Source organism: Triticum aestivum, chromosome 1A (genome assembly GCF_018294505.1).
Source record: "Triticum aestivum cultivar Chinese Spring chromosome 1A, IWGSC CS RefSeq v2.1, whole genome shotgun sequence".
Taxonomy (NCBI): domain Eukaryota; kingdom Viridiplantae; phylum Streptophyta; class Magnoliopsida; order Poales; family Poaceae; genus Triticum; species Triticum aestivum.
Window position 1 is genome coordinate 51,758,260 of NC_057794.1, and position 60,576 is coordinate 51,818,835.

The 60,576-nt window shown below is 44.5% G+C and overlaps 1 protein-coding gene and 2 pseudogenes across 3 annotated transcripts; 1 reads left to right on the forward strand and 2 right to left on the reverse strand.

Annotated features, from left to right (window-relative positions):
* Window positions 1-26,500: 26,500 nt before the first annotated feature.
* LOC123090128 (uncharacterized) lies at window positions 26,501-31,351 on the reverse strand. 3 transcript variants are annotated; one of them, XM_044511587.1, is made up of 2 exons: window positions 30,968-31,351; window positions 26,501-26,858 (listed from the first exon to the last, which is right to left on the reverse strand). In XM_044511587.1, the coding sequence occupies exons 1-2, from the start codon at window positions 31,271-31,273 to the stop codon at window positions 26,733-26,735; spliced, it is 432 nt and encodes a 143-aa protein (XP_044367522.1). In that variant the 5' UTR covers window positions 31,274-31,351; the 3' UTR covers window positions 26,501-26,732. The 3 variants fall into 3 exon arrangements, with proteins under 3 accessions (XP_044367522.1, XP_044367567.1, XP_044367597.1); XM_044511632.1 differs by lacking the exon at window positions 26,501-26,858 and adding an exon at window positions 28,005-28,135 and having other exon boundaries at window positions 30,968-31,348; XM_044511662.1 differs by lacking the exon at window positions 26,501-26,858 and adding an exon at window positions 29,469-29,832 and having other exon boundaries at window positions 30,968-31,342.
* Window positions 31,352-36,191: 4,840 nt separating this feature from the next.
* On the forward strand, window positions 36,192-41,951 carry LOC123189298 (protein Rf1, mitochondrial-like; annotated as a pseudogene).
* Window positions 41,952-42,645: 694 nt separating this feature from the next.
* Window positions 42,646-44,731, reverse strand: LOC123189322 (transcription termination factor MTEF18, mitochondrial-like; annotated as a pseudogene).
* Between the last annotated feature and the right edge of the window lie 15,845 nt (window positions 44,732-60,576).

Genomic DNA, 60,576 nt, shown 5'->3' on the forward strand with positions numbered 1-60,576 from the left:
ATCCGTTGGGCTATTCCTATAGGTGTCACAAACAGCCCTAGAGTTCGTACTAGAATAACACCTTAAGACACAAATCAACCAAAACCCTAATGTCACCTAGATACTCCAACGTCACCTCAAGTATTCGTGGGTATGATTATATGATATGCATCACACAACCTCAGATTCATCTATTCAACCAACACATAGAACCTCAAAGAGTGCCCCAAAGTTTCTATCGGAGAATCACGACGAAAACGTGTGCCAACCCCTATGCGTAGGTTCATGGGCGGAACCCGCAAGTTGATCACCAAAACATACATCAAGTGAATCACATGATATCCCATTGTCATCATAGATACGCACGGCAAGACATACATCAAGTGTTCTCAAATCATTAAAGACTCAATCCGATAAGATAACTTCAAAGGGGAAACTCAGTCCATTAAGAGAGAGTAGAGGGGGGAAGAAACATCATAGGATCCAAATATAATAGCAAAGCTCGCGATACATCAAGATCGTATCACCTCAAGAACACGAGAGAGAGAGAGAGAGAGAGATCAAACACATAGCTACTGGTACATACCCTCAGCCCCGAGGGAGAACTACTCCCTCCTCATCATGGAGAGCACCGGGATGATGAAGATGGCCACCAGAGAAGGATTTCCCCCTCCGACAGGGTGCCAGAATGGGTCTAGATTGGCTTTCGGTGGCTAGGGAGGCTTCTGGCGGCGTAACTCCCGATCTATTGTGCCCGCAGATGGTTTTAGGGTATATGGATGTTGGGGAACGCAATAATTTCAAAAAAAATTCCTACGCACACGCAAGATCATGGTCATGCATAGCAACGATAGGAGAGTGTGATCTACGTACCCTTTGTAGATCGACAACGGAAGCGTTTGGTTGACGTAGTCGTACATCTTCACGGCCCGACCGATCAAGCACCGAAACTACGGCACCTCCAAGTTTTAGCACACGTTCAGCTCGATGACGATCCCCGGACTCCGATCCAGCAAAGTGTCGGGGAAGAGTTCCGTCAGCACGACGGCGTAGTGACGATCTTGATGTACTACTGCAGCAGGGCTCCGCCTAAACTCCGCTACAAAATTATCGAGGACTATGGTGGCAGGGGGCGCCGCACACGGCTAAGAATAAGATCACTTGGATCAACTTGTGTGTCTCTGGGGTGCCCCTGCCTTCGTATATAAAGGACCAAGAGGGGGAGGCCGGCCGGCCACATATGGCGCGCCAGGAGGAATCCTACTCCCTCCGGGAGTAGGACTTCTCCCCCAATCCTTGTTGGAATAGGATTCATGAGGTGGAAAAGAGAGAGGGAGAAGGAGGAGGGCGCCGGCCCCCTCTCTCCTTGTCCTATTCGGACTAGGAGGGAGGGGTGCACGGCCCAAGCCCTGGCTGTCTCTCCTCTTCTTCCACTATAGCCCATTAAGGCCCATATAGCTCCCGGGGGGTTCCGGTAACCTCCCGGTACTCCGGTAAAATCCCGATTTCACCCAGAACACTTCCGATATCCAAACATAGGCTTCCAATATATCAATCTTTATGTCTCGACCATTTTGAGACTCCTCGTCATGTCCGTGATCACATCCGGGACTCCGAACAAACTTCGGTACATCAAAATGCATAAACTAATAATATAACTGTCATCGTAACCTTAAGCGTGCGGACCCTACGGGTTCGAGAACAATGTAGACATGACCGAGACATGTCTCCGGTCAATAACCAATAGCGGAACCTGGATGCTCATATTCGCTCCTACATATTCTACGAAGATCTTTATCGGTCAGACCGCATAACAACATACGTTGTTCCCTTTGTCATCGGTATGTTACTTGCCCGAGATTCGATCGTCGGTATTCCAAATATCTAGTTCAATCTCGTTACTGGCAAGTCTCTTTACTCGTTCTGTGATACATCATCCCGCAACTAACTCATTAGTTGCAATGCTTGCAAGGCTTAAGTGATGTGCCTTACTGAGAGGGCCCAGAGATACCTCTCCGACAATCGGAGTGAAAAATCCTAATCTCGAAATACGCCAACCCAACATGTACCTTCGGAGACACCTGTAGAGCTCCTTTATAATCACCCAGTTACGTTGTGACGTTTGGTAGCACACAAAGTGTTCCTCTGACAAACGGGAGTTGCATAATCTCATAGTCATAGGAACATGTATAAGTCATGAAGAAAGCAATAGCAACATACTAAACGATCGGGTGCTAAGCTAGGGGAATGGGTCATGTCAATCAGATCATTCACTTAATGATGTGATCCCGTTAATCAAATAACAACTAATTGTTTATGGTTAGGAAACATAACCAACTTTGATTAACGAGCTAGTCAAGTAGAGGCACACTAGTGACACTTTGTTTGTCTATGTATTCACACATGTATTATGTTTCCGGTTAATACAATTCTAGCATGAATAATAAACATTTATCATGATATAAGGAAATAAATAATAACTTTATTATTGCCTCTAGGGCATATTTCCTTCAGTCTCCCACTTGCACTAGAGTCAATAATCTAGATTACATAGTAATGATTCTAACACCCATGGAGCTTTGGTGCTGATCATGTTTTGCTCGTGGAAGAGGCTTAGTCAACGGGTCTGCAATATTCAGATCCGTATGTATCTTGCAAATCTCTATGTCTCCCACCTGGACTAGATCCCGGATGGAATTGAAGCGTCTCTTGATGTGCTTGGTTCTCTTGTGAAATCTGGATTCCTTTGCCAAGGCAATTGCACCAGTATTGTCACAAAAGATTTTCATTGGACCCGATGCACTAGGTATGACACCTAGATCGGATATGAACTCCTTCATCTAGACTCCTTCATTTGCTGCTTTCGAAGCAGCTATGTACTCCGCTTCACATGTAGATCCCGCTACAACGCTTTGTTTAGAACTGCACCAACTGACAGCTCCACCGTTTAATGTAAACACATATCTGGTTTGTGATTTAGAATCGTCCGGATTAGTGTCAAAGCTTGCATCAACATAACCTTTTACGATGAGCTCTTTGTCACCTCCATATATGAGAAACATATCCTTAGTCCTTTTCAGGTATTTCAGGATGTTCTTGACCGCTGTCTAGTGATCCACTCCTGGATTACTTTGGTACCTCCCTGCTAGACTTATAGCAAGGCACACATCAGGTCTGGTACACAGCATTGCATACATGATAGATCCTATGGCTGATGCATAGGGAACATCTTTCATATTCTCTCTATCTTTTGCAGTGGTCGGGCATTGAGTCCTACTCAATTTCACACCTTGTAACACAGGCAAGAACCCTTTCTTTGCTTGATACATTTTGAACTTTTTCAAAACTTTGTCAAGGTATGTGGTTTGTGAAAGTCCAATTAAGCGTCTTGATCTATCTCTATAGATCTTAATGCCTAATATGTAAGCAGCTTCACCGAGGTCTTTCATTGAAAAACTCTTACTCAAGTATCCCTTTATGCTATCCAGAAATTCTACATCATTTCCAATCAGTAATATGTCATCCACATATAATATCAGAAATGCTATAGAGCTCCCACTCACTTTCTTGTAAATACAAGCTTCTCCAAAAGTCTGTATAAAACCAAATGCTTTGATCACACTATCAAAACGTTTATTCCAACTCCGAGAGGCTTGCACCAGTCCATAAATGGATCGCTGGAGCTTGCACACTTTGTTAGCTCCCTTTGGATCGACAAAACCTTCTGGTTTCATCATATACAACTCTTCTTCCAGAAATCCATTCAGGAATGCAGTTTTGACATCCATCTGCCAAATTTCATAATCATAAAATGCGGCAATTGCTAACATGATTCGGACAGACTTAAGCATCGCTACGGGTGAGAAGGTCTCATCATAGTCAATCCCTTGAACTTGCCGAAAACCTTTTGCGACAAGTCGAGCTTTGTAGACAGTAATATTACCGTCAGCGTCAGTCTTCTTCTTGAAGATCCATTTATTCTCAATTGCTTGCCGATCATCGGGCAAGTCAACCAAAGTCCGTACTTTGTTCTCATACATGGATCCCATCTCTGATTTCATGGCTTCAAGCCACTTTGCAGAATCTGGGCTCACCATCGCTTCTTCATAGTTTGTAGGTTCATCATGATCTAGTAGCATGACTTCCAGAATAGGATTACCGTACCACTGTGGCGCGGATCTTACTCTGGTTGATCTACGAGGTTCAGTAGTATCTTGTTCTGAAGTTTCACGATCATCATCATTAGCTTCCTCACTAACTGGTGTAGGTGTCGTAGAAACAGTTTTCTGTGATGTACTACTTTCCAATAAGGGAGCAGGTACAGTTACCTCGTCAAGTTCTACTTTCCTCCCACTCACTTCTTTCGAGAGAAACTCCTTCTCCAGAAAGTTTTCGAATTTAGCAACAAAAGTCTTGCCTTCGGATCTGTGATAGAAGGTGTATCCAATAGTCTCCTTTGGATATCCTATGAAGACACATTTCTCTGATTTGGGTTCGAGCTTATCAGGTTGAAGCTTTTTCACATAAGCATCGCAGCCCCAAACTTTCAGAAAGGACAACTTTGGTTTCTTGCCAAACCACAGTTCATAAGGCGTCGTCTCAACGGATTTTGATGGTGCCCTATTTAACGTGAATGCGGCCGTCTCTAGAGTGTATCCCCAAAACGATAGCGGTAAATCAGTAAGAGACATCATAGATCGCACCACATCTAGTAAAGTACGATTACGACGTTCGGACACACCATTACGTTGTGGTGTTCCGGGTGGCGTGAGTTGCGAAACTATTCCACAATTTTTCAAATGTACACCAAACTCGTAACTAAAATATTCTCCTCCACGATCAGATCGTAGAAACTTTATTTTCTTGTTACGATGATTTTCAACTTCACTCTGAAATTCTTTGAACTTTTCAAATGTTTCAGACTTATCTTTCATTAAGTAGATATACCCATATCTGCTTAAGTCATCTGTGAAGGTGAGAAAATAACGATATCCACCACGAGCCTCAATATTCATCGGACCACATACATCTGTATGTATGATTTCCAACAAATCTGTTGCTCTCTCCATAGTACCGGAGAACGGTGTTTTGGTCATCTTGCCCATGAGGCACGGTTCGCAAGTACCAAGTGATTCATAATCAAGTGGTTCGAAAAGTCCATCAGTATGGAGTTTCTTCATGCGCTTTACACCGATATGACCTAAACGGCAGTGCCACAAATATGTTGCACTATCATTATCAACTCTGCATCTTTTGGCTTCAACATTATGAATATGTGTGTTACTACTATCGAGATTCAACAAGAATAGACCACTCTTCAAGGGTGCATGACCATAAAAGATATTACTCATATAAATAGAACAACCATTATTCTCTGATTTAAATGAATAACCGTCTCGCATCAAACAAGATCCAGATATAATGTTCATGCTTAACGCTGGCACCAAATAACAATTATTTAGGTCTAATATTAATCCCGAAGGTAGATGTAGAGGTAGCGTGCCGACTGCGATCACATCGACTTTGGAACCGTTTCCCACGCGCATCGTCACCTCGTCCTTAGCCAATCTTCGCTTAATCCGTAGTCCCTGTTTCGAGTTGCAAATATTAGCAACAGAACCAGTATCAAATACCCAGGTGCTACTGCGAGCATTAGTAAGGTACACATCAATAACATGTATATCACATATACCTTTGTTCACCTTGCCATCCTTCTTATCCGCCAAATACTTGGGGCAGTTCCGCTTCCAGTGACCAGTATGCTTGCAGTAGAAGCACTCAGTTTCAGGCTTAGGTCCAGGTTGGGTTTCTTCTCTTGAGTAGCAACTTGCTTGCCGTTCTTTTTGAAGTTCCCCTTCTTCTTCCCTTTGCCCTTTTTCTTGAAACTAGTGGTCTTGTTGACCATCAACACTTGATGCTCCTTCTTGATTTCTACCTCCGCAGCTTTCAGCATTGCGAAGAGCTCGGGAATAGTCTTATTCATCCCTTGCATATTATAGTTCATCACGAAGCTCTTGTAGCTTGGTGGCAATGATTGGACAATTCTATCGATGACGCAATCATCTGGAAGATTAACTCCCAATTGAATCAAGTGATTATTATACCCAGACATTTTGAGTATATGCTCACTGACAGAACTGTTCTCCTCCATCTTGCAGCTATAGAACTTATTGGAGACTTCATATCTCTCAATCCGGGCATTTGCTTGAAATATTAACTTCAACTCCTGGAACATCTCATATGCTCCATGACGTTCAAAACGTCGTTGAAGTCCCGATTCTAAGCCGTAAAGCATGGCACACTGAACTATCGAGTAGTCATCAGCTTTGCTCTGCCAGACGTTCATAACATCCGGCGTTGCTCTTGCAGTAGGCCTGGCACCCAGTGGTGCTTCCAGGACGTAATTCTTCTGTGCAGCAATGAGGATAATCCTCAAGTTATGGACCCAGTCCGTGTAATTGCTACCATCATCTTTCAACTTTGCTTTCTCAAGGAACGCATTAAAATTCAATGGGACAACAGCACGAGCCATCTATCTACAAACAAGCATAAACAAGCAAGATACTTATCAGGTACTAGTTTCATGATAAATTTAAGTTCAGTTAATTTACTTAAAGAACTCCCACTTAGATAGACATCCCTCTAATTCTCTAAGTGATTACGTGATCCAAATCAACTAAACCATGTCCGATCATCACGTGAGATGGAGTAGTTTCATTAGTGAACATCATTATGTTGATCATATCTACTATATGATTCACGCTCGACCTTTCGGTCTCCGTGTTCCGAGGCCATATCTGTATATGCTTGGCTCGTCAAATATAACCTGAGTATTCCGCGTGTGCAACTGTTTTGCACCCGTTGTATTTGAACGTAGAGCCTATCACACCCGATCATCACGTGGTGTCTCAGCACGAAGAACTTTTGCAACGGTGCATACTCAGGGAGAATACTTCTTGATAATTTAGTGAGAGATCATCTTATAATGCTACCGTCAATCAAAGCTGTTGGGTTTCATAGTAATTTCAAAAAAATTCCTACGCACACGCAAGATCATGGTGATGCATAGCAATGAGAGGAGAGTGTGATCTACGTACCCTTTGTAGATCGACAACGGAAGCGTTTGGTTGATGTAGTCGCACGTCTTTACGGCCCGACCGATCAAGCACCGAAACTACGCCACCTCCGAGTTCTAGCACACGTTCAGCTCGATGACGATCCCCGGACTCCGATCCAACAAAGTGTCGGGGAAGAGTTCCGTCAGCACGACGGCGTGGTGACGGTCTTGATGTACTACTGCAGCAGGGCTTCGCCTAAACTCCGCTACAATATTATCGAGGACTATGGTGGAAGGGGGCACCGCACACGGCTAAGAATATGATCACGTGGATCAACTTGTGTGTTTCTGGGGTGCCCCTCCCTCCGTATATAAAGGACTAAGGGAGGGGGTGCGGCCGGCCATGTAGAGGCGCGCCAGGAGAGTCCTACTCCCTCTGGGAGTAGGGTTCCCCCCCCGCCCAATCCTAGTTGGAATAGGATTCGCGGAGGGGGGAATAGAGAGAGAGGGGCCGGCCCCCTCTCCTTGTCCTATTCGGACCAAGGGAGGGGAGGGGCGTGCGGCCCATGTAGGGCTGCCTCTTCTCTTTTCCACTAAGGCCCATCATGGCCCATATAGCCCCCGGGGGGGTTCCGGTAACCTCCCGGTACTCCGGTAAAATCCCGATTTCACCCGGAACACTTCCGATATCCAAACATAGGCTTCCAATATATCAATCTTTATGTCTCGGCCATTTCGAGACTCCTCGTCATGTCCATGATCACATCCGAGACTCCGAACAAACTTCGGTACATCAAAATGCATAAACTCATAATATAACTATCATCGTAACCTTAAGCGTGCGGACCCTACGGGTTCGAGAACAATGTAGACATGACCGAGACATGTATCCGGTCAATAACCAATAGCGGAACCTGGATGCTCATATTGGCTCCTACATATTCTACTAAGATCTTTATCAGTCAGACCGCATAACAACATACGTTGTTCCCTTTGTCATCGGTATGTTACTTGCCCGAGATTCGATCGTCGGTATTCCAAATATCTAGTTCAATCTCGTTACTGGCAAGTCTCTTTACTCGTTCTATAATACATCATCCCGCAACTAACTCATTAGTTGCAATGCTTGCAAGGATTAAGTGATGTGCATTACGGAGAGGGCCCAGAGATACCTATCCGACAATCGGAGTGAAAAATCCTAATCTCGAAATACGCCAACCCAACATGTACCTTCGGAGACACCTGTAGAGCTCCTTTATAATCACCCAGTTACGTTGTGACGTTTGGTAGCACACAAAGTGTTCCTCCGACAAATGGGAGTTGCATAATCTCATAGTCATAGGAACATGTATAAGTCAGTAAGAAAGCAATAGCAACATACTAAACGATCGGGTGCTAAGCTAGGGGAATGGGTCATGTCAATCAGATCATTCACTTAATGATGTGATCCCATTAATCAAATAACAACTAATTGTTTATGGTTAGGAAACATAACCATCTTTGATTAACGAGCTAGTCAAGTAGAGGCACACTAGTGACACTTTGTTTGTCTATGTATTCACACATGTATTATGTTTCCGGTTAATACAATTCTAGCATGAATAATAAACATTTATCATGATATAAGGAAATAAATAATAACTTTATTATTGACTCTAGGGCATATTTCCTTCAGTCTCCCACTTGCACTAGAGTCAATAATCTAGATTACACAGTAATGATTCTAACACCCATGGAGCTTTGGTGCTGATCATGTTTTGCTCGTGGAAGAGGCTTAGTCAACGGGTCTGCAATATTCAGATCCGTATGTATCTTGCAAATCTCTATGTCTCCCACCTGGACTAGATCCCGGATGGAATTGAAGCGTCTCTTGATGTGCTTGGTTCTCTTGTGAAATCTGGATTCCTTTGCCAAGGCAATTGCACCAGTATTGTCACAAAAGATTTTCATTGGACCCGATGCACTAGGTATGACACCTAGATCGGATATGAACTCCTTCATCCAGACTCCTTCATTTGCTGCTTCCGAAGCAGCTATGTACTCCGCTTCACATGTAGATCCCGCTACAACGCTTTGTTTAGAACTGCACCAACTGACAGCTCCACCGTTTAATGTAAACACGTATCTGGTTTGCGATTTAGAATCGTCCGGATCAGTGTCAAAGCTTGCATCAACATAACCTTTTACGATGAGCTCTTTGTCACCTCCATATATGAGAAACATATCCTTAGTCCTTTTCAGGTATTTCAGGATGTTCTTGACCGCTGTCCAGTGATCCACTCCTGGATTACTTTGGTACCTCCCTGCTAGACTTATAGCAAGGCACACATCAGGTCTGGTACACAGCATTGCATACATGATAGATCCTATGGCTGATGCATAGGGAACATCTTTCATATTCTCTCTATCTTTTGCAGTGGTCGGGCATTGAGTCCTACTCAATTTCACACCTTGTAACACAGGCAAGAACCCTTTCTTTGCTTGATCCATTTTGAACTTTTTCAAAACTTTGTCAAGGTATGTGGTTTGTGAAAGTCCAATTAAGCGTCTTGATCTATCTCTATAGATCTTAATGCCTAATATGTAAGCAGCTTCACCGAGGTCTTTCATTGAAAAACTCTTACTCAAGTATCCCTTTATGCTATCTAGAAATTCTACATCATTTCCAATCAGTAATATGTCATCCACATATAATATCAGAAATGCTATAGAGCTCCCACTCACTTTCTTGTAAATACAAGCTTCTCCAAAAGTCTGTATAAAACCAAATGCTTTGATCACACTATCAAAACGTTTATTCCAACTCCGAGAGGCTTGCACCAGTCCATAAATGGATCGCTGGAGCTTGCACACTTTGTTAGCTCCCTTTGGATCGACAAAACCTTTTGGTTTCATCATATACAACTCTTCTTCCAGAAATCCATTCAGGAATGCAGTTTTGACATCCATCTGCCAAATTTCATAATCATAAAATGCGGCAATTGCTAACATGATTCGGACAGACTTAAGCATCGCTACGGGTGAGAAGGTCTCATCGTAGTCAATCCCTTGAACTTGCCGAAAACCTTTTGCGACAAGTCGAGCTTTGTAGACAGTAATATTACCGTCAGCATCAGTCTTCTTCTTGAAGATCCATTTATTCTCAATTGCTTGGCGATCATCGGGCAAGTCAACCAAAGTCCATACTTTGTTCTCATACATGGATCCCATCTCAGATTTCATGGCTTCAAGCCACTTTGCGGAATCTGGGCTCACCATCGCTTCTTCATAGTTGTAGGTTCATCATGATCTAGTAGCATGACTTCCAGAATAGGATTACCATACCACTCTGGCGCGGATCTTACTCTGGTTGATCTACGAGGTTCAGTAGTATCTTGTTCTGAAGTTTCACGATCATCATCATTAGCTTCCTCACTAACTGGTGTAGGTGTCGTAGAAACAGTTTTCTGTGATGTACTACTTTCCAATAAGGGAGCAGGTACAGTTACCTCGTCAAGTTCTACTTTCCTCCCACTCACTTCTTTCAGAGAAACTCCTTCTCCAGAAAGTTTTCGAATTTAGCAACAAAAGTCTTGCCTTCGGATCTGTGATAGAAGGTGTATCCAATAGTCTCCTTTGGATATCCTATGAAGACACATTTCTCTGATTTGGGTTCGAGCTTATCAGGTTGAAGCTTTTTCACATAAGCATCGCAGCCCCAAACTTTCAGAAACAACAACTTTGGTTTCTTGCCAAACCACAGTTCATAAGGCGTCGTCTCAACGGATTTTGATGGTGCCCTATTTAACGTGAATGCGGCCGTCTCTAGAGCGTATCCCCAAAACGATAGCGGTAAATCAGTAAGAGACATCATAGATCGCACCATATCTAGTAAAGTACGATTACGACGTTCGGACACACCATTACGCTATGGTGTTCCAGGTGGCGTGAGTTGCGAAACTATTCCACAATTTTTCAAATGTACACCAAACTCGTAACTCAAATATTCTCCTCCACGATCAGATCATAGAAACTTTATTTTCTTGTTACGATGATTTTCAACTTCACTCTGAAATTGTTTGAACTTTTCAAACGTTTCAGACTTATGTTTCATTAAGTAGATATACCCATATCTGCTTAAGTCATCTATGAAGGTGAGAAAATAACGATATCCGCCACGAGCCTCAATATTCATCGGACAACATACATCTGTATGTATGATTTCCAACAAATCTGCTGCTCTCTCCATAGTACCGGAGAACGGTGTTTTGGTCATCTTGCCCATGAGGCACGGTTCGCAAGTACCAAGTGATTCATGATCAAGTGGTTCCAAAAGTCCATCAGTATGGAGTTTCTTCATGCGCTTTACACCGATATGACCTAAACGGCAGTGCCACAAATATGTTGCACTATCATTATCAACTCTGCATCTTTTGGCTTCAACACTATGAATATGTGTGTTACTAATATCGAGATTTAATAAAAATAGACCACTCTTTAAGGGTGCATGACCATAAAAGATATTACTCATATAAGTAGAACAACCATTATTCTCATATTTAAATGAATAACCGTCTCGCATTAAACAAGATCCAGATATAATGTTCATGCTTAACGCTGGCACCAAATAACAATTATTTAGGTCTAATATTAATCCCGAAGGTAGATGTAGAGGTAGCGTGCCGACTGCGATCACATCGACTTTGGAACCGTTTCCCACACGCATCGTCACCTCGTCCTTAGCCAATCTTCGCTTAATCTGTAGTCCCTGTTTCGAGTTGCAAATATTAGCAACAGAACCAGTATCAAATACCCAGGTGCTACTGCGAGCATTAGTAAGGTACACATCAATAACATGTATATCACATATACCTTTGTTCACCTTGCCATCCTTCTTATCCGCCAAATACTTGGGGCAGTTCCGCTTCCAGTGACCAGTCTGCTTGCAGTAGAAGCACTCAGTTTCAGGCTTAGGTCCAGGTTTGGGTTTCTTCTCTTGAGTAGCAACTTGCTTGCCGTTCTTTTTGAAGTTCCCCTTCTTCTTCCCTTTGCCCTTTTTCTTGAAACTAGTGGTCTTGTTGACCATCAACACTTGATGCTCCTTCTTGATTTCTACCTCCGCAGCTTTTAGCATTGTGAAGAGCTCGGGAATAGTCTTGTTCATCCCTTGCATATTATAGTTCATCACGAAGCTCTTGTAGCTTGGTGGCAGTGATTGGAGAATTCTGTCGATGACGCAATCATCTAGAAGATTAACTCCCAATTGAATCAAGTGATTATTATACCCAGACATTTTGAGTATATGCTCACTGACAGAACTGTTCTCCTCCATCTTGCAGCGATAGAACTTATTGGAGACTTCATATCTCTCAATTCGGGCATTTGCTTGAAATATTAACTTCAACTCCTGGAACATCTCATATGCTCCATGACGTTCAAAACGTCGTTGAAGTCTCGATTCTAAGCCGTAAAGCATGGCACACCGAACTATCGAGTAGTCATCAGCTTTGCTCTGCCAGACGTTCATAACATCCGGAGTTGCTCCTGCAGCAGGCCTGGCAGCCAGCGATGCTTCCAGGATGTAATTCTTTTGTGCAGCAATGAGGATAATCCTCAAGTTACGGACCCAGTCCGTGTAATTTCTACCATCATCTTTCAACTTTGCTTTCTCAAGGAACGCATTAAAATTCAACGGGACAACAGCACGAGCCATCTATCTACAAACAAGCATAAACAAGCAAGATACTTATCAGGTACTAAGTTCCATGATAAATTTAAGTTCAGTTAATTTACTTAAAGAACTCCCACTTAGATAGACATCCCTCTAATCCTCTAAGTGATTACGTGATCCAAATCAACTAAACCATGTCCGATCATCACGTGAGATGGAGTAGTTTCATTGGTGAACATCATTATGTTGATCATATCTACTATATGATTCACGCTCGACCTTTCGGCCTCCGTGTTCCGAGGCCATATCTGTATATGCTTGGCTCGTCAAGTATAACCTGAGTATTCCGCGTGTGCAACTGTTTTGCACCCGTTGTGTTTGAACGTAGAGCCTATCACACCCGATCATCACGTGGTGTCTCAGCACGAAGAACTTTCGCAACGGTGCATACTCAGGGAGAACACTTCTTGATAATTTAGTGAGAGATCATCTTATAATGCTACCGTCAATCAAAGCAAGATAAGATGCATAAAAGATAAACATCACATGCAATCAGTATAAGTGATATGATATGCCCATCATCATCTTGTGCTTGTGATCTCCATCTCCGAAGCACCGTCGTGATCACCATCGTCACCGGCGTGACACCTTGATCTCCATCGTAGCATCGTTGTCGTCTCGCCAAGCTTGTGCTTCCACGACTATCGCTAACGTTTAGTGATAAAGTAAAGCATTACATCGCGATTGCATTGCATACAATAAAGCGACAACCATATGGCTCCTGCCAATTGCCGATAACTTGGTTACAAAACATGATCATCTCATACAATAAAATTCAGCATCATGTCTTGACCATATCACATCACAACATGCCCTGCAAAAACGAGTTAGACGTCCTCTACTTTGTTGTTGCAAGTTTTACGTGGCTGCTACGGGCTTAAGCAAGAACTAATCTTACCTACGCATCAAAACCACAACGATAGTTTTGTCAAGTTGGTGTTGTTTTAACCTTCGCAAGGACCGGGCGTAGCCACACTTGGTTCAACTAAAGTTGGAGAAACTGTCACCCGCAAGCCACCTCTGTGCAAAGCACGTCGGGAGAACCGGTCTCGCGTAAGTGTACGCGTAATGTCGGTCTGGGCCGCTTCATCCAACAATACCGCCGAACCAAAGTATGACATGCTGGTAAGCAGTATGACTTATATCACCCACAACTCACTTGTGTTCTACTCATGCATATAACATCAACATATAAAACCTAGGCTCGGATGCCACTGTTGGGTTTCGTAGTAATTTCAAAAAAATTCCTACGCACACGCAAGATCATGGTGATGCATAGCAACGAGAGGAGAGTGTGATCTACGTACCCTTTGTAGATCGACAACGGAAGCGTTTGGTTGATGTAGTCGTACGTCTTCACGGCCCGACCGATCAAGCACCGAAACTACGGCACCTCCGAGTTCTAGCACACGTTCAGCTCGATGACGATCCCCGGACTCCGATCCAGCAAAGTGTCGGGGAAGAGTTCCGTCAGCACGACGGCGTGGTGACGATCTTGATGTACTACTGCAGCAGGGCTTCGCCTAAACTCCGCTACAATATTATCGAGGACTATGGTGGAAGGGGGCACCGCACACGGCTAAGAATATGATCACGGGGATCAACTTGTGTGTTTCTGGGGTGCCCCTGCCTCCGTATATAAAGGACTAAGGGAGGGGGTGCGGCCGGCCATGTAGAGGCGCGCCAGGAGAGTCCTACTCCCTCTGGGAGTAGGATTCCCCCCCCCCCAATCCTAGTTGGAATAGGATTCGCGGAGGGGGGAATAGAGAGAGAGGGGTCGGCCCCCTCTCCTTGTCCTATTCGGACCAAGGGAGGGGAGGGGCGCGCGGCCCATGTAGGGCTGCCTCTTCTCTTTTCCACTAAGGCCCATCATGGCCCATATAGCCCCCGGGGGGGTCCGGTAACCTCCCGGTACTCCGGTAAAATACCGATTTCACCCGGAACACTTCTGATATCCAAACATAGGCTTCCAATATATCAATCTTTATGTCTCGACCATTTCGAGACTCCTCGTCATGTCCGTGATCACATCCGGGACTCCGAACAAACTTCGGTACATCAAAATGCATAAACTCATAATATAACTGTCATCGTAACCTTCAGCGTGCGGACCCTACGGGTTCGAGAACAATGTAGACATGACCGAGACATGTCTCCGGTCAATAACCAATAGCGGAACCTGGATGCTCATATTGGCTCCTACATATTCTACGAAGATCTTTATCGGTCAGACCGCATAACAACATACGTTGTTCCCTTTGTCATCGGTATGTTACTTGCCCGAGATTCGATCGTCGGTATTCCAAATACCTAGTTCAATCTCGTTACCGGCAAGTCTCTTTACTCGTTCTGTAATACATCATCACGCAACTAACTCATTAGTTGCAATACTTGCAAGGCTTAAGTGATGTGCATTACCGAGAGGGCCCAGAGATACCTCTCCGACAATCGGAGTGACAAATCCTAATATCGAAATACGCCAACCCAACATTTACCTTTGGAGACACCTGTAGAGCTCCTTTATAATCACCCAGTTACGTTGTGACGTTTGGTAGCACACAAAGTGTTCCTCCAGCAAACGGGAGTTGCATAATCTCAGAGTCATAGGAACATGTATAAGTCATGAAGAAAGCAATAGCAACATACTAAACGATCGGGTGCTAAGCTAATGGAATGGGTCATGTCAATCAGATCATTCACTTAATGATGTGATCCCGTTAATCAAATAACAACTCATTGTTCATGGTCAGGAAACATAACCATCTTTGATTAACGAGCTAGTCAAGTAGAGGCACACTAGTGACACTTTGTTTGTCTATGTATTCACACATGTATTATGTTTCCAGTTAATACAATTCTAGCATGAATAATAAACATTTATCATGATATAAGGAAATAAATAATAACTTTATTATTGCCTCTAGGGCATATTTCCTTCAAAAGCAAGATAAGATGCATAAAAGATAAATATCACATGCAATCAATATAATTGATATGATATGGCCATCATCATCTTGTGCTTGTGATCTCCATCTCCGAAGCACCGTTGTGATCACCATCGTCACCGGCGCGACACCTTGATCTCCATCGTAGCATCGTTGTCGTCTCGCCAAGCTTGTGCTTCCACGACTATGTTGGAAATATGCCCTAGAGGCAATAATAAAAGCATTATTATTATATTTCCTTGTTCACGATAATTGTCTTTTATTCATGCTATAATTGTGTTATCCGGAAATCGTAATACATGTGTGAATAATAGACACCAACATGTCCCTAGTAAGCCTCTAGTTGACTAGCTCGTTGATTAACAGATAGTCATGGTTTCCTGACTATGGACATTGGATGTCATTGATAACGGGATCACATCATTAGGAGAATGATGTGATGGACAAGACCCAATCCTAAACATAGCACAAGATCGTATAGTTCGTTTGCTAGAGTTTTTCCAATGTCAAAGTATCCTTTCCTTAGACCATGAGATCGTGTAACTCCCGGATACCGTAGGAGTGCTTTGGGTGTACCAAACGTCACAACGTAACTGGGTGACTATAAAGGTATACTACGGGTATCTCCAAAAATGTCTATTGGGTTGACACGGATCAAGACTGGGATTTGTCACTCCGTATGACGGAGAGGTATCACTGGGCCCACTCGGTAATGCATCATCATAATGAGCTCAAAGTGACCAAGTGTCTGGTCACGGGATCATGCATTATGGTACGAGTAAAGTGACTTGCCGTTAACGAGATTGAACGAGGTATTGGGATACCCACGATCAAATCTCGAGCAAGTAACATACCGATTAACAAAGGGAATTGTATACGGGGTTGCTTGAATCCTCGACATCGTGGTTCATCCGATGAGATCATCGAGGAGCATGTGGGAGCCAACATGGGTATCCAGATCCTGCTGTTGGTTATTGACCGGAGAGTCATCTCGGTCATGTCTACATGTCTCCCGAACCCGTAGGGTCTACACACTTAAGGTTCGGTGACACTAGGGTTGTAGGGATATGTATATGCAGTAACCTGAATGTTGTTCAGAGTCCCGGATGAGATCCCGGGCGTCACGAGGAGTTCCGGAATGGTCCGGAGGTAAAGAATTATATATAGGAAGTGCTATTTCGGGCATCGGGACAAGTTTCAGGGTCACCGGTATTGTACCGGGGCCACCGGAAGGGTCCCGGGGGTCCACCGGGTGGGGCCACCTGCCCCGGGGGGGCACATGGGCTGTAGGGGGTGCGCCTTGGCCTGCATGGGCCAAGGGCACCAGCCCCAAGAGGCCCATGCGCCTAGGGTTCAAGAAGGGAAGAGTCCCAAAGGGGGAAGGCACCTCCTAGGTGCCTTGGGGAGGAGGGATTCCTCCCTTGGCCGCACCCCCCCTAGGAGATTGGATCTCCTAGGGCCGGCGCCCCCCCCCCTTGGACTCCCTATATATAGTGGGGAAGGAGGGCCTCTCATGACACATCTTTGGTGCCTCCCTCTCCCTCTCCAACACATCCTCTTCCTCCATAGTGCTTGGCGAAGCCCTGCCGGAGTACTGCAGCTCCATCAACACCACGCCGTCGTGCTACTGCTGGAGCCATCTTCCTCAACCTCTCCTTCCCCTTGCTGGATCAAGAAGAAGGAGACGTTACGCTGACCGTACGTGTGTTGAACGCGGAGGTGCCGTCCGTTCGGCGCTAGGATCTCCGGTGATTTGGATCACGTCGAGTACGCCTTCCTCATCCCCGTTCTTTGAACGCTTCCGCGCGTGATCTACAAAGGTATGTAGATGCAATCCAATCACTCGTTGCTAGATGAACTCCTAGATGGATCTTGGTGAAACCGTAAGAAAATTTTTGTTTTCTGCAACGTTCCCCAACAGTGGCATCATGAGCCAGGTTTATGCGTAGTTCTCTTGCACGAGTAGAACACAATTTGTTGTGGGCGTTGATGTTGTCAACTTTCTTGCCGCTACTAGTCTTATCTTGCTTCAACGGTATTGTGGGATGAAGCGGCCCGGACCAACCTTACACGTACGCTTACATGAGACCGGTTCCACCGACTAACATGCACAAGTTGCATAAGGTGGCTAGCGGGTGTCTATCTCTCCCACTTTAGTTGGAGCGGATTCGATGAAAAGGGTTCTTATGAAGGGTAAATAGAAGTTGACAAATCACGTTGTGGCTTTCACGTAGGTAAGAAAACGTTCTTGCTAGAACCCTATTTCAGCCACGTAAAACTTGCAACAAAAATTAGAGGACGTCTAACTTGTTTTTGCAGCAAGTGCTTTGTGATATGATATGGCCAAAGTTGTGATGAATGATGAATGATCTATATGTGATGTATGAGATGTTCATGCTATTGTAATAGGAATCACGACTTGCATGTCGATGAGGATGACAACCGGCAGGAGCCATAGGAGTTGTCTTTATTTTTGTATGACCTGCGTGTCATTGAGAAACACCATGTAAATTACTTTACTTTATTGCTAAATGCGTTAGCCGTAGTAGTAGAAGTAATAGTTGGCGAGCAACTTCATGGAGACACGATGATGGAGATCATGATGGAGATCATGGTGTCATGCCGGTGACAAGATGATCATGGAGCCCCAAGATGGAGATCAAAGGAGCTATGTGATATTGGCCATATCATGTCACTATTATTGTTTGATTGCATGTGATGTTTATCATGTTTCTGCATCTTGTTTACTTAGAACGACGGTAGTAAATAAGATGATCCCTCATAATAATTTCAAGAAAGTGTTCCCCCTAACTGTGCACCATTGCGACAGTTCGTTGTTTCGAAGCACCACGTGATGATCGGGTGTTAGATTCTAACGTTCACATACAACGGGTGTAAGACAGATTTACACATGCAAACACTTAGGTTGACTTGACGAGCCTAGCATGTACAGACATGGCCTCGGAACACAGAAGACCGAAAGGTCGAGCATGAGTCATATAGAAGATACGATCAACATGAAGATGTTCACCGATGTTGACTAGTCCGTCTCACGTGATGATCGGACACGGCCTAGTTAACTCGGATCATGTTATACTTAGATTACAGGAGGGATGTCTATCTAAGTGGGAGTTCATTGAATAATTTGATTAGATGAACTTAATTATCATGAACTTAGTCTAAAATTTTACAATATGTCTTGTAGATCAAATGGCCAACGTAGTCCTCAACTTCAACGCGTTCCTAGAGAAAACCAAGCTGAAAGACGATGGCAGCAACTACACGGACTGGGTCCGGAACCTGAGGATCATCCTCATAGCTGCCAAGAAAGATTATGTCCTACAAGCACCGCTAGGTGACGCACCTGTTCTCCCTGCAGAACAAGACGTTATGAACGCTTGGCAGGCACGTACCGATGACTACTCCCTCGTTCAGTGCGGCATGCTTTACAGCTTAGAGCCGGGGCTCCAAAAACGTTTGAGAGACACGGAGCATATGAGATGTTCGAAGAGCTGAAAATGGTTTTCCAAGCTCATGCCCGGGTCGAGAGATATCAAGTCTCCGACAAGTTCTTCAGCTGTAAGATGGAGGAAAACAGTTCTGTCAGTGAGCACATACTCACTATGTCTGGGTTGCATAACCGCTTGACTCAGCTGGGAGTTAATCTCCCGGATGACGCGGTCATTGACAGAATCCTTCAGTCGCTTCCACCGAGCTACAAGAGCTTTGTGATGAACTTCAATATGCAGGGGATGGAAAAGACCATTCCTGAAGTATTTGCAATGCTGAAATCAGCAGAAGTAGAAGTCAAAAAGGAACATCAAGTGTTGATGGTGAATAAAACCACTAAGTTCAAGAAAGGCAAGGGTAAGAAAACCTTCAAGAAGGACGGCAAGGGAGTTGCCGCGCCCGGCAAGCAAGCTGCCGGGAAGAAGCCAAAGAATGGACCCAAGCCCGAGACTGAGTGCTTTTATTGCAAGGAAAGTGGTCACTGGAAGCGGAACTGCCCCAAATACTTAGCGGACAAGAAGGCCGGCAAAACGAAAGGTATATGTGATATACATGTAATTGATGTGTACCTTACCAGTACTCGTAGTAGCTCCTGGGTATTTGATACTGGTGCAGTTGCTCACATTTGTAACTCAAAACAGGAGCTGCGGAATAAGCGGAGACTGGCGAAGGACGAGGTGACGATGCGCGTCGGGAATGGTTCCAAGGTCAATGTGATCGCCGTCGGCACGCTACCTCTACATTTACCTTCGGGATTAGTTTTAAACCTTAATAATTGTTATTTAGTGCCAGCTTTGAGCATGAACATTGTATCAGGATCTCGTTTAATTCGAGATGGCTACTCATTTAAATCCGAGAATAATGGTTGTTGTATTTATATGAGAGATATGTTTTATGGTCATGCTCCGATGGTAAATGGTTTATTCTTAATGAATCTCGAGCATAATGCTACACATGTTCATAGTGTGAGTACCAAAAGATGTAAGATTGATAATGATAGTCCCACATACTTGTGGCACTGCCGCCTTAGTCACATAGGTGTCAAACACATGAAGAAGCTCCATGCTGATGGACTTTTAGAGTCTCTTGATTACGAATCATTTGACATGTGCGAACCATGCCTCATGGGTAAAATGACCAAGACTCTGTTCTCAGGAACAATGGAGCGAGCAACCAACTTATTGGAAATCATACATACTGATGTGTGCGGTCCAATGAGTGTTGAGGCTCGCGGTGGCTATCGTTATGTTCTCACCCTCACTGATGACTTGAGTAGATATGGGTATGTCTACTTAATGAAACACAAGTCTGAAACCTTTGAAAAGTTCAAGGAATTTTAGAGTGAGGTTGAGAATCAACGTGACAGGAAAATCAAGTTCCTGCGATCAGATCGTGGAGGAGAATACTTGAGTCATGAGTTTGGTACACACTTAAGAAAATGTGGAATAGTTTCACAGCTCACGCTGCCTGGAACACCTCAGCGTAATGGTGTGTCCGAACATCGTAATCGCACTCTATTAGATATGGTGCGATCTATGATGTCTCTTGTCGATTTACCGCTATCTTTTTGGGGGTATGCTTTAGAGACTGCCGCATTCACTTTAAATAGGGCTCCGTCGAAATCCATTGAGACGACACCGTATGAATTATGGTTTGGGAAGAAACCTAAGCTGTCGTTTCTAAAAGTTTGGGGATGCGATGCTTATGTCAAGAAACTTCAACCTGAAAAGCTCGAACCCAAGTCGAAAATTTGCGTCTTCATAGGATACCCTAAAGAAACTATTGGGTATACCTTCTACCTCAGATCCGAAGGCAAGATCTTTGTTGCCAAGAATGGATCCTTTCTAGAGAAGGAGTTTCTCTCGAAAGAAGTAAGTGGGAGGAAAGTAGAACTTGATGAAGTATTACCTCTTGAACCGGAAAATGGCGCAACTCAAGAAAATGTTCCTGAGGTGCCTGCACCGACTAGAGAGGAAGTTAATGATGATGATCAAGATACTTCTGATCAAGCTCCTACTGAAATTCGAAGGTCCACAAGGACACGTTCCGCACCAGAGTGGTACGGCAACCCTGTCTTGGAAATCATGTTGTTAGACAACGGTGAACCTTCGAACTATGAAGAAGCGATGGTGGGCCCGGATTCTGACAAATGGCTGGAAGCCATGAAATCCGAGATAGGATCCATGTATGAAAACGAAGTATGGACTTTGACTGACTTGCCCGTGGAGCGGCGAGCCATAGAAAATAAATGGATCTTTAAGAAGAAGACAGACGCGGATGGTAATGTGACCATCTATAAAGCTCGGCTTGTCGCTAAGGGTTGTCGACAAGTTCAAGGGGTTGACTACGAAGAGACTTTCTCACCGGTAGCGAAGCTGAAGTCCGTCCGAATCATGTTAGATATTGCCGCATTCTATGATTATGAAATATGGCAAATGGACGTCAAAACGGCATTCCTTAATGGTTTCCTTAAGGAAGAATTGTATATGATGCAGCCGGAAGGTTTTGTCGATCCTAAGAATGCTGACAAGGTGTGCAAGCTCCAACGCTCGATTTATGGGCTGGTGCAAGCATCTCGGAGTTGGAACATTCACTTTGATGAGATGATCAAATTGTTTGGGTTTACGCAGACTTATGCAGAAGCCTGTGTTTACAAGAAAGTGAGTGGGAGCTCTGTAGCATTTCTCATATTATATGTGGATGACATACTTTTGATGGGAAATGATATAGAACTCTTGGACAGCATTAAGGCCTACTTGAATAAGAGTTTTTCAATGAAGGACCTTGGAGAAGCTACATATATATTAGGCATCAAGATCTATAGAGATAGATCAAGACGCCTCATAGGTCTTTCACAAAGCACATACCTTGACAAGATATTAAAGAAGTTCAATATGGACCAGTCTAAGAAGGGGTTCTTGCCTGTGTTACAAGGTGTAAAATTGAGCTCAGCTCAATGTCCGACCACGGCAGAAGATATAGAAGAGATGAATGTCATCCCCTATGCCTCAGCCATAGGTTCTATTATGTATGCCATGCTGTGTACCAGACCTGATGTAAACCTTGCCGTAAGTTTGGTAGGAAGGTACCAAAGTAATCCCGGCAAGGAACACTGGACAGCAGTCAAGAATATCCTGAAGTACCTGAAAAGGACTAAGGAAATGTTTCTCGTTTATGGAGGTGATGAAGAGCTCGTCGTAAAGGGTTACGTCGACGCTAGCTTCGACACAGATCTGGATGACTCAAAGTACATACGGACCTGAATGTAGCAGATCCGTTGACTAAACCTCTCCCTAGAGCAAAACATGATCAACACCAGAATTCCATGGGTGTTCGATTCATCACAATGTAACTAGATTATTGACTCTAGTGCAAGTGGGAGACTGTTGGAAATATGCCCTAGAGGCAATAATAAAAGCATTATTATTATATTTCCTTGTTCATGATAATTGTCTTTTATTCATGCTATAATTGTGTTATCCGGAAATCGTAATACATGTGTGAATAATAGACACCAACATGTCCCTAGTAAGCCTCTAGTTGACTAGCTCGTTGATCAACAGATAGTCATGGTTTCCTGACTATGGACATTGGATGTCATTGATAATGGGATCACATCATTAGGAGAATGATGTGATGGACAAGACCCAATCCTAAACATAGCACAAGATCGTATAATTTGTTTGCTAGAGTTTTTCCAATGTCAAAGTATCATTTCCTTAGACCATGAGATCGTGTAACTCCCGGATACCGTAGGAGTGCTTTGGGTGTACCAAACGTTACAACGTAACTGGGTGACTATAAAGGTATACTACGGGTATCTCCGAAAATGTCTGTTGGATTGACACGGATCAAGACTGGGATTTGTCACTCCGTATGACGGAGAGGTATCACTGGGCCCACTCGGTAATGCATCATCATAATGAGCTCAAAGTGACCAAGTGTCTGGTCACGGGATCATGCATTACGGTACGAGTAAAGTGACTTGTCGTTAACGAGATTGAACGAGGTATTGGGATACCGACGATCGAATCTCGGGCAAGTAACATACCGATTGACAAAGGGAATTGTATACGGGGTTGCTTGAATCCTCGACATCGTGGTTCATCCGATGAGATCATCTAGGAGCATGTGGGAGCCAACATGGGTATCCAGATCCTGCTGTTGGTTATTGACCGGAGAGTCGTCTCGGTCATGTCTACATGTCTCCCGAACCCGTAGGGTCTACACACTTAAGGTTCGGTGACGCTAGGGTTGTAGGGATATGTATATGCAGTAACCCGAATGTTGTTCGGAGTCCCGGATGAGATCCCGGACGTCACGAGGAGTTCCGGAATGGTCCGGAGGTAAAGAATTATATATAGGAAGTGCTATTTCAGGCATCGGGACAAGTTTCGGGGTCACCGGTATTGTACCGGGGCCACCGGAAGGGTCCCGGGGGTCCACCGGGTGGGGCCACCTGCCCCGGGGGGCCACCTGGGCTGTAGGGGGTGCGCCTTGGCCTGCATGGGCCAAGGGCACCAGCCCCAAGAGGCCCATGCGCCTAGGGTTCAAGAAGGAAAGAGTCCCAAAGGGGGAAGGCACCTCCTAGGTGCCTTGGGGAGGAGGGATTCCTCCCTTGGCCGCACCCCCCCTAGGAGATTGGATCTCCTAGGGCCGCTCCCCCCCCCCCTTGGACTCCCTATATATAGTGGGGAAGGAGGGCCTCTCATGACACATCTTTGGTGCCTTCCTCTCCCTCTCCAACACATCCTCCTCCTCCATAGTGCTTGGCGAAGCCCTACCGGAGTACTGCAGCTCCATCTACACCATGCCGTCGTGCTGCTGCTGGAGCCATCTTCCTCAACCTCTCCTTCCCCTTGCTGGATCAAGAAGAAGGAGACGTTACACTGACCGTACGTGTGTTGAACGCGGAGGTGCCGTCCATTCGGCGCTAGGATCTCCGGTGATTTGGATCACGTCGAGTACGCCTTCCTCATCCCCGTTCTTTGAACGCTTCCGCGCGTGATCTACAAAGGTATGTAGATGCAATCCAATCACTCATTGCTAGATGAACTCCTAGATGGATCTTGGTGAAACCGTAGGAAAATTTTTGTTTTCTGCAACGTTCCCCAACAGACTATCGCTACCTTTAGTGATAAAGTAAAGCATTACAGCGCGATTGCATTGCATACAATAAAGCGACAACCATATGGCTCCTGCCAGTTGCCGATAACTCGGTTACAAAACATGATCATCTCATACAATAAAATTTAGCATCATGTCTTGACCATATCACATCACAACATGCCCTGCAAAAACAAGTTAGACGTCCTCTACTTTGTTGTTGCAAGTTTTACGTGGCTGCTACGGGCTTAAGCAAGAACCAATCTTACGTACGCATCAAAACCACAACGATAGTTTGTCAAGTTGGTGCTGTTTTAACCTTCGCAAGGACCGGGCGTAGCCACACTCGATTCAACTAAAGTTGGAGAAACTGTCACCCGCAAGTCACCTATGTGCAAAGCACGTCGGGAGAACCGGTCTCGCGTAAGCGTACGCGTAATGTCGGTCCGGGCCGCTTCGTCCAACAATACCGCCGAACCAAAGTATGACATGCTGGTAAGCAGTATGACTTATATCACCCACAACTCACTTGTGTTCTACTCGTGCATATAACATCAACATATAAAACCTAGGCTCGGATGCCACTGTTGGGTTTCGTAGTAATTTCAAAAAAATTCCTACGCACACGCAAGATCATGGTGATGCATAGCAACGAGAGGAGAGTGTGATCTACGTACCCTTTGTAGATCGACAACGGAAGCGTTTGGTTGATGTAGTCGTACGTCTTCACGGCCCGACCGATCAAGCACCGAAACTACGGCACCTCCGAGTTTTAGCACACGTTCAGCTCGATGACGATCCCCGGACTCCGATCCAGCAAAGTGTCGGGGAAGAGTTCCGTCAGCACGACGGCGTAGTGACGATCTTGATGTACTACTGCAGCAGGGCTTCGCCTAAACTCCGCTACAATATTATCGAGGACTATGGTGGCAGGGGGCGCCGCACACGGCTAAGAATAAGATCACGTGGATCAACTTGTGTGTCTCTGGGGTGCCCCTGCCTCCGTATATAAAGGACCAAGAGGGGGAGGCCGGCCGGCCACATATGGCGCGCCAGGAGGAGTCCTACTCCCTCCGGGAGTAGGACTTCTCCCCCAATCCTTGTTGGAATAGGATTCATGAGGTGGAAAAGAGAGAGAGAGAGAAGGAGGAGGGCGCCGGCCCCCTCTCTCCTTGTCCTATTCGGACTAGGGGGGAGGGGCGCGCGGCCCAAGCCCTGGCTGCCTCTCCTCTTCTTCTACTATGGCCCATTAAGGCCCATATAGCTCCCGGGGGATTCCAGTAACCTCCCGGTACTCCGGTAAAATCCCGATTTCACCCGGAACACTTCCGATATCCAAACATAGGCTTCCAATATATCAATCTTTATGTCTCGACCATTTCGAGACTCCTCGTCATGTCCGTGATCACATCCGGGACTCCGAACAAACTTCGGTACATCAAAATGCATAAACTCATAATATAACTGTCATCGTAACCTTAAGCGTGCGGACCCTACGGGTTCGAGAACAATGTAGACATGACCGAGACATGTCTCCGGTCAATAACCAATAGCGGAACCTGGATGCTCATATTGGCTCCTACATATTCTACGAAGATCTTTATCGGTCAGACCGCATAACAACATACGTTGTTCCCTTTGTCATCGGTATGTTACTTGCCCGAGATTCGATCGTCGGTATTCCAAATATCTAGTTCAATCTCGTTACTGGCAAGTCTCTTTACTCGTTCTGTAATACATCATCCCGCAACTAACTCATTAGTTGCAATGCTTGCAAGGCTTAAGTGATGTGCATTACCGAGAGGGCCTAGAGATACCTCTCCAACAATCGGAGTGACAAATCCTAATCTCAAAATACGCCAACCCAACATGTACCTTCGGAGACACCTGTAGAGCTCCTTTATAATCACCCAGTTACGTTATGACGTTTGGTAGCACACAAAGTGTTCCTCCGGCAAATGGGAGTTGCATAATCTCATAGTCATAGGAACATGTATAAGTCATGAAGAAAGCAATAGCAACATACTAAACGATCGGGTGCTAAGCTAGGGGAATGGGTCATGTCAATCAGATCATTCACTTAATGATGTGATCCCGTTAATCAAATGACAACTACTTGTTTATGGTTAGGAAACATAACCATCTTTGATTAACGAGCTAGTCAAGTAGAGGCACACTAGTGACACTTTGTTTGTCTATGTATTCACACATGTATTATGTTTCTGGTTAATACAATTCTAGCATGAATAATAAACATTTATCATGATATAAGGAAATAAATAATAACTTTATTATTGCCTCTAGGGCATATTTCCTTCAATGGAAATATATAAGCGGAAGGGGTACGTCAGAGGGGCCACGAGGGTGGAGGGCGCACCTAGGGAGTGGGCGCGCCCCCTACCTCGTGGCCTCCTCGAAGCTTCCCTTACGTGCACTTCAAGTCTTCTGGGCTTCTTTCCTTCCAAAAATGGGTTCCGTGAAGTTCCGGGTCAATTGAACTCCATTTGGTTTTCCTTTTCTTCGAAACCCTAAAACAAGGTAAAAACAGAAACTGGCACCGGGCTCTAGGTCAATAGGTTAATCCCAAAAATGATACTCTATAAAAGTGTATAATAAAGCCCATAAACATCCAAGATAGTAGATAATATAGCATGGAGCAATCAAAAATTATAGATACGTTGGAGACGTATCATTGTCGCTCTCTAGTTGGTCGATTCCCAGTCTTTTGCTAGCCTTCACTTGTACTAAGCGGGAATACTGCTTGTGCATCCAATCCCATAAACCCCAAAGTTGTTCCATATGAGTCCACCATACCTACCAATATACGATATCTATTTGTCGTTCCAAGTAAATTTGTATGTGCCAAACTCTAAACCTTCAAATAAATATCCTATTTTGTATGCTCGAATAGCTCATGTATCAACTAGGGCTGTCCGTATCTTCCATGTTAGGCAAGTTATTCTCAAGAGGAGTGGACTCCGCTCCTCACTCACGAGAAAATGGCTGGTCACCGGGATGCCCAGTCCCATGCTTTATGCAAACTAAATCAAAATAATTGCAAACAAAACTCCCCTTGAGACTCTTGTTAGTTGGAGGCACTCGTTGTTTCGACCAAGCCATGGATTGATGCTTGTTGGTGGAGGGGGGGTATAAACTTTACCATTCTGTTTGGGAACCGCCTATAATGTGTGTAGCATGGAAGAAATCGCCATCTCTTAGTTGTTATGTTGACAATAAAAGTATATCGCTCAAAATATTATTCACCTCTATTTCAAAACCGAGCTCTAGCACCTCTACAAATCCCTGCTTCCCTCTGCGGAGGGCCTATCTATTTACTTTTATGTTGAGTCATCATCCTCTTATTAAAAAACACCAGTTGGAGAGCACCACTGTCATTTGCATTCATTACTGTTAGTTTACATTGAGTGTGACTTGACTGGATCTCTTTTGTGACACCCTCGATTCAATCATACACGCAAATGTGTACGATCAAGATCAAGGACTCACGGGAAGATATCGCAACACAACTCTAGACACAAATTAAAATAATACAAGCTTTATATTACAAGCCAGGGGCCTCGAAGGCTCGAATACATAAGCTCGAATACACAAGAGTCAGCGGAAGTAACAATATCTGAGTACAGACATAAGTTAGACAAGTTTGCCTTAAAAAGGCTAGCACAAAAGCAACAACGGTCGAAAAGGCAAGGCCTCTTGCCTGGGAGCCTCCTAACTACTCCTGGTCGTCGGCGGCCTCCACGTAGTAGTAGGCATCCTCAGGGTAGTAGTAGTCATCAGTGGCGTCGTCTGGCTCCTGGGATCCGTCATCTGGTCGCAACAATCGGGTATGGGGAAAAAAGAAGTAGCAAAGCAATCGTGAGTACTCATCCAAAGTACTCGCAAGACTTACATCAGATCTAAATTAAGTACGCATCTGTATCAAAGGAATGGATTGTATCTGTGGACTAAACTATTGAATGCCAGAAGGGAAGGGGAGAGCCTAGCCTATCGAAGACTAGCATCTTCTGGAAACCACCATCTTGCAGCAACAGGAGGGAGTAGGGTAGCATAAAGTAAAGTAGTAGAAGTGTTACCAACCTCGGCCAGAGACCCTTTCTCGACTGCCTGCGAGAAAGCAATCCCAGAGCCATACTATCCAGTTATCATCTCATAACCAAGTCTCATCTCCATGTCTCATCTCAAGTATCCTGTTCTAGTTGTATCGATCGGGATACAACTCCAAGTGTCCGTTACCGTAGGACAGGCTATCGATAGATGTTTTCTTCCCTACAGGAGTGCACCAACTTACCCACCACGCTCGATTAACTCCGGCAGGACACACTTTCCTGGGTCATGCCCGGCCTCGGCCAAACAATACGCCGCAACCCGACCTAGGCTTAATAGAGAGGCCAGCACGCCGGACTAAACCTATGCCCCCAGGGGTCATGGGCCATCTCCCCAGAAACTCCTGCACGTTGCGAGGGCGGCCGGTGAGCAGACCTAGCTACCTCCTTCAACAAGGCAGGCGCTTACGCAGTCCAACCCGGCGCGCGCCGCTCAGTCGCTGACGTCTATTAAGCTTCGGCTGATGTATACGACGCAGAACGCCCATACTATGCCCACGTGATGGTTAGTGCTATCAGGCCAGAGGCCCCTCGAATCAAATATCCAAATCATAGTGGATTAGGAACGCGCGGTAACGAGCAGGGACTCACGATCGATGTGACCCCGTCGCCCCATCTCGAGTACTTGCGGCAAGGGCTAAGAATGCCCGGCCACGCCTCGTAAGTATCTCGCGGGCACCTTCCAGGTCAACCCGACTCCACATCACTCGTTATTAAGTTCGCGCGGGTACCCCTCAGGGTCGACCCGTCTTTAGTAACATGGTTCAGTATAAAGTCATAGTAACCATAGTAACTGTGTGTCTAACACTAAAGGGAAAACCTGAGGAATCACCCCCGGTGAATTCCATTCGATGTTGTCATCAAGGTGAACGTAAGAGGATCCACCCTCGAGGTTCACGTTTGATGGGTTGCACGACAGAGCCGTAACGGAAGTGGTTAAGGAGGAAATCACCCTCGATGACCTCGACCGTATAGCTACACTACGGAGATCTCATCGGGAGTGATGTAAGAGGTTCCACCCTCGGCACTCGATGGTAACTCTGCAGAGTCGTACAACTAGGGGGTGATGTGCGGTGTCGGGGCCTGGACGTCGATCACGTTGATCGAGTCATCGAACATAAAGCGAGGCAACTGGAACAAGATGGGGGTCACTGATGGATCACTAACCAACCTATACTAAGCAGTTTAGGATAAGCAGGTAAAGTATGAAAGCGGGTAACAAAACAGGCTATGCATTAGAGTAGGATCATACAGAAAGCAGTAGCAGTTCTAATGCAAGCATGAGAGGGAAAGAAATGGGCGATATCGAAATGCTCAAGGGGGTTTGCTTGCCTGGTTACTCAGACAAGGAGGGGTCGTCGGTGACGTAGTCGATCACAGCGGCATCATCGGTCTCGGGGTCTACCGGAGAGAAGAGGGGGAAGAAACAGTAAATATAAAGCAAACATAGCACCACAAAGCAAAACATGGCAATATGATGTGCCGGGTGTGACCTAACGCGATAGGAGGTGATACCGGCGAAGGGGGGAAACATCCGGGAAAAAATCCCAGGTGTTTTGCATTTTTCGGACAGATGAAACGGAGGAAGAAAGTTGCGTGTTCGCTATGCTAGGGATGCGTGGCGAACGAACGGGCTACATATCCAGATTCGTCTCGTCGTTCTGAGCAACTTTCATGCACAAAGTTTTTCCATCTGAGATACGGTTTATTTTCTATGAATTTTCAAAGTTTTAAAACATTTTCTGAATTTCTAAAATATATCTAAATTCGAATTTAAACAGTGTACTACTTTTTATACACACAGCTAGCCTATTAGAATGACATGTGGGGTCCAGTGGCTGAGTCAGCATACACAGTCAACAAGTCCATAGTCAATGTTTGACTTGGTTAAAGTGTGAATAGTGGCCATGGGGCCTACTTGTCATTGACTACTATTTTAACTAAAAGGGGGGTATTTAGTGTGAGGGACCACCTGTCACAAACACATTAGGCTATTTAACATAAAAAGTAGCAGCCCTAAACTAATCTAATTAGTACTAACTAATCTGGATAGGGCCGGCCTCATACCCAGAATACACGCACGCACACCACACAACACACTCGGCCATGGCTATGGCCATGGCCTGTAGCAGCAGCAACCGGCTGTAGAAGTACCTAGCAGCAGCAGTGCAATGCAGCAGTAGTTAGTGGGAGCAGGGCAGCACGACAGCAAGTAGTAGCGGCAGTAGTCGAGCAGCAACGGCAGCGCAGCAGCAGCAAGAAGTAGCAGGGCGAGCGCGGGTGCCGCGAGCGGCGCGGGCGCTCGGCCAGGGTGCGGCGGGTGCTCGCACGCACGTGCGAACGGACACAGCCAGGGGCGAACGAGGGCGCGGGCTGCAGCAGGCATGCGACAGCGGGCACGGGCGTACACAGGCGGCAGGGGCATGCGGGTGCGTGCGCGGACGCGATGCTTCGGCCATGGCGGCCTCAACGAGCACAGGCAACATACGGCAACGGATCGACGGGGCAAAACAGGGGAATCAAGGGAGGAGCTCACAGTGAGCACGAAGGCGAGGTCGGGGAGGCCGGAGGTGGACCGGAGCGGCGGCAATCGACGCCGGACGCCGGCGATGTACGCGTTGAAGACGAGGTCGATGGCGAGTGTACGGGCCTTCCTTGCTCGATTCAGTGCTCGGGGTAGACGAAGTAGACAACGACGGTTCTCCTGGACCTCTTGGCGCGACGAGGGGAGGCCGGTGGCCGCGGGATCGACGAGAGGCGGCGACGGCGTCTCGGGCGCGTGTTGTGGAGAGGAGAGCGAGCGAGGGGAAGTGGAAAAGCAGCTAGGGTTTGTCCACGACATTGGGGACGGCCTCCTTATCCTCTCCAAGGCGCTCTGTAGCGCCAGGCGTCGGCAATCCGGCCGTGGTGGCCGTGGATGGCCGCCACGCCATGGCCTCTGCCTATCTCCTGCGAGAGGAGGAAAGGCCGTTTAGCTGGGCTGGGCCTGGAACAGTGATCGCTAGGCCTAGTGCAGAGGAGATTTACTCTAATTCTTATTTTTCTTATACTGTTCCTTTATTCCCTCTCAGTTTGGCAATTTAATTAAATAACAAATGATTTTAGTTGAACTTGATATTTATCATATAAATACTACACAATGTTTTCAGCTAGCACAACAAGACTTAATTTATTTTGAATATTTTAAATATTTATTTAATTTAAAAGGCTTAATTTAATGCTAGTGGTCCACTAAAATAATTCTCAGGGGCAATCTGGGCATCCAATGGAGTTGATTTTATTTTTACCAATGCTTGGAGATTTTAGATCATATCATACACATTTTTGTTTTACTGTTTGAAGAAGTAATAAATTGACTTTCAAATTTAAATTTGAATTTGACTTTGATTTTTATCGAAAGGCGGTTTGGCTTAGGAAAATATGGTGACAAGGCATCATTAGCAGAGTTTACTATAGCTTTAATTATCCGGGCGTTACATCTTTTATCATGAATTACAATGTCTAGTCAGTCTTTGATCTTTAAAGGTGCTCTGCATTTATGTTTTGCGGTCTCAGAAAGGGCTAGCGAGATACCATCTTGTTATATCATATTATAATTTTTTTGAGAAAGTGTTGTCATCCGAGATTTATTATTATTGCTCGCTACTTGATTATGCCATTGATATGAGTAAACATGAGACCTAAGAGTTATTGTGAATATGGTTAGTTCATAATCTTTCGTGAAAACTTGAATGCTGGTTTTACATATTTACAACAACAAGAGCACACAAAGTTTGTAAAAGTTTTTCTTTATCACTTTCAGTTTGTCAACTGAATTGCTTGAGGACAAGCAAAGGTTTAAGCTTGGGGAGTTGATACGTCTCCGTCGTATCTACTTTTCCAAACACTTTTGCCCTTGTTTTGGACTCTAACTTGCATGATTTGAATGAAACTAATCCGGACTGACGCTGTTTTTAGCAGAATTGTCATGGTGTTATTTATGTACAGAAACAAAAATTCTTGGAATGACCTGAAACTCCACGGAGTGTATTTTTGGAAATAATAAAAAATACTGGCAAAAGATCAAGGCCAGGGGGCCCACACCCTAGCCACGAGGGTGGGGGGCGCGCCCCCTACCTCGTGGGCCCCCTGGAGCTCCTCCGACCTCAACTCCAACTCTATATATTTGCTTTCAGTGAGAAAAAATAAAAGAGAAGGATTCATCGCGTTTTATGATACGGAGCCGCCGCCAAGCCCTAAAACCTCTCGGGAGGGCTGATCTGGAGTCCGTTCGGGGCTCCGGAGAGGGGAATCTGTCGCCGTCGTCATCATCAACCATCCTCCATCACCAATTTCATGATGCTCACCGCCGTGCGTGAGTAATTCCATCGTAGGTTTGCTGGATGGTGATGGGTTGGATGAGATTTATCATGTAATCGAGTTAGTTTTGTTAGGGTTTGATCCCTAGTATCCTCTATGTTCTGAGATTGATGTTGCTATGACTTTGCTATGCTTAATGCTTGTCACTAGGGCCCGAGTGCCATGATTTCAGATCTGAACCTATTATATTTTCATCAATATATGAGAGTTCTTGATCCTATCTTGCAAGTCTACAGTCACCTAATATGTGTTATGATCCGGCAACTCCGAAGTGACAATAATCGGGACCACTCACGGTGATGACCGTAGTTTGAGGAGTTCATGTATTCATCATGTGCTAATGCTTTGGTCCGGTACTCTATTAAAAGGAGGCCTTAATATCCCTTAGTTTCCGTTAGGACCCCGCTGCCACGGGAGGGTAGGACAAAAGATGTCATGCAAGTTCTTTTCCATAAGCACATATGACTATATTTGGAATACGTACATGCCTACATTACATTGATGAATTGGAGCTAGTTCTGTGTCACCCGATGTTATGACTGTTACATGATGAACCGCATCAGGCATAATTCTATATCACCGATCCATTGCCTACGAGCTTTCCATATATTGTTCTTCGCTTATTTACTTTTCCGTTGCTATTGCTATCATCACTACAAAATACCAAAAACATTACTTTTGCTATCATTACCTTTTGCTACCGTTACCAGTACTATCATATTACTTTGCTACTAAACACTTTGCTGCAGATATTAAGTTTCCAGGTGTGATTGAATTGACAACTCAACTGCTAATACTTGAGAATATTCTTTGGCTCCCCTTGTGTCGAATCAATAAATTTGGGTTGAATACTCTACCCTCGAAAACTGTTGTGATCCCCTATACTTGTGGGTTATCACCTTATTGTTCTTTTCCTTCAGAACTGGCTTCAAACAATTTGTATGCCTCTTTATCAACTTCAACATGAACTTCCGGTGGAGTGTCGTAGGGCTGCACCCGAGTTTCCAAGCAAGTGACCTGATAGTAGACCTCTTGTTAAGTGGGATGCTAGGTATTTGATCTAGATTAATGTCCTTTGGCTTTCTTCCATAGTTCTTTTTTCTCTGACTTGAAACATCCACCTCCAGACCTTTCATTGCTTTCTTCCAAACTCTTTGTACATTACATACACCCACTCCAAAAAAACTTGCAATCTTTTTCTTGCCATCTCTTTCAAATTTGCCCCCTCTACTCATGCACAGTGTGTGCATTGCAACATAAGCAGCATGCTTTTGCTTGTCGTCGAGGCTATCCCTTTTTTTAACTGATTTCTCAACACCTGCACGAAGAAATACAACAACGGAAAAATGATCAAATGATCAAAGGAAAAATAGTCAAATGAACATAAGCATTCAAATGATGATATGATCATATCATCAAATGATCAAATGATGATATGATCATATCATCAAACTGTATTCTGTAATTTAACTGATTTTTTTCTTCCACCATTAACTGAAAAATTCTGAAATGCCATTGTAGCTGTACCTGCATGTTGTACTCCTGCATCTTCATCCATTTGTACCCCTACATCTTCATCCATTTGTACTCCTGCATCATCATCACCCATTTCATCTTCTGCATCTTCTGCAGGTGGAGTGCAGTTGAGGTCTGGGACAACCATCTTCTGCTGCTTTCAGGTACTGCTGTTGTAATCTGAATTGTACTCCAACAGTAATTTGATAGTATTCCTACATCAGTAGATTCAGATTTTGTCAAATGGTTAGATCAAATTATTGGCTAGTTGAACCAAATGCTCATCAAATTGTTTATGTTTGCAGTTCATTCCTCTCTTTGCTACGTGGTCATTGTTTCAGGACAGATCAAGGTACAGCTTGCATTGCATTCAAGCAAGTTTGCTGTAGATTATCAGTTCAAGATGTTTTGTCAAGTCTTATTACAATAATAAAATCTCTTAGCAATGATATAAAAACACTCAAATCTCTCCCAGCCAACAGAAGTTTTGTCAGGTCTTATTACAGTACTACTCCAGTCATGAACCTGTTTTTGTTGTGTGTGTGTTCTCAGATTTTTTTACTCCAGTCTATTTTCAATAGTTTTCTCTCATGATCCTCTAATGAGAAAAAGAACATGTGTAATCCAGATGACAACATTTTCAGTCTATGATTTTTATTTAAAGTAAATCAACAGAATGGCAGAGGTTCTTCCAGAATTTTCAAAATCAATGATGCACGGTCAACAGTTAATACAGTTTGGTCTGCTACTCATGTTGTCTGAAATGCTACAGTTTAATTATTTGCTACTCCTATTGTCTGAAATGCTACAGTTTAATGATTTGCTACTCCTATTGTCTGAATGCCAGTCTCAGCTCGAGGTGAGCATGCTGGCCCTTACCCTAACTCTGCTAGTCTTCTCGGTTTATCAATCCAAAACTTATTCATTATCATCTGTCCCTGAACAATTCTCAGCTTTTGTTTTGCTATGGGGATGTGGTGGTCTTGTGTCTGATCTCTTTGCCTAGTCACAAGTCGCCACACATTGAGGTTAATACTGTACAGAGGGTAATCTGGAATCGAACAATCAAATGTTTTGCAACTCAGTACATAAACTAGTGTTACTTATGTGCCTCCTGAATTCATTTTCATGTTGTTGAACACATCACTTAAGCCATAGGGTTGGATGCGGATGACAATACGCCATAGGTGATTCTGACGTAGCGTGTTCTAATTGAAGTTTAACATATTGATGTACTCCTGAAATGCTACAGTCAACAGTTAATTCAGTTAACTTGTTCAAATTATTTGTTGAATTATTGGCAGCAAACATTTCTTGAATCAAATGTTGGCACTTCTAAATTACTCTTGACTACTCTTGAATCAGTACATCTCTTAAATCACTTGAGTATTGTTTATGCTTGCAGTTCGTTTCCAGCGACAGCAGAGAGATGTACTCCAGCAGAGGATCAAATGATCAGAGAGAGATGAACCTGGGCACCAGCCGAACCCAGCAGCAGCTCCTGGACGTGGGAGAGGAGGAGCACCTGCGCCTGGATGCAGTGGCCGGAGGTGGGTACGGAGGTGGAGATGGAGGAACAGCCTGTGCTCGCCTCCACCTGGGCGCAGGTCACGAGGAGCCCCTGTGTGGGCGGCAGCAGAGCACCAGCTCTACTCCAGCGGCGGCAGCGCCTGGGAAGGGGGCGGAGGTGGAGATGGAGGGCGGAGGTGGACATGGAGGTGGAGGGTGGAGGTGGAGGGCGAAAGCGGAGGTGGAGGCGGAGGTGGAAGTCGATCGATCGGGATTCAAATTTTGAAGGGATCACCAACACCGCCACACTAGACATCGATGTCATGTGTATACCTGAAAAACTTTCCTGCTGCACACGTTCAACACCGCCACCAAAACGGCAGGACAACTGACCCGCGATCAATTTGCCACTTCCCAGACCAGGCGCGTCCTCCCCACCCCCGACGGCTCACGCGCCGCCGCCGCCGCCGCCGCCGCCGCTCCTCCTCCTCCACATCCACCTACCCGCAACCGCCAGGTGTCCAGCTTCCGCCTCCACCTCCGCAACTCCTTCTCTCCCACCCCGCCCATGTGACCATGTTCCGCATGCGCCTCCGCAACTCCTCCACCATGCCCATGTCCCGCATCGGCCTCCTCCTCCGCCGCCTCTCCTCCTCCTCCTCCTCCTCCTACTTCTCCACCTCCACCTCGCCACCCTCACGGTCACGGTCATGGTCTCCCCGCGACGCCTTTGCCGCGGCCACGGAGCGCGTCCGTGCCGGGACGCTCAGCCCGGAGGACGCACACCACCTGTTTGACCAATTGCTACGGCAGGACACTCCGGTCCACGAGCGCTCCCTGGGCGGCTTCCTTGCCGCCCTCGCCCGTGCGCCAGACTCGGCTGCCTGCAGAGATGGCCCCGCCCTCGCCATCGCCCTCTTCAACCGCGTATGCCGAGAAGAAGCAGGCAGGCCGGTGGTGCCGCCCACAGTCTACACCTACGCCATCCTGATGAACTGCTGCTGCCGCGTGCGTCGTCCGGACCTAGGGCTTGCCTTATTTGGCCGCCTCCTAAGGACAGGCCTCAAACAAATGAGATCGTCGCCAGCACCGTCCTCAAGTGCCTCTGCTGCGCAAAACGGACAGATGAAGCAGTAAACGTGCTGATTCATAGGATGTCCGACCTCGGCTGTGTGCCAAATGAGTTCTCATACAAAACAGTTCTGAAGAGCCTGTGTGAAGATAGCAGGAGCCAGCGAGCGCTCGATCTGCTCCGGGTGATGGCAAAAGGAGATGGCTGCTCCCCCTGCGTGGTGTCATACAGCACTGTCATCTATGGCTTCTTTAAGGAAGGAAAAGTAGGCAAGGCATGCAATCTATTTCATGAAATGACGCAGCAAGGCGTTGTGTCTGATGTGGTGACATATAACTCAATTATCGATGCACTGTGCAAGGCCAGAGCTATGGACAAGGCTGAGCTATTCCTTCGGCAGATGGTTGATGATGATATTCGACCGAATGGAGTGACATATAATGCAATGATCCATGGATATTCCACTTTGGGCCAGTGGAAAAAGGCGACTCAAATGTTTAGAGAAATGACAAGCCGCGGTCTTGTACCAGATACTGTCACTTGGAACTCATGCATGGCCTCCCTCTGCAAGCATGGAAGAAGCAGAGAAGCTGCAGAACTTCTTTATTCCATGGCTGCGAAGGGCCACAAGCCTAATGTCGTATCCTACTCTACTTTGCTTCATGGGTATGCAAACGAAGGGTGCTTTGCTGATATGGTTAATCTCTTTAATTCAATGGTAGGCAAAGGTATTGTACCGGACCACCATGTTTTCAACATATTCATTAATGCATATGCTAAGTGTGGGATGATGGATGAAGTTATGCATATGTTGACTGAAATGCGGGAACAAGGAATGAGTCCGGATGTGTGCACCTATGCAACCATAATAGCTGCACTTTGCAGAATGGGTAGGCTGGCTGATGCTGTGGACAATTTTAATCAGATGATTGGGAAGGGAGTACAGCCAAGCAAAGTTGTTTATCGCTCCTTAATTCAGGGATTCTGTACACACGGTGATTTGGTGAAAGCGAAGGAGTTCATTTTTGAAATGACGGACAAATGTATTTGTCGTCCTACCATTGTCTTCTTCAATTCAATAATGCATAGTCTGTGCAACGAAGGAAGGGTCATAGATGCGCACCATATCTTTGACTTGGTTATAGACATTGGTGAGAGACCTGATCTCATTGCATTTAATACTCTGATTGATGGATATTGCTTAGTCGGCAACATGGAGAAAGCACTCGGTGTACTTGATTCCATGGTATCAGCTGGCATTGAGCCTACTGTTGTTACATATAGCTCACTTATTAGTGGGTATTGTAAGAGTGGAAGGCTCGATGATGGTGTTATTCTATTCAGAGAAATGGAGCATAAGAGAGTTAAACCTGACACTGTTGCATATAACATCATACTGGATGGGTTATTTCATGCTGGGGCAACAATTGCTGCAAAGAAGTTGTTCAATGAGATGATTGAAAGTGGAACAGCAGTGAGCATTTCCACATACAGGATAGTTCTTGGAGGATTTTGTAGGAATAATTGCACCGATGAAGCGATCGTCTTGTTCCAGAAATTAGGTGCAATGAATGTGAAGTTCGATATTGCAATACTCAATACCATGATTAATGCAATGTACAAGGTTCAGAGAAGAGAAGAAGCTAACGATTTGTTTGCTTCATTACCAGCCTGTGGGCTCGTACCTAATGCCTCTACTTACGGAGTAGTAATACAGAATCTTCTGAAAGAAGGATCGTTGGAAGAAGCTGACAATATGTTTTCATCAATGGAGAAGAGTGGTTGTGCTCCCAGCTCTCGTCTTATAAATTATATCATCAGAACGTTGTTGGAAAAGGGGGAGATAGTCAATGCAGCAAATTATATGTCTAAAGTTGATGGGAAGATCATCTCTTTTGAAGCTTCGACCACTTCGTTGTTGTTGTCTCTCTTTTCGGAGAAAGGCAAATATCAGGAACAATTACAATTGCTCCCTGCGAAATACCAATTCTTTGGTGGAGTCATTTGATGCGCTGGACTTGGTAGATAAGTTTTGGCATGGTTCGGAGCTCCCTTTTAACCATGTCAACATGTGTTCTCTTCCATCCACTCGCCAAGACCGGTCTGGGTGATAATGCCGTGTGCCATGGTGTTCTGCTCTGATGTGTGGCTACTGGGCGTGTATGCTATGGTCATTTTGTTCCGTCTTCATGCTGTCTCCTTGTGCAAGGGTTGTCTGGTGTGTGGTGCTTTTGCTAATGGTAAAAATATTGTGGGTGTTCGGGGTCATATGATGGTGGATCTTGTCCCAGAGTTTATCGAGTTCTTCCTCATGGTGTACTCTGGTCTCACTGCACCCTGATGTGCTTGATGGTATTGTTTGGAACCCAGCTGCGGCCTGCGGATGGTTTCCATTCGGCTAAATTGGTGTATGATGTGCAGTTCCAAGGTGTTATGCCATCGCATAATATACCTTTGTTTCTCAATCATTTGTCTTGGGATTTGAATGTGGCTGTGTCAGATTCATGACTTGTTAGAGTGAAGCAATTGGGCTCAGCTCACAGGAGCATGGGGGAGGTCTGTACTATTCCTGAAATGCTGTGAGATCTGGAGTGAGTGTAACATGAGGATGTTGGAATTGAAAAGCATCCTGATCTACAGGTAGATGATGATAATTTTGGGAGGAGGCAAGTCTTTGGCGCCTAGCTGGAGCGAAGTTCTACCGAGGGTAGTCAGGGCTCCAGCACCACCTCTTGTGACGGAGGAAAGTGAATCAAACCATTTCCTTGTAGAGAACTTGCAGATGATACCTCCTGATTTATATGGAACTTCTTGACCTAAAGAACCTCTACTTTAGACGGCAATATAAGCTCTGCAATGTTGAAAGTAAAATATGCATAGGGAGAGAAGTGGAGGTTGGAGGCAGGTCTCTTGTATGTGCAACCAGGTAAATTTCTTGTCCGGTGCTTGTACCGCTTTTAAAATGTGAAGTAAAATCATCGCTGGACGATATCTTGGGGTGTTGATATATCAGTGGTTTAATGAATAATTAATCAAACACATCAAGCAGGATAACAATAACAACAACAACAACAACAACAACAAAGCCTTTAGTCCCAAACAAGTTGGGGTAGGCTAGAGGTGAAACCCATAAGATCTCGCAACCAACTCATGGCTCTGGCACATGGATAGCAAGCTTCACGCATCCCTGTCCATAGCTAGCTCTTTGGTGATACTCCAATCCTTCAGGTCTCTCTTAACGGACTCTTCCCATGTCAAATTCGGTCTACCCCGCCCTCTCTTGACATTCTCCGCACGCTTTAGCCGTCCACTATGCACCGGAGCTTCTGGAGGCCTGCGCTGAATATGCCCAAACCATCTCAGACGATGTTGGACAAGCTTCTCTTCAATTGGTGCTACCCCAACTCTATCTCGTATATCATCATTCCGGACTCGATCCTTCCTCGTGTGGCCACACATCCATCTCAACATACGCATCTCTGCCACACCTAACTGTTGAACATGTCGCCTTTTAGTTGGCCAACACTCAGCGCCATACAACATTGCGGGTCGGACCGCCGTCCTGTAGAACTTGCCTTTTAGCTTTTGTGGCACTCTCTTGTCACAGAGAATGCCAGAAGCTTGGCGCCACTTCATCCATCCGGTTTTGATTCAATGGTTCACATCTTCATCAATACCCCCATCCTCCTGCAGCATTGACCCCAAATACCGAAAGGTGTCCTTCTGAGGTACCACCTGGCCATCAAGGCTAACCTCCTCCTCACACCTAGTAGTACTGAAACCGCACATCATGTACTCGGTTTTAGTTCTACTAAGCCTAAACCCTTTCGATTCCAAGGTTTGTCATCAAGCAGGATGAACTAAGGAATTTACTATGCAGCTAGTTTTTGTGTATTATACTCAGCTTATATTGTAGAAACAAGTCATGATATCAAGTATTACTCTCATTTTAGTTATGATAAATGCCCAACTTGTTGTGAAATCAATTGTCGTCCTTCCTTCTATATGCACAATGCTGGTTTTGTTTTGTACTCCCTCTGTAAACTAATATAAGAGTGTTTAGATAACTAAAGTAGTGATCTAAACGCTCTTATATTAGTTTACAGAGGGAGTATCTTTTTTCGTTGTTGGAGTTTACTGGTGCTATAATGATACTCACTTCTTTGGTATATTCAGCCTGTTTCAGAACGATGCATGGCATGATCTTCCAGCAAACTTGCCAGATCCCAATCCCATAGATACTGCCAAGCCAGCCTGAGGGTGTACAGACTGGCTCGTTCTTCTCATCGCGGCCAGTTTTACTGAAGACCGTACTTTTTGGTGATCTCATGGATACCGCCGACCCAGCCTGGGGGTCTACAGCCTCTGACTTGCTCACTCGTCTCATTGTGGTCAGTGTTACTGAAGATCCTACCTAGTGGTGTTCATTGACTACATTATAACCACTGTTAGTTATACACCACACACTGTTCGCATTGGAGTTCCCTGACATCCCCTGATGCACCCATGAGATATCCCTTCTTTATTTCGAAAATTTGAGGTCTTCTTCCTTGCGCTCACCGAGTAATGGCTTTGGTTCTGCGTGACATGCAGGGCCACCTCGCCCACCACGTCCATCAGGGAATGGGGAGGGAATGCGAGGACTACCGCGCGCACATCAACAGAGGGCACGGCAGGGAAGAAGGACTTGTTGGTGCAGGTGCAGCGGGGCGACGGGAAGTGGCTATCCATCAGGGAGCCACCGCTGAGAAGGATGCAGCCAGCCTATGATGTATTGACGCGGCTGAAGTGCAGCACCAAGTCTTTTGCCGGTGCTGTTGTCATCTCTCTGTCTGTATTTTGTACAGTATTATGCAAAAAAGGAAGAACAGAAAGGATAGAGTGGTATACATGTTTGGAATTTGTTTCAAGCTTTTTTGGATGGTTGTAGATCAGATGTGCTAGCTAGGCACGTCATTTAGCTTGGTTTGAAACTCTAGACAGATTAATTCGTGCTAATAAGATTGAGGTTTGGTTCATGAGCGTATGATAAAAGGTTTTTAATGGGAAATTATAATCAAATTTATGACCAAAGGAGTTGGTGACTTTGTGCTTTCTCTGTGTACGGATTACCCTACATGAGCCCTCTGTTTCTCTGTCCCTGTAATAACTGTCAGTTTGCGAAACTATACAAAACCTAAGGTAGGTATAGTTAACCAAGTGGCATTGCAAAACTTCCAGATACTCCTGTTGTGCAGATTTTGTTTGGCTAGTGTGGCGCAATTGATACTCCTGTTGTGCAGATTTTGTTTGGCTAGTGTGGCGCAATTGCCAGTTCAAACCTTCTCATCATGCTCAAATATTGTAAGCATGATTCCTACTTTTTCCTGGGACACACATGACTCTGAATAAACAGTGAAGTAAAACAAACACTCCACACTATATACATACATCCTCCATCCCAAAGCTTCAATCTGTATGTTTTTCTCCAGTTTGTTTCTTTTTTTCCTCATCTTCCATTCTCTGATTATACATTTTCCAACACTGGACCACAAGAGTCTAGGCAGGACATTAGGAGAAGGTATTTCAGTCATTTATATGGTCAGAAACTCGGAGGGGCCAAAATGAGCCAACAGAAATTGTTTGAGGATATATTTTGAATACTGCTAAGACCAACTCTGAGCTCTCGGAAATACGTAATAAAAAAAGTACAATGTGAATAAGATGTGAAATAGTACTACCATGACGTCAAAAGAACAATGTGATTTCTCACAAAAAAAAGAACAATGCAATGATAAATGCCAGTACCACAATGCTAGAAGCCCAAATTACAAATATCACTGACAGGATTATCACATGTTTCTTCGGAAAGAGAACAGGAATATGTGAGGAGGCAGGGATTATAGAAGGTTGTACTATATCTGAATAATGTAGTATTGAGCTAGAAATGCAGAAAGAAAGAAAAGAAAAGCAATCAACTCATGCATTCGATTCGACTATCGTCCAAGTTGCACCTGTGTCGCAGCCATCTGATCTCCTCTTGGCCGAAGCTACCTCCCTCCCGCTTGAGCTTCGACCAAACCTCACGACCCATGGGAACCTTATATACATGGTGAGCCTTGATGAATTCTGTTTCCGAGGAAGCTAGGACCGTGCTTAGAGTAAGTTGGGGTGCAGCCAGCCCCCTTTCTAGCAGCCAACTGTACATCAGCATCTTAAGTTTGCTTTTGTGCACAGTGAACTCTGGGTACCGTGGGAACGCAGGGAGAGCACTCAGGGGATAACCCGCCACATGCACAAGGAAGGATATCTTATAAGCAAGGGCGTCCGTCTTCTGATTCAGAATCCGAGGAGCAACCTTCACCATGTGGGCTACATGTTTTGGGTCTAACCCTTTCTCCACTAGTTTGTTGTACCGATCTTGCAGTTTTGTGCCTTTTCCACGGATAGCTTTGAGTGCCTTCTCCATATCTTCCGAGCCTTCGACAAATCCTATGCGTCTTAAGAATTCTCTCTTCTCCTTGACACAGGGTTCAGGTTTACATCTCGGCAGTCTGCTGACCTTCGAGCCAATCGTATAATTCATCGACTGACATGGTTCCTCCATTATGATCTTTCGCAGCCGCGCCTTGCCCACATTGAGTTGCGCAAGAATGGTGCTCGTGGCTTTCATGGGGGCAGCACCGAACATCCATCCGTGAGAATCCAAAATCTTCTTCACATCACAATAGCTTATGCCAATGTCATGTAAGAAACATGATCCCTTCGATATGTTCCAACCGACATCCACGCTGTCAACATTGGGGTGGTTCAGAAAAAGATCAAGTAGCTCCCTTTTTCCAGATCCGACCATTTGCATGGTGTCAACTGTGGAGTGTAGCTCCCCACCAGACTGTTCCAACAACAAATGTGGATTTTTCCTCACCACTTTACCAATGTCATCCTTGGTGAACTCCAGATCGCTCAAGGACTGAAGGGCTTGTACCATTTTTGGCCAATTATAGGACACCCTTTCAGATAAGAACTGGCCGATCCAGTCTCGCTGAATCCCAATGTCGTCCAGCCACAGCAAGAACGTCTTCAGTTCCACGGCCGGGTCATGAACCAACACGGTCGGAGTAGAGATCACTAGTTTGATCACACTGGCCTTACTGAAGCCTAGACCCTCAAGGGCCTCGAGCTTAGATGCAAGAACGCCCTGGCCAAGACTAAACACCTCGGTAGCATTCCAGTATATCCTTCCAATCTTGCGGTGTGCGATGCCGTAACTGCATAGTGCATGGTAGCTCTCGAGCAGCATCTCGGCATCCGCGAGGAATGTGAGGTCCTGCGGCAAGAGGTAATCGCACTCGCTTGGCCTGAGGCCAATGCTCTCAAAGAAGGGCCTGAACTCGTTGACAGGGCGGCGGTGGAACAATCGCACCAGCGCCCTGCTGACCCTCTTCTTCACTTTTGACCTCAGCCTCGCCTCGTCTTCACCCTGATCGGCAGCCTTCGTCACCGCCTTGTTCACCTTCACCTCATCCAGCAGCTCGCCGAGGAAGACAGGCGAGCGCTCGCTGATATGCTTGGCGTCAGTGAAGCACAAGCCGCGCGTGGCATGGAGGTAGTCCCTGAAAGTTGTCTGTGCGGCGCGGAACATCCATCTGTTCAGCATCTCTTGCCTGACCTCGTCTGGATCCCCATCCTCCTCCCCGCCGTGGCTGGGACTGGGAGCGGTCGAATCTCCGAATGATGAGGCGGATCGAGCCGACCCAGCTGGACGAGCACGATGGATTTTGGGCACACCACCTTGGAACTCCGGACCGGAGGGCTGCCCATGCCCACCCCATCAGTGCTGGAGCTTGAAAGAAATCTTTGGAGGGGCGAAGCTGTAAAAAAAACGAAATCATACAAATACAACAAGTTAGATATTGCAAATATCAAGAAACTTAGATAATTATATCGATCTTCTTCACATTAGCTTACAAAATCTATTACTAATCAGTACAGAATTCGGTTCACTACAACTGAGCTCTTCATTTTTTTGCACCCCTAAAGTCCTATTTAACCACGGGCAGAATTCGGTTCGCTGTAAAGGGCATTTTCTATTTCAGTACAAAATCCATGACCAGATGACCTAATTAGAATTCTCCTCAACTAAGGTGATTTTTTTTCTTTCGTGGAATCAAAATATTTGAACTTTCCACAATTTCCATAGGGGAGAGATTGAGATAGATCCAGCGAGGGCAGTCTGCTCACCGGCTCACTGAGGCACCGCGCGGCGTCGACGTTGTCTGGTGTTGTTCGCGGCGGAGGCAGGAGCCGAAGAGCGGATGTTCCGGCGAGTCCAATCCGGCCGGCCACCAGCCGGCGGTCGCCCCCCACGGCGGCAAGCCACAGCGGCCAACAGGCCGGACGCCGGCGCCCCACCCCCACGCTCAGGGGTCTGCCGTCGCAACTCGCAGGTCAAAGAAGATTGAGTTGGTTGCTGGCTCACTGGGCTGGATTCGTTCCTCCCCAAAGAGGAGGACTAGGACTAGTAGTTGATAAATGGGCCTTCTAGGTTGTGGGCTGTGTGTACATAGGTTGTGGGTTGTGGGCTGTATGTACATAGGGGCCTTTCTCATTTAGGCTGGGGAGGCGACGGCCCAGGTCCCCCCCCCCCCCCCCAAGCTCCTCTTTGGGGCTAACTTGGGATGGCAGCGGCCACCAGTGGCTGCAGAAGGAGCTGACTCCTAGCGGCGGGTAACGGAGTAGGGTCATGAGGTGGTAGAAGGTGGCTGATCGACCACGGAGTGCGGATCACGCGATGCCGGCACGCGGGCGCGCTGTAGGAGGAGAGGCCTGCATGACGACAGAGACTAGAGAAAATTTCTTTTTTGTTATTATTACAGGGACCGGAGAAAATCTCGAACTGAGGTGTGATGTGAGGAGATGGACAACCCTATTCGGGCGGGTAGGTCCCTACTTTTTTTTAGGGAAAATAGCTAGACTTTACTACTCAATAGTCAAGGTTACAGGAATAATGTTCGGATCATGGGGATGACCCAACCAAGTATGCCGATCTTGATCTAAAGAAAGCGAATGCCTAGTTAAGTTATGTAGAATTGTTATTTCTACTTTCAAAACAAAAGGTACATCCAATAAAAGATTTCATCCAATCTCTAATCTCACTAATAACCATTCTGTGAATTGCGAGTGATCCCTTCTAGATGTCCTTTTGGTTTTTTTCGCCTAGTTGTCTCTATTTCGATTGCATTCTATGTCAATAGGTTGACCGCCGGCTTGCAATCATACGCGACGCACAAGTGTTGAATACCAAGGTCAGTGGCCAGTGCTAGCGCCTCGCGGCAAGCTGTTGCTTCAAGTGACGCCGGATCAGTTAATCCCCTAATGACCAGAGAGGATAATCCCATATAAATTCCTTTCTCATCTCGACATACCACAGTTGCAGTTCCCAAGTTTCCATTAATTGATACTCCTGCATCCACATTGAATTTGAAATGTCCGGGTGGTGGAGGGATCCATCTCTTGTTGCCAACTGTTACCCTGGCTGACACCCTTACTGACTCTGGTTCCTTCAGTTTTTCAAGATCAACAATGACAAAAAGATAGGTTTACATCAAGCTTTGACCCTCATGCAACAATTTTCGTCTGGCTGTCCAGATTGCCCACAATGTCACCACTAATAGAATGAAACTCTCATGAGATAGAACATCGATTATTGAGAACATCCAGTTCTGGTCATTTGGTTCTCTGGTCACTTATTAGACCGAGCGTGTACCCATCCGCTGCCACTACTTATATTTGGACCGGACTGTTAGCACTTTCCAGTTTTTTTCTTTTGTTGTTTCTACTTTTTTTCATTTTAGTTCTTTACTTTCTTTTTTCATTTTCTTTCTTTCCTTTTTCATTTTCTTCTCTTTTTCATTTTTCTTTCATTTATAAATTCGCTAACATTTTTGAAAAACTTGAACATTTTTTGAATTTGCAACTATTTCTTACAAATTCACAAACATTTCTGAAATTGTGAATAGTTTTTTTGAAACCCGTGAACATGATGTTTTGAATCGGTGAACTTTTTTTAATTGACGACATTTTTTGGAAATTGGGAGAACAATGTTTGAAATTCATGAACATTTTTTGTTTTGATGAACATTTTTTGAATCAGGGAACATTGTTTGAATGGATGAACTTTTTTGTAATTCATGAACTATTTTGAATTTTGTTAAAAAATCAAAATTATTGAATATTCTCTGAATTTGCGAACATTTTTTCAGTTTGACAGACAATTTTTGAATCGACGAACATTTTTTTGGAAATCATGAACGTTTTTTGATTACCTGAACTTTTGATTTCAAAAGCATGAATAAAAATTTTCAAAATTCAATATTCAAAGCGTGAACATTTTATGATTTCTTGAAAAAAAATCAAAATTCAATATTCTTTTAAATTTTGAAACTTTTTAATCCCGAAAAAAATCAAAAACAGAAAAAAAAACAGCGCCCGCACGTGGGCCGGCCCAAAAGGCGTGCATGTTGCACCTCCTCCTAACGTGCACTGCACCCAATAGGCGCTCCCATGAGAGATGTAAGCGCTCCGTTTTCTTGGGCTAGAGCGGTATCAAATGAAAAGGCGCAGAAAGCACACTTCTTTTCTCTTTTTTGGGGAAAGGGAAAAAATGTGCACTTCGCTCTTCCCAATTTTCTTGATGAGTGTTGTGTGTCAACTTGGGACTCATATGGTTCTTCTCAAGTTCTAAAAAAAGAAAAGTCTGGAGAAAAACTTGAATTTGTACTCTTAAGTCTGAAATGAACCTTGAACTAGAAATCCTTGAGATTCTCACCGTGCCTTTTCTATTCTCGGTTGATTTGTGCTAAAAGTTCATTTGTGCATCGGGATTGTTTACGTGGAACGGATTAGGGTGGAATCAGACGCCGTGTTGGACTGACGTCGATCCCCGCTTGATGTTCATTTAACTTGCGGTGCGGGATAGATGGGGGGAACATTAGAGTTCGAGGAAGGGAGGCGGGCAGCGACTGAGCAATCGACAATGGTGCCGTTCTCTGGTTTGTTGTACTCAGGTGGAGGACGTCGTCGTAGGGCACCATCTAGGTCGTCGGTGCCCTATAGGGAGAATCCATTGGTGTACAAGCCGGAGAGGCGATGCTACTACAAGCCGCCAAGAAGGCTCTCTGCTGGATTTCTTGGAGCTACGAAAATCCTAAAAGAAGATACTATTGTTGGATGCTTGAGATTATAAGATCCCCATCTTCCTCCTTCCCATCGAATTTTCCTCATTCATCTTTGAGATTTCCCGTTTTTGATTGTATGAACTGTTGATTCAAAGTGATGGTTGTGCGTATTTTGCATGGCATGATGATCCTTTCTCCCCATTTGTTTGGTAAGTACTTGTTGATCTTAGGAATGCAATATGGAGAATGAATGCTAAAGTGTCTGGTGGTCGATAGGCATGTCTTGAACAAGGGAGAAGAAGTGGAGTAGAGGTTGTACCGGCACAACAAATTCATGAGAAGAACGAAGAAATTAATGCGATAAGGGCTAGATGTGAAAAGATGGAGAGAACTGCAATGTATACCGGTGTTTTTATGGCATTATCATGCTACTAGTGGTTGGTCTCACTACTGGAATGTACAACTATTTGCAGGATTTGTGCTAGGCAGATTATCAATGGAATGGCTAAATGATGTAATGGATGGACGATGCACTCATCTATTCTGTTTTCTTGACTAAATTTGTGATGCACTCGTGTTGCTGTGCACTTTACAAAATTTCTGATAATTATGATTAGGCAATAAGCAAGTCACCTAACATTCATTTTTTTGAGAATCAAGTCCCTTAACGATGAGAACCAAGTCCCTTAACATATACGGTATCACGTTCTCACACTAGTAGAAAATAGGGCTTTCGTTCGGACTAGATAAGCCCATTAGTCCCGATTCAGTCACGAACCGGGAAAAATGTGAGCATTGGTCCCGGTTTATGCGGCTAAAGGCATTAGTCCCGGTTCAAATAAGCCCTTTAGTCCCGGTTTGAGACACGAACCGGGACTAAAGGGTGTGATGCCCTTTAGTCCCGGTTTGAGACACGAACCGGGACTAAAGGGCGTTGCACCCTTTAGTCCCGGTTCGTGTGTCAAAACGGGACTAAAGGTCCCATTTTCAAATTCTACCCCCCAGGGATCGCCTTTTCAGTTTTGTAAAAAACAAAATAAAATTCTTCGAGATGTAGTTATATTACTACATCTACTAGTTAGGAAAATTAAAAAACTTAAATTTGGACATGTTTTGCAAAAAAGTGTCATGAAAAAGTAAAACGGCTATAACTTTTGCATACGATGTCGAAAAAAATATATAATATATCAAAATGTTCAGCACGAAAATCCGCATCCGATTTTGACCGCCTATAGCATGTTTGTAAATTTTTAGAATCCTCAATTTCTAAAAGGAAAAAAGTTATGCTCAAATTTTAGTTTTTTTGTTTGAATTTGGTTAAATCAGGTCAAATTTTGGTCAAACTACTTATTCAAGAAGTTTTAGTGTTACTAAATAATTATTCAAGAATATTAGTGTTACTAAATAATTATTACAGTTTTTTTGAATTTTGGTCAAATATGGTCAAACTATGGTCAAACTACTTATTCAAGAAATATTAGTGTTACTACATAATTATTCAAGAATATTAGTGTTCTACATAATTATTCAAGAATATTAGTGTTACTAAATAATTATTTTAATTTGTTAAATTTTGGTCAAATCTGGTCAAACTACTTATTTAAGAAATATTAGTGTTACTAAATAATAATTATTTTTTAGAATAATAGTTTCAGACTCAAACAGTGAAACGTGTGACGCCATGCTCAAGCTAAACTCCTGAGGGTTAATAGGATTGACATCTTACTATTGTTAGGAAAACAACAAGTGCAGACTTGGAAACAAGAGGGAATAGAACCCGGAAGTTAAGCGTGCTCAGGCTGGAGTAGAGAGAGGATGGGTGACCGGCTGGGAAGTTAGCTGATTTGGAATGATGAGGGGTGATTAGAGATTAGAGGTTAAATAGAGCAATAATGAGGGGTGATTAGAGATTAAATTAAAAAATAATCCAGAAAAATGAAAATTAAAAAATCAATTTTTTTAAAAAAATAAATTATTTTTGTAAAAATACCTTTAGTACCGGTTGGCTCCAGACAACGGCCACGTGAACGGCCTTTAGTCCCGGTTCGTGAGCAGTAATGAGGGGTGATTAGAGATTAAATTAAAAAATAATCCAGAAAAATGAAAATTAAAAAATCAATTTTTTTTAAAAAAATAAATTATTTTCATAAAAATACCTTTAGTACCGGTTGGCTCCAGACAGCGGCCACGTGAACGGCCTTTAGTCCCGGTTCATGTAAGAACCGGGACTAAGGGGGGGGGCTTTAGTACCTCTAGAACCAGGACAAATGGCTTTTTTTCTACTAGTGTCGTAGAAAAAAAGCATATACTGTATCACCTTGTAATATAAGGTAGTTTGAATGATAAGCAACTACTACCTCCGTTTCATAATATAAGAGCATTTTTTACACTAATGAGGGGTGATTAGAGATTAAAGATTAAATAGAGCAGTAATGAAGGGTGATTAGAGATTAAATTGGAAAATAATCCAGAAAAATGAAAATTAAAAAAGTCAATTTTTTAAAAAAATTAAATTATTTTCGTAAAAATACATTTAGTACCGGTTGGCTCCAGACAGCGGCCACGTGAACGGCCTTTAGTCCCGGTTCGTGTAAGAACCGGGACTAAAGGGGGGGCTTTAGTACCTCTAGAACCGGGACAAATGATTTTTTTTTACTAGTGTCGTAGAAAAAAAAGCATATACTGTATCACCTTGTAATATAAGGTAGTTTGAATTTCATAATATAAAAGCATTTTTTACACTATATTAATGTGAAAAACGTTCTTATATCACAGGACAGAAAGAGTAATCACCGTTCTCCATTGCGAAAAATAACCCTTAAAAGTACGACGTTAATTAATACAGAAGAAAATATAGAGTATTTTCATATCGTTCGTATACACTTGATGAAAACTAGTACCTAAATTTGCTATCGTTCCTATACATGAGCGTAATCCGGAGCATGCACACGTACATGCAGATCCCTAGCTAGCTTAGCTACGACCACCTCCACGAGACGCTGCAGTCGTTGTCCCTCACCGGCTCTTCTTCCGCATGCATCCGCTCGACGCCCTCGTCGTCCGAGCGCGAGCGCACCTCTTGGGTCGCCGGTCCGCCTGCCCCCGTTGTGCGTCCGCCACGAACTCGGCGACCGCCGCGGCGAGCACGCCGGGGTCGACGCCCAGGTCCACCGGCCCGGCGACGCTGATCCTGGCGCCACGCGTCACTGCCTCGTTCTCGCTCTTGCACGGCCCCCGCGCCTGCCCCCGTTCCGCGTCCGCCACGAACTCCGCGACCGCCGCGGCGAGCACGCCGGGGTCGACGCCCAGGTCCACCGGCCCGGCGACGCTGATCCTCGCGTTCCGCGTCGTGCCCCCGTCTTCGCGCTCCCACGGCCGCGGCGCCTGATCACTCCGTTCCTCGGCGGCCACGGGTTTGCCGACCTCCGCGGCGAGAAGGCCGGAATCGATGCCCAGGTCCACGGCCTTTGCGGCTCTGATCCTGGCGCTGCGCCTTATGCCTCCGGCGCGGACGCCGAGGCAGCTCGCCGTCTTCTGCTTGTCCATTGCCGTCGGCGAGGTGTGAAGTTGACGGCTAGACTTACTCGCCAACGATATGATATGATCCAAGCCACGCTCTCGATCGATCCAAGAAGACGTGCGCCGGATCGGATCGGAGGACTGGGCGAGAGGGAGGGGGAGGATGGAGCGAGTCAGGATCCTACACTGACCTGGAGTCGGAATCCGAGTGGGTGGGTCCCTTAAGCTCTAGCTCGTGTAAAAATTTTGGACACTGACACCCCCTAACAGAACCTACTCGGACTTGAACACGTACTACTGGTGCCAAACGTTCATAAGGAAACACGATTAATATAAGTTTGATCTACAGAAACTTTATATAAGTTGGAGTATTTTGGGCAGTCTGTTCATGTTCGGTGCCTAATTAAACACAGATCCATCAATAGGAGTTGATCACGTCTGTCGTTGTTGCTGGAGAAGGAGAACGTCTCGATCGTGCCATGGGTCTCTGTCTCCGCAAGACCAGCAGCCATGGCCCTTCACCATGGCCCGACCTCCCGCAGGAGCTAGTCGGCCTCATCCTCCGCCGCCTGCCCTCCCATGCCGACCGCCTCGCCGCAAAGCAGCAGCGGCCGCCAGCCATGCCATGGATCAACCTCCATGTCGGTTCCTACCAGAGCATCGTCGACGGCAAAATTTACCGCTTCGCCGCGCCGGACTCCCACCCCCATGCCTCCTTCGGCAGCTGGCTTCTGTACGAGCACTCCGGTGGGTTGTTCGTGCGCGATCTTCGCTCAGGAAACACGCCCGCCATCGAGATCCCGTGTCGCTACCATGAGTGCACAGACGATTGCGACGTCGCCGCCCATGACCGTGGCATTACGGTGACACTGATGGGTGGCATGGGCATGGCGCGTTTAACCATGTATAAGATCATTGTGTGCTCATTTCATCTCCTCGCGGCGATCCTCTACACTGGAGGAACGTTTAGTTTTGCATTTTATCGGCCCGGCACGCTTTCATGGTCACTCCTTCGCGCGTCTGATTACAGGGACATAGCCTTTCACCGTGGACGGATCTTCGCTCTCACTTCCACCGAGGAGCTCTTCGTCCACGAGGCCACGCAGCCTTGCCACGTTGAACACATCATTGAGAAACGGCCTGCCACAGCGGCGTCGGCGGTCGATTTATCTGAATACTTGCGGGTGAAGCTCCGTCTAGTCGTATCATCCGACGAGACAAAGCTACTAATGGTGCGATGGAGCGTCCCTGGCGGGGACGGGATTCATCGTACCATGATGAGACTGCAGGTGTTCGAGGCGGATTTGGAAAAGAAAGAGTGGACACAAGTCCAGGACTTGGATGACCAGGTTCTCTTCATCAGCAACACTTGCTCGAGGGCAATTGGATCATCCACCATGGAGCACACGGGCATCAGATTCGGAGGAGGCAACCGTGTGTTTCTTTTGGGCACCGACTGGGCATGCCAGTGGATCACAGCCAGCCCCTGCAGGTGCTACGATTGCGACAAGTTCGTCGAGTGCATTCCTAGCTATTGTGTATATGACATGGCAAGTGGCACGGTTAGCGTTGCTTCACTGAGTGAAGGTTGCTTCATGCGGAATGCAGCTTCTGAATGGTTCTTTCCACACTGAAACCCGTTCGATCATAGTTGTATATATAAGCACTGTAATGCTCCTTTTTTACGATGACACTAGCATAAAATGATATCATGAGTTGCAACGGAACAACATATTTTGCAAACAATGCATGCCTCCGGTATCTATTTGAACGATTTCTTTATTTCTAACACGACTAGGAAATTGTTGTTTCTAGTCGACCAAGTTGCACATTTTGAGATATAGAGTTGCACAAAAAAATCATCTGCAAATTTAGTTTGTTAAGATGCGCAATCGCCTCGTTTTACATTTCTAACACCAAAGGTGCCGCACTTAAAAAATGCGCGACTACACGGTTGTTGTCAGGTAAAGATTTAATTACTAGGATTGTTGACTTACGGCTTAAAATATATGTTCTCCGAATTAATGAAGGATAATACCCCCCCCCCCCCCCCCCCTTAAGCAATAGTGCCTCAATGACATTTTTGTGGTCATAGGATTTTGCCTTTCATTGCGAACACCTCTCTGGAGTTGCATCCGTGCCTTTCACCATCTATATCTTCACTATTGACTTATGCAAAGATAATGAAGTAGGAAATAATGCTCCCCTATGCTTAGTAGTGACATCATTTGTGCAACGATGGATGCAGGAGAAATCCGCAGTCTTTAACTAATCCTATGTTTTTTAATTGTATACCAGCGATCACATGGCAAAGTTGTACATTCATATTTTCTTATAACAAGTAAAATCTTTCAGATGATCAAGAATCTTAAAAAAGTATCATTGAAGCTTTTCCGAAGCACTTCACAGCAAGGGGGGTGGGGGGGGGGGGATTTGAGAGAACAAGAAAATATAGCAATAGAAAGATCCCATAAAATTATGTGGCTTTTAATGGTTGCATGGTTTCTCAATAGAAAATGAAAGTTATATTTGTTGTGTTTGTTCTCCTTTAAAGTCTCAACCATACTTTTTTGCTAGCTGCATACGATGATACTAATGGTTGAAATATAAAATGTCGAACACAATCAACACATCTCAGCCACAAAGATATAGTGACCTATAGATAATATAGATGAGAGTTTGATCAAAAGTAGTTCACTTAACCTTCCCGCAAAAAAGGTTCACTTAACCTTTCTGCGATGACATGTCATATGGGCACGGAGCGAAAGCTTGTCAGAGTGTTTTGTACACCCATCATAAATGATGCATCACGTATGGGCAAGAAAAAACATGTAAATGATGTTACTCAATCTCTAACATTCAGTCATGTTGCTACACCTGTGAAATTTTTCGTACTAATGCTAATTGTTTTTGTTTAAATGGTCAAAGTTAGATTGCATGTTCCTAACAATGACATGTGTATACAAACAAAGATAGTATTGCTCTACAAAAATGCATTAATTCTAGAGCTAGAGATATTGCCAGTGCTAAGGCAAAAATCCACTTCTTTGCCACACTAGTAAATTTGTACGTGCAATGCACATTGATATTAGGGAGAAAATTAAATGCACATTGATATTATGTGGGATATCAATTACGTATTAATTATGAGATTAATATAGATGTTGATATTTGGTATGCTATCAATTGCACGCTCAACATGTTGACAACTCACCATTGGAGCAATCTAGGTCGTTGGATTGACATGGTTTGATGGTCGAGATTAATTGGATCTGCTTATAGATTATGCCCTTGTGTCAGTACTCGTATAAAGACAATGCACTTACACGCCTCCATACACATTGGAATATGTCACGGAACATGTGAATGGAGACAAAGCTATGCCTTCATTAGTTGAATGCATCGGAATAAGTATTGCCAAAGTCAGATGGGGGGGGGGGGGCACGGGTGGACATAGTGGGGAGCTGATTGAAGATGACACGATATTTTCTCATGGAGGCAATGCATTTTGAATGTGAAGAAGATAATGGTGATCTAGAAGAAAAAAGTCAGATCCATGGTGCTCACTTGGATAGGCGTGGAGCTTAAGCCTCAAGGAGGATATTGTTGTTTGTCGTGAGAATGATTGTGACATCCTGGCTCAGTATGAACGATAGAATACTGGTATAAACAAGGGCACACCTTCTTTTTGGAAAGCTCGTCTTCGAGGAACCTCTAGGTTAAGCGTTCTTAGCTTGGGTAATTTGAGGATGGCTGACCTTGCGGGAGGGTCTTCTCAGTGCACATGAGTGAGGACAAAGTGTGCGGAAAAGACTAGTGTTGGTCTGTGGGCCAATCTGGATCTCACCGGACGTAACAGGGGGGGTGGGGGATTGGTGGCTGTGGCTGGGGCATTACAAATGATATCAGAGCCGACCCTCGCGGTTACAGAGACGCGTGTGAGTCATGGCGTAGGAATTTGACAACCCTCGCGGTTACAGACACGTAGGAATTTGGGGTGTATGTGACATCCTGGATTGATAATAGTGATATACTACTCATATAAACAAGGTGCACCTTCTTTTCTAAAAGCTCATCTCCAAAGAATCTCTAGGTTAACCGTTTTGGCCTGGGGAAATTGAGGATAAGTGACCGACCGGAAGGTTCTTCCCGGATATGCACGAACCAAGATAAAATGAACATCAAAGACTAGTGTTGGTATGTGAGGCCAATCTAGATCCCACCAGGCGGATTGGGAACCACTGGTTGTGATGGGGCGTTACAAGCATCAAGGTTGAACTTGGTAATAAGAGCAAGGGTGTCATAATCTTTCGATGAGAAGCGGTGCTTGATTTGGTGGAGGTGGACTTTGATGATCCGACTACAAGTGTGCGACAACGTTGTGCCTTAACAATCGCTAAACCAATGTCGAGAGGTTATTAACCATGTCGAGGCACGATCAACTTGACCACAATGGCAAAATGCTGCAATCAATCAATGAAAAAGTAAGAACTGTGATATGCAATATTGATATTGCGAATAATATGAAGTACATATGGAAGCTAGGGCTTTCTAAGCGGTCTTGGTCTGGTCGTTGGGCGCAAACTTAATACACAAAGTTGTAGATATGACTAACTTTTAATTAAATAAATCCTCATTACAAATGATGCCCTAGGTGTGGTGTTTATAAGGGAGAGATAGGAATTCCGACACCCATGGGAGGGGGGGTGTAAACCACCCTAACTCAGATTCCTCCACTAATAGACACTCTAAAAACTGCCTACAGACTGGTAATATCAAAACTACATGAGCCATGTCCAAAAGTGGCATGGCACAACACCTATAGAAAGTTATGGATGAAAAATATGAAGTGACATCTTGTATATTTTGTCTAGATCTTTGTATGTCCTTATTGTGTATTTCAAGTCTTGAAATCTCCAGTTAAACTCCATTGTTGTTCCCTGGCCGCCCGCCTTCATCTCCCTGCTTCGAATCTAGGCTCTTATATCTTCGACTTATTTTTTGGCTTTATTCTTTATTAATTTTTAGTATGATTTTCCCCTCTTCCTTTATCCCCATCTTTTCTTTCTGCATCATTAGATAACCTTTTTCTTTTGTATGGATATGTATTATTCCGTTCCAATTTCTATCTAAATCTTCCAAAGAAAAATCCCAAATAGATAGGGCCTCATCATTTAAAAGGGAACCACAGAAATAATAGAACCCAATATTTTTTTAGCATAAAGGAAAAAGAATGAAAATACACATCAAACTTGGGCCTAGGTGCACCTGAATTGCCTTTTCAAATAGAAAAAATGGTAAAAAATAGAAATTTTTCACAACAGGCATTGTCTAGTGTAAAGTTTCACGACAAAATGATTTTCGTGGTATTCTGAACGAATATAAACAAAACAAACACTATATTAGGTGCATAAGGCGTCTAATGGAAAATTAGTACTATTTCATTTATGTAAGTCACCATGCATGGAATGAGCTTCTAATTCCCTGTGATCATTAATTTTTTTTTTGCATGCTGCTATTTTCATTGGCTGACGCATCAAATAGGATTTGCATGCTGTTTCTAGGAATTAATGACATGGGAAACAAGAGAGTGGTTGGCTCTTCCCAATTTACCAAGTGGGCCAAATAAGAGATATTATTGCTATTTTTTGTTTAATACATTTCATTCAATCTTCTTGCACTCAGGTTGCGATGCAGTTCCTTAGACGCCTTGTGCACCTGAATAGAGGGAGTACTTGCGTTTTTGTCTTTTTGCTAACAATACCACATATAAGTTACTTTGTCTCAAAACTTTGCACATGACTAATACACTAGACCATGCTTGTTCGGAACAAGTTTCAATTCTTTTACTTTGTTTACTATTTTGCCTAATTGGATGCGCCTAGACCCAGGTTTCAAAATCTGCACCTGGTTTTTCCCCCAATTCTAGGATTAATCAGTTTGTGCTATTTGATGAGAATATACGAATTAGCGGACTTAGGGTGATTCAGTTTCGGAAAAGGGGATCATGATCCAATGCTTGTCCTCATTGTTAGTGCTAGGCACTTTATTCCTGAGCAATATAAACACATATAATTTAGACAATATCATGCTCTCATGAATATTATAAGTGGTTCTAAGAAGGAAAGTGACTGACAATGCACTTACACGCCTCCATACACATTGGAATATGTCACGGAACATGTGAATGGAGACAAATCTATGCCTTCATTAGTTGAATGCATCGGAATAAGTATTGCCAAAGTCAGATGGGGGGGGGCACAGGTGGACATAGTGGGGAGCTGATTGAAGATGACACGATATTTTCTCATGGAGGCAATGCATTTTGAATGTGAAGAAGATAATGGTGATCTAGAAGAAAAAAGTCAGATCCATGGTGCTCACTTGGATAGGCGTGGAGCTTAAGCCTCAAGGAGGATATTGTTGTTTGTCGTGAGAATGATTGTGACATCCTGGCTCAGTATGAACGATAGAATACTGGTATAAACAAGGGCACACCTTCTTTTTGGAAAGCTCGTCTTCGAGAAACCTCTAGGTTAAGTGTTCTTAGCTTGGGTAATTTGAGGATGGCTGACCTTGCGGGAGGGTCTTCTCAGTGCACATGAGTGAGGACAAAGTGTGCGGAAAAGACTAGTGTTGGTCTGTGGGCCAATCTGGATCTCACCGGACGTAACAGGGGGGGTGGGGGATTGGTGGCTGTGGCTGGGGCATTACAAATGATATCAGAGCCGACCCTCGCGGTTACAGAGACGCGTGTGAGTCATGGCGTAGGAATTTGACAACCCTCGCGGTTACAGACACGTAGGAATTTGGGGTGTATGTGACATCCTGGATTGATAATAGTGATATACTACTCATATAAACAAGGTGCACCTTCTTTTCTAAAAGCTCATCTCCAAAGAATCTCTAGGTTAACCGTTTTGGCCTGGGGAAATTGAGGATAGGTGACCGACCGGAAGGTTCTTCCCGGATATGCACGAACCAAGATAAAATGAACATCAAAGACTAGTGTTGGTATGTGAGGCCAATCTAGATCCCACCAGGCGGATTGGGAACCACTGGTTGTGATGGGGCGTTACAAGCATCAAGGTTGAACTTGGTAATAAGAGCAAGGGTGTCATAATCTTTCGATGAGAAGCGGTGCTTGATTTGGTGGAGGTGGACTTTGATGATCCGACTACAAGTGTGCGACAACGTTGTGCCTTAACAATCGCTAAACCAATGTCGAGAGGTTATTAACCATGTCGAGGCACGATCAACTTGACCACAATGGCAAAATGCTGCAATCAATCAATGAAAAAGTAAGAACTGTGATATGCAATATTGATATTGCGAATAATATGAAGTACATATGGAAGCTAGGGCTTTCTAAGCGGTCTTGGTCTGGTCGTTGGGCGCAAACTTAATACACAAAGTTGTAGATATGACTAACTTTTAATTAAATAAATCCTCATTACAAATGATGCCCTAGGTGTGGTGTTTATAAGGGAGAGATAGGAATTCCGACACCCATGGGAGGGGGGGGGGTGTAAACCACCCTAACTCAGATTCCTCCACTAATAGACACTCTAAAAACTGCCTACAGACTGGTAATATCAAAACTACATGAGCCATGTCCAAAAGTGGCATGGCACAACACCTATAGAAAGTTATGGATGAAAAATATGAAGTGACATCTTGTATATTTTGTCTAGATCTTTGTATGTCCTTATTGTGTATTTCAAGTCTTGAAATCTCCAGTTAAACTCCATTGTTGTTCCCTGGCCGCCCGCCTTCATCTCCCTGCTTCGAATCTAGGCTCTTATATCTTCGACTTATTTTTTGGCTTTATTCTTTATTAATTTTTAGTATGATTTTCCCCTCTTCCTTTATCCCCATCTTTTCTTTCTGCATCATTAGATAACCTTTTTCTTTTGTATGGATATGTATTATTCCGTTCCAATTTCTATCTAAATCTTCCAAAGAAAAATCCCAAATAGATAGGGCCTCATCATTTAAAAGGGAACCACAGAAATAATAGAACCCAATATTTTTTTAGCATAAAGGAAAAAGAATGAAAATACACATCAAACTTGGGCCTAGGTGCACCTGAATTGCCTTTTCAAATAGAAAAAATGGTAAAAAATAGAAATTTTTCACAACAGGCATTGTCTAGTGTAAAGTTTCACGACAAAATGATTTTCGTGGTATTCTGAACGAATATAAACAAAACAAACACTATATTAGGTGCATAAGGCGTCTAATGGAAAATTAGTACTATTTCATTTATGTAAGTCACCATGCATGGAATGAGCTTCTAATTCCCTGTGATCATTAATTTTTTTTTTGCATGCTGCTATTTTCATTGGCTGACGCATCAAATAGGATTTGCATGCTGTTTCTAGGAATTAATGACATGGGAAACAAGAGAGTGGTTGGCTCTTCCCAATTTACCAAGTGGGCCAAATAAGAGATATTATTGCTATTTTTTGTTTAATACATTTCATTCAATCTTCTTGCACTCAGGTTGCGATGCAGTTCCTTAGACGCCTTGTGCACCTGAATAGAGGGAGTACTTGCGTTTTTGTCTTTTTGCTAACAATACCACATATAAGTTACTTTGTCTCAAAACTTTGCACATGACTAATACACTAGACCATGCTTGTTCGGAACAAGTTTCAATTCTTTTACTTTGTTTACTATTTTGCCTAATTGGATGCGCCTAGACCCAGGTTTCAAAATCTGCACCTGGTTTTTCCCCCAATTCTAGGATTAATCAGTTTGTGCTATTTGATGAGAATATACGAATTAGCGGACTTAGGGTGATTCAGTTTCGGAAAAGGGGATCATGATCCAATGCTTGTCCTCATTGTTAGTGCTAGGCACTTTATTCCTGAGCAATATAAACACATATAATTTAGACAATATCATGTTCTCATGAATATTATAAGTGGTTCTAAGAAGGAAAGTGACTGATAATCTTATATATCTAAGAGAGTGATCCCGCAAACTTATTTATCTCAACATGCAAGCAAG

Excerpts from the sequence above, each read along its gene's own strand:
- LOC123090128 (XM_044511587.1), bottom strand. The coding sequence starts at position 31,273 with ATGTCGTGGACAAACCCTAGCTGCTTTTCCACTTCCCCTCGCTCGCTC. Across the intron at positions 26,859-30,967 it reads ACCTCGCCTTCGTGCTCACT|TTTCTGTTTTTACCTTGTTT; the intron begins GTGAGCTCCTCC and ends GCCCGGTGCCAG.